This window comes from Arachis hypogaea, chromosome 7 (genome assembly GCF_003086295.3).
Source record: "Arachis hypogaea cultivar Tifrunner chromosome 7, arahy.Tifrunner.gnm2.J5K5, whole genome shotgun sequence".
NCBI lineage: Eukaryota > Viridiplantae > Streptophyta > Magnoliopsida > Fabales > Fabaceae > Arachis > Arachis hypogaea.
The window spans coordinates 75,034,553-75,106,641 of record NC_092042.1 but is presented as its reverse complement, the minus strand read 5'-3'; the positions used below and the strand labels follow the sequence as shown (position 1 = coordinate 75,106,641).

Sequence of the window (72,089 nt, the reverse complement as noted above, 5' to 3'; positions counted from 1 at the left end):
TTTCACCCTATATATAATCATTCACTTTTTGTATGAATTAAATTTAATGGGTCCAGATTAATTGTTATTAGAAATATTTAGCATATCTATATTTTTCTAAATACTTTTAGATAACCTAAATTACTTCTTTTTACACATTTATATTTATTTAGAATGTTCTAAGACTTTTTTAAGACCTAGGGTCTTTCAACATTTTTCAGAGTATTTTCGAACCTTTAAGTATTTTAGAAAATCGTCTAAAATATTTTAGATCTTTTAAGTTTTAAATATATATCGTTAAGAGTAATATTCTAAAATTTACAGGTATAACAAGCTATTGATGGAGGACAGCTTCATAGTGCATAATTTGCATGCAAACATTTTCTAAATGCAATAAGGCCAAGAGTTGCACATGTTGGAATTTTCTCATAATTTCTTAATCCAAAGATTATCCATGTTAAATCATTAAGAAAGAAAATACTAGATGCTTCATAAAACATGAATCATGATCGAAAGAGTTTAGATCTTGTGGTTCTTTCGATCTTCCTCAACCAAAGTCTTCTGTATTCCTAAGCGGTTGAACTGCAACTCTTTTGATGGGGAAAGAGCAATAAAGGCGGCTTTGGTATATTGGGAACCGAAACCCTGAAGATCTATTTATATTTGAGCATGGCACCCATTAAACCCTAAAGCTCAAATAAAATAGTATCTAAAGCCCAAAAGATAATATATCTAAAATCCAAAAAGATAATTATCTAAGGAAATAATATCTGGTTTTCTTTTCATTTAATTCCAAATCAAAAGTAATAATGACTTATTCAATTAACATTTATAACAATAAATGAGATCATCATTATATAAGTCATTTAATTCAAAATAGCATAATTTGTGATTATAATTAATATATTTATTGCTCACAAACAAATTAGGAAATTAAAATAATTTCCTAACAATCTCCCACTTGAGTTATACATATATTCTTTCTTGACATAATCACATTTTATAAACTTTATGCGCGCATCTGAATGCTATTTCTCTTATTACTTTAACAATCTAGTCCGTTTCATACATTAGATATGGAACTACCGCAGCTTTTATCACATTAATATCGTGACTAAACCACGACAATCACCATCCTAATATACTTAACGATATAGATCAAATTTGGATGAGTAATATAGAAATTACATGCCAAGTATCTCATGCATGTCTATTTTCAGCTGGTCCAACTTTATTGAGATCAAACACAATGCAAATATTGCAAAATGAACATTTCATATAACATGAAATAAACCATCAACTTAGTTCTGCAGAAAAATAATTCAATATCTGTCATAAAACATATAGCATAGAATAAACTCCCACTAAACCAAGGCATCACAAATATTGACTCCCATTCGAGCAGTGTGCTCATGAAAGACTTTAGGGATCAATCCCTTGGTTAATGAGTCTGCTAGCATATACCCTGTTCCTATATGTTCTATGAAAATCTATTTTTTCTTAACCTTTCTCTTTGACAACTAAAAAATTGATGTCTGTATGCTTCGATTTTGTCAAGCTCTTATTGTTATTGGAGTATAGTACTGCTGACTTATTGTCACAAATTATCTTTAATGGCCTTTCAATGTCATCTACTATATGAAGTTCAGTGACAAAGTTTCGCAATCATATGCCATGATATCGGAATCAGGGTACCTAATGATCTCCAAATTTTCTTATCTCCGAAAATAAGCATGTAATCCTTTGTTCTCTTTAAACAACGCATTACGCGTTTTAACAGCTATCCAATGATCCATATCCGGATTGCTCAAGTATCTACCCAACACTCCCACTATAAATGATATATCGAGACGTATGTAGACTTGAGCATACATTAATCTCCCTAGTGCTGATGCATAAGGTTTATCATGCATTGATGTCCTCTCAAGATCATTTTTAGGGCATTGCTTGAGATTGAACTTGTCTCCTTTAATTACGGGTGTGTCTATTGCTCTACATCTTTTCATGACTTATCTACTTAAAATCTTTTGATATAGTTCTTTTGTGATAATCCAAGAATACCTTGAGAGTGATCTCTTAGCATCTCGATTCCTAATACAAAAGAGGCATCACCAAGATCTTTCATTTCGAATTTGTTCGATAGAAATTTCTTAGTTTCATGCAACAAGCCTATATCGTTACTAGCAAGTAGAATGTCATCAACATATAAGACCAAAAAGATGTATTTACTCCCACTGAACTTGCAGTATACATATTTCTCTATAATATTTACCTCAAAACCATATGAGGTAATAACTTGATGAAACTTGTAATACCATTAACAGAAAGCTTGTTTGAGATCATAGATGGATTTTTCCCTTTTTCTGTTGGATCTCATTAATGGTACTTCTTGAGGTTGTTGAGCTTGCTGTATGGGTTGGGGTTGAGGAGGATTCTCATTATTTTTCCTGTACTGTAGCAGTATCTTGAGCAACAACGATATTCTCATTGTTCTTTTGTACTATAACTGGATCTACACTAGAATTCTCATTGTGCTCTTGTACTGTAACTGTATCTTGAACAATAATGGGCACAAAGACCTGATCATTGTCAGTTATAGAATCTTCATCAAAAGCAACATTCCTAGTATTTTCTCCCCCCAAACTCAACATCCTCAAGAAATCTCACATTTTCTGTTTCAAAAAATAGAACTTGATGCAGGATTATAAAACTTGTACCCCCCGTGAACGCTCAGGGTAACCAACAAAGTAGCAACTAATTGTCCTTGAGTTCAATTTTCTTTCATACGGCATATAAGGTCACGCCTCAGGTGGACATCCCCAAATATGCAAATGCTTTATACTGGGCCTTTTCCCAGTCCAAATTTCATATGGAGTTTTGTTAATTGCTTTGCTTGGCACCTTATTAAGGATGTATACTGCGGTCTTTAAGGCTTCTCCCCAAAGTGATTCAGGTAAGGAAGAATGACTAATCATACTTCTCATCATGTCTTTAAGAGTTCGGTTCCTTCACTCTGCAACACCATTCATGCTAGGTTTGCCTGGCATGGTGTATTGCAGAACAATACCACACTCCTCTAGGAAAAGAGCAAAAGGCTGGGACGTTGTTCACCTGAACCGTCATATCTTCCGTAGTATTCACCACCACGATAAGATTTGACAGCTTTAATTTTCTTTCCAAGTTGAAATTCAACTTTAGTTTTGAAAGACTTGAAAACATACAAGGCTTGGGACTTTTCATGAATTAAATATAAATACCCATAACGAGAGTAATCATCTATAAACGTAATAAAGTACCGTTGTCCATTCCAAGAGACAGTAGGGAATGGGCCACATATATCGGTATGTATCAGTTCTAAGACATCTTTAGCTCTCTCGGCACCTAATTTCCTTTCGTTTTTCCTTTTCCCCTTTATGCACTCAATCCAGACTTCAAAGTCTGCCAAATTTAAGGGTCCAAGAATTACATCTGACACGAGCCTCTGAATTCTCTATTTAGAGATATGGCCTAGGCGTTTGAGTCATAATGATGCCAAATTCTCATTTAGTTTTCGTTTTGTATCCGTTTACATTATTTCATTATTATAGAAATTTAAGTCAAGCCTATATAGATTATCCACCAAATGACCAGAGCAAATATTATTCGAATTATAGAAGAGACTAACTTTATTGTCTCCGAACGAACAAAAATAACCTGATTTGTCCAAACGAGAAACACAAACCAAATTTCATCTAAATGACGGTACATAAAATGTCTCTAATAAATCCAAGTAAAATCCACTCGTGGAACGTAATCTAAAGGTTCCTATATCTTCGACTGCAACTATATTGTCATCTGCCACATAGATGTATCTTTTAGCATCATTTGGCGGTCAGCTCCACAGGCAACCCTGCATAGTAACACTTACATGAGTAGTAGCAGCAGAATCTACCCACCAAGTATCAATAGGTGTATAACTTAAACTAACCTCAGAACAAACAAAAGTAAGAATTATATCCTTCTTTACATGCCAGGTGCCATATTTGGTACAATCCTTTTTCATGTGTCCCACCTTCTTATAGAAGAAACAAGTTGAAACTTGATCTTGTTTCTTAGCCTTTTTTCTGCTGAGAAGGCACATTCGCAGTAGTATCACGCTTTTTTTATACTAAGAAGAGGAAGCCATGTGAGCACTTTCAGTCTTATCTTGCTGTAGCCTCTCTTCTTCTTGCACACAGTGAGATATATGCTCATTTAAGGACCAAGTGTCCTTCAAAGTGTTATAACTCCTTTGAATTGCCCAAAGTGTGCAGGAAGAAAAATCAAAATAAAATGCACGAGTAAATCTTCAGATAACTCTAACTTTAGTGCTTTCAATTTTGAAGCAAGATGAGACATTTTCATAATGTACTCCCTTATGTTCCCTTTACCTTTATACCTCATGGAGACAAGTTTGCTCAGAAGACTACTTGCCTCTGCCTTTTTATTCTTAGTAAAGAATTTTTCAACATCCTTTAAGAACTGTTTGGCATCTTTATACTCAGTAATTGAACCTCGAAACACCTCGGGAATTCAGCGTTTCATGATCATAATGCTCATTCGATTGGATCTCTCCCACTTCTCTATTTTAACCTCACTGAGATTTTTCGGAGTGGAAGTGTGTTTCTCCTCTCGAAGAGCTATATCTAGATCCATACAACCGAGGACAATCTCCACGGTATCTTTCCAAACTTTAAAGTTTGAACCATTCAGTATAGGAATACTACTAATTTGTGTAGAAACATTGGTAGCTAAAGCCATAGTTTTTGGATTAGAACAAATAAACATGCAGTAAACATTGGTTAAATAATGGAAAAAAATCTATATTTAGATATCTAGAACAACATTAATTTTCAATCTTTGGATAGAAAAATTAACTGTAAGTGATACTCTCATTGCAGTAATCAAATATTGTCAAAATTCATGTCACACATGAAACCTTTCTTTGGACGGACTTAATGTGCACATGGAGACTTAAACTTTGCAACCTATTTATTACCGTAAATATTTTCTATTAATTGGCCAAACAATAACCTTTCTTTGGGCCGATTATTATTAACCGCATAATTCATAGAAAATAAACAAAAGTGTGCAATGCTTATTATTTGGCCAAACAATAAACTTCCTTTGGACCGATTATTGTTCGCATAAATAATAAGCATTACTTTATTCTTAATTAGTTACCCAAATATTTATTTACCATCAATATGTGTATGTAATTCGGCCAAATACAGACCTTCCCTTGGGCTGACCAATATTCGCATGAATTACATATCACCATATTCCTAATGTTTTGAATAAATTAATTTTCACAAAAGAGACTACTTTAGCAGCATAATGTTCAATCAATTTATTCCAAAACCAAATCTTTATAATAGATGGGTATAATAATCTAAATTATTACTAATTACCTTATATAACAATAAAAAAATACTTAAATTCCAAAAAAAATTAAATTTTAATGGTGTCTTTTCAGATCTTTAAAAAAATATGATTATAATTATACAACAATTTATATGCCAAAAAATTTTTTTGATTCATTAATATTAGAATCAATCTTATGATTCAATTCATACAAAAAAAATTAATGAATTTGCCAAAAAAATGAATCCATATAGAATTATATAAAAAAAGGTAAACAAACAAAGAAGTTTTGTTAAAAAAAACTGGATTCATATTCATAGATTAAATCATAGTGCATACAAAAAAAAATTATGATAAATATGCTCATTCTATGGATGGGCAGTGTCCATAATTAAAAAATTAATTAAATTCTTTTAATTTTATAAATCAACAATTCCAATATTTGGAATCAAGGCACAGACACAAAAAATGATATGCACAAATATAAAAGAATGCAATAATCTTTTTTATATATATATACCTTTTGTATATTTTATGTGCTCTTTATGTACTATTTGTGTACTCTTTATGCACTTTTATGTACTCTTTCAGTTTTATTAGCATGTGCTATGCAATCCAAATGCAGCACATATTTGAATCTAATTTCACAACCTCAAATTAAGATTCAAATTCAAATAAAATAAATTTATAATTTTTTAATGATTTAATTATAGACGACTCTGATACCACTTGTTGGAATTTTCTTAGAATTTCTTAGTCCAAAGATTATCCATGTTAAATCATTAAGAAAGGATGCGGAAGCGTACCTGAATTCATAAAACATGAATCATGATCGAAAAAGTTTGGATCTTGTGGTTCTTTCAATCTTTCTCAACCAAAGTATTCTGTATTCATAGGCGGCTGAACTGCAACTCTTTTGATGGGGAAAGATCAACAAAGGCGGTTTTGGTATATTGGGGACCGAAACCCTAAAGGTCTATTTATATTTGAGCATGATACCCATTAAACCCTAAAGCCCAAATAAAAAAGTATCTAAAACCCAAAAGATAATATATCTAAAATCCAAAAAGATAATTATCTAAAGAACAAAAGATAATATCTGGTTTTATTCTCATTTAATTCTAAATCAAAAGTAATAATGACTTATTCAATTAGGATTTATAACAATAAATGATATCATCATTACATAAGTCATTTAATTTAAAATAGTATAATTTGTGATTATAATTAATATATGTATTATCCACAAACAAATTAGGAAATTAAAATAATTTTCTAACAGCACATTCTTGTAGCTATGGAATCTTTTTAAAATTTCTGAGATGAGGTAAATGTTGTAAAATAAACAAGGAAGAAGTAATAAAATAAAAGTATAAATAGAAAACACTATTATTAGTATTTACCAATACTATTATACTACTATAAAGATAATATATTAATATTATATTAGTAGTATATGAAGAAAGAAAATAAAAAAATGCTTTATATAAGAGAGAGAGAGAGAGAGAGTATTAACTTTTATTGCTGAGTGTATATTTCATTTGCCTCGTTCATGCTTTTATAGGCAAAAAAATACAACTTTCCACATTTCATTAATTGAGCTTTTCATGGGAATGGGCATCCACGTCCCATTCTTATCACAACACTCCCCCTTGGATGCCCATTTAGGATTATTGCCTCATTAAAACTTTACTAAAGGAAAACCCTGTGGGAAAAAAACCTTAGTGAAGGAAAAAGAGTACAATATCCTTTAATGATAGGGACTTCCTCATTAAAAACCTTGTCATGAAAAACCCAATGGAAAAAAAACCTGACAAAGGAAAAAAGAGTACAGTTTTCCTCTCTTGTCGACATCAGTTGATGTCTCGAAATCGGCGCATCCCAATCTCATGTACCAATCTTTCAAAGGAGGATTTTGGGAGTGACTTTGTAAATAAATCTGCCAGATTATCACTTGAGTGGATTTGTTGGACATCAATTGTCTCTTGATTTTGAAGATCATGAGTGAAGAAGAATTTGGGAGAAATATGCTTTATTCTATCACCTTTAATGTATCAGCCTTTAAGTTGAGCAATGCATGCTGTATTATCTTCAAACAGGACAGTTGGAGCTATCTTATGATCAATCAGTCCACATGATGACAGGATATACTGGATCAAACTCCTGAGCCAAAAACACTCACGACTTGCTTCATGAATCGCTAGTATTTCAGTATGATTAGAGGATGTTGCTGCAGTCGTCTGTTTCGTGGACCTCCATGATATAGCTGTACCACCATATGTGAACAGTTATCCTGTTTGAGATATCCCTTTGTGTGGATCAAACAAGTATCCGGCATCTGCATAGCCAACTAGTTGTGACTTGGATCCGTAGGGATAAAACAATTCCATATCAACCGTTCTATGAAGATATCAAAAGATTTGCTTGATTCCACTCCAATGTCTTCTGGTTGGAGAGGAACTATACCTTGCTAGTAAATTCACAGCAAATGATATATCTGGTCTTGTATTATTAGCAAGATACATTAGCGCTCCAATGGCACTAAGATATGGTACTTCAGGACCAAGGATATCTTCATTTTCTTCTTTAGGACGAAATTGATCCTTTTTCACATCTAAAGATCTTACGATCATTGGGGTACTTAATGGATGTGACTTATCCATATAAAAACTCTTCAAGATTTTCTCTGTGTATGTTGTTTGATGAATAAAGATCCCTTTTTTATATGCTCGATCTGTAGGCCGAGACAAAATTTAGTTCTTCCAAGATCTTTCATCTAAAACTCTTCTTTTAGAGTTTTTATAATTGTTGGAATCTCTTCAGGAGTTCCAATGATATTTAAATCATCAACGTACACAGCAATTATAATGAATCCAGATGCATATTTCTTTATGAAAATACATGGACAGATATCATTATTCTTAAATCCATTTTTGGCTAGATATTCAGTAAGACGATTATACCACATTCGTCTAGATTGTTTTAGACCATATAAAGATCTTTGCAATTTGACTGAGTATAGCTCTTGCAAATGTTCATTGGATGGTTTAGATATCTTTAGTCATTCAGGAACTTTCATATAGATATCCTAATCTAGTGAGCCGTATAAATAGGCTGTTACCACATCCATTAAATGCATATGCAGTTTATGATATGCAGATAAACTAACCAAATAACGCAATATTATCGCATCCACTACAGGGGAATACGTTTCTTCATAATCTATACCAGGCCTTTGTGAAAAACCTTGTGCCACAAGTCGGGCTTTGTAGTGCACAACTTCATTTTTCTCATTTTGTTTTCTCACAAATACCCACCGGTATCCAACAGGTTTTACATCTTCTAGTGTACGGACTACAGGTCTAAAGACTTAATGTTTTGCAAGTGAGTCTAATTCAGCCTTCATGGCTTCTTTCCATTTTGGCCAATCATTCCTTTGTCGACATTCTTCGACTGATCTTGGCTCAAGATCCTTACTTTCATGCATGATATTTAATGCCACATTATATGCAAATATTTCATTGACAATTGTCTTATTTCGGTCCCATTTTTCTCCTATAAAGACATAATTTATCGAGATCTCGTCATTTTTATAATTTTCAGGTACCTGAACGTCTTCTGGCGTTATATCAGAATTTTGGACAACTGCAGGTGTCTTTACTATGTCTTTTTCAACAGGAATCGTATTGACCTCTTTTCTTTTTCGATGATTTTTGTCTTTAGAACCGACAGGCCTGCCACGCTTCTGGCGTGTATTTGCTTCAGTGGCAATTTGTCCAAATGGGACATCAATTCGAATTGGGACATTTTCCGTTGGTATATAAGATTTGGTTATCCTCTTTGTATCGGAAAATACATCAGACAATTCATTTGCTATTCTTTGCAAATGTATAATCTTTTGAACTTCTAGTTCACATTGCCTTGATCGAGGATCTAAATGCGTCAATGATGACGCATTCCAATTAAGTTCCTTTTCAGGAAGCTTATTCTCTTCCCCTAATGTTGGAAATTTTGATTCATCAAAATGACAATCCGTAAACCGGGCTTTAAATACATCTCCAGTTTGTATCTCAAGATACCTCACTATAGAGGGAGAATCATATCCAACATATATCCCCAATTTTCTTTGGGGTCCCATTTTGGTGCGATTAGGTGGTGTAATGAAAACATATATCGCACACCCAAATATTCTTAAATGGGAAACATTTGACTGTTGGCCAAAAGCTAATTGCATAGGAGAGAACTGATGATAACTCGTTGGCCTCAAACGGATAAGTGCTGCGACATGTAAAACAGCAAGCCCCCAAACCGAGGTTGGGAGATTTGTTCTCATAAGTAAGGGTCTAGCAATTAATTGGAGGCGTTTAATAAGTGATTCTGCTAACCCATTTTGTGTGTGAACATAAGCTACTGGATGTTCAACACTTATTCCATTAGCCATACAATAAGCATCAAAAGCTTGGAAAGTAAATTCACCAGCATTATCAAGACGAATTGCTTTGATTGGATTTTCTGGAAATTGTGCTTTTAATCGAATAATTTGAGCCAGTAATCTCACAAACGCTAGGTTGCGAGAGGACAATAAGCACATATGTGACCATCTCGAAGATGCGTCTATTAGGACCATAAAATATCTAAAAGATCTACATGGTGGATGAATAAGTCTACATGTATCACCTTGAATCCTTTCTAGAAATTCAGGGGACTCAAATCCAATCTTTACTAGTGATGGCCTTAAAATTAACTTTCCCTGAGAACATGCAGCACAACAAAATTCACTGGATTTAAGAATCTTCTGGTTCTTTAGTGAATGTCCATGGGAGTTTTCAATAATTCTCCTCATCATAGTTGTTCCCAGATGACCCAATCGGTCGTGCCAAGTTATGAATTCATTTGGGCTAGTAAACTTCTGGTTTACAGTGGCATGTGATTCAATTGCACTAATCTTGGTATAATATAACCCAGATGAAAATGAGGGTAATTTTTCTAATATGACCTTTTTATTTAAATCATGAGTTGTGATACATAAATACTCATGATTTTTCTCATTCATAGTCTCAATATGATATCCATTTCGGTGAATATCTTTAAAGCTTAACAAGTTTCTTCGAGACCTGGTAGACAACAGTGCATTAGTTATTATGAATTTTGTTCCTCCGGGAAACAAAATTATAGCTCTTCCGGAGCCTTCAATCACATTGCCTGAGCCAATAATAGTGTTAACACATTCTTCTTTTGCCACAAGATGGGTAAAATATATATATCACTTTTGAAAATAGTGTGCGAACTAGCACTATCCGCAAGGCATACATCTACATTACATATCATTTCCATTCTCTTCAAAGACAAATAATAATAAAATGAGTAGTATGCACAACTAGATTGAATACTTGATCAGAATTATTTTTCTAAGAAACACTGTACATAAAATAATGTCATATACTAAAATTTTATTTTAAAACATGGCACATTTAATGATTTTAAAATTCATAAACATTAATATTTTATTATTTATATACATCATATTTGAAACTTAAATACAATAAAATTTAACAATAAGTTCTTTACATTATTTATTTACATGAATGCTTAACAATCTCACACATTAAACTATTTCATCATTGATCAAATGACCAATATTTCCTTCAGGATCCTTGACGTTAGGATTTTTTCTAGTAAAGAATTTTATAAGAATAGTTGCGTTGTAGATATAGTTTCTAAACCAACAAAAATCCCTTCGTGCAAACGTTTTGGTTGTCACAAGTAACAAACCCCTTTAAAATTGATAACCGAGTATTTAAACCTCGGGTCGTCTTCTCAAGGAATTGTAAGGAGGTATGTTCTTATTATTGGTTATGAAAAAGTGTGTTTTAGGGTTGAGAGTGAGGAATGAATATGGCAAATAATTTAAATGGCAATTAAAATAAATAAATACTGTAAAGCAAACCCTTTGGCAAGGTATGAGAAATTAGAAGTCCAGACTTAGTTATTCTTATCAATAATAATGAAAGTTGAATCTTAATTCCACTTAGTTAACCTTTGCTAAAGCAAAGGAAAGTCAAGGGAATAATTAGTTTGACCTTCGAATCCTATTTATTTCCTAAGAAAAGGTTGGAATTATTGAAGTTCAGTTCAATTAGCAAAGATAACAGTTATCAATTATGTTGAGCAAAGTTAACTCCTGAGTTACTGATTTCTTAACCAAGACCAAAAAGGGAAAAGAAAATTAATTCTACTGGAATGAAAATGTCTTCAGATTGGGAATAATCAATGGCATAAATAAAAGAAGGCAATATTAAACTGAAATACCTCAAATAACATTAAATAAGAAAATCATCATGAACGTGGCATAAGGCAACATAACTAATATAAGCATTAAAGTATCTGAAAATAAGAAATAAATATAAAGTAAAAGAACATTGAACCTGGGATCGAGAGTCACTCTTAAAACTAAGAGAAGTCCTAAATCCTAATCCTAAAGAGAGAGAAGAGAACCTCTCTCCAACTAAACCTAAATCATGGAAAGTGACTAAAAATTTGGAGATTCCCTGAATGGATGCATTCCCACACTTCATAACCTCTGGTTTATGCCTTCTGGACTTGGATTTGGGCCAAAAAGGGCTTCAGAATCCGCTATGAGCGTTTTCTGCAATTTCTGGTGCATAGCCTCTGTCACGCGGTCACGTCAATTGGAGTTTTCCTTGTCACGTGGTCGCGTCAGTCATGCAGCTGCGTCGCTGCTTCTTCGCGCTTGGCATGCGGCCGCGTCGTCCATGCGGTCGCGTCGCTGCCAGTTTCTTCACAAACTCCGTTTTATGCTTTCCTTCCATTTTTGTATGTTTCCTTTTCCATCCTTTAAGTCATTCCTACCTTAGAAGATCTGAAACTACTCAACACACTAATCATGGCATCGAATGGAAATAAAGGTAATTAAAATAATTAATTTTAAAGCATAGAAAACATGTTTTTCACATACATCACATAATAAGGAAGGGAAAGTAAAACCATGCAATTAATATGAATAAGTGGGTGAAGGATTGAATAAATCACTCAAACTAAGCACAAAATATATCATAAAATATGGGTTTATCAACCTCCCCACACTTAAACAATAGCATGTCCTCATGCTATATCCAAGGTAAAAAGTAAGGTTAAAGTGGTGGAATGCCATGCAATGCAACCTATGAATGTGAATGCAACTAGATGCAGAGATGATTCTACCTACTTGGTGAAAGAGTAAATAAATCTTTCAAGAATAAATATGAACTGGATTTCACTAATTCAAATCACAGAATGCAATATGAATAACTTGCAAGAAGAAGATAGCTTATGAAAGCAGGGAACATAGAATTGAGCGCTGAACCCTTACTGGTAGTGTATATCACTCTAACTCTCAAGTGTCTAGGGTCAATTCTCTCAATTCTCTACTAATCTTGCTTTCTATGGCTTGCTCTTCATCTAACAATCAACAAAAATTTAATGCACCAATACACAAATCAAGAGGTCTTTTAAGGGTTGTAATGGGGTTAGGGTCACGGTAGGATTGTATTTGGCCAAGTGGACTAAAATCTGAATCCTTAATTAACATAAACTTTCCACCTAACTGAAGACAATCCATTTAATTAAAAATGCAAACTCTAACTTTCCATTAACTGTGCTTTCCACATGTTCATGCATCCTAAAATTGAGTTTAGTACATATGCATTGATACCAACACTTACTTTGGGGCATTTTGTCCCCTTTTTATTATTTGCTCTTTTCTTTTTCTTTTTCACTTTTTTTTTCTCAATGCATATGATTAAAGTATTGAATATAATAATATGTGCTCAATTATTATTTTGCACATTTTTACTAAAATATACAACACCCAATTATTCAAAGCAAATAATTTCAAATCCAACTTCCCCACACTTAAATCATAAGCACTTTTACTAGTCTAAGCTAACCAAGGATTCAAATTAAGGACATTATTGTTTTCCGCTTAGAGTTAGTAATGAGCTAAAGTAAATAACAAATGGGTATATTAGGCTCAAATTGGTTTGCAAAGGATAATAAAAGGGTAAGGCCATATGGGTATGTAAGCTTAGTGAAACAAAGGCCTCAATCATATCAGTGCATGCATACATCAAACAATAGAAATATAGAATTAAGCAAGACAAAGATCACAATTTTAGAGAGAAAAACACACACCAAAAATAAAATATTGGTTGATAAAATGCAACCAATTCAAATAGGCTCAAAAATCTCACAGGTTTTGTGTGTTCGAGCTCTAAACTATGTTCTAAAATAATATTTCTTCAAACAAGTTTTTCAAAAAATTTTATTCAAATTAGTGAAATACTATAAAAATTTCTTGAAAAAGAAAATATTACTTTAACCAAGTGGTAAAATATGCAAAAATCAAACAAATATGCAATCAATCATGCAAATGCAACAATGAACAAGGAAAATAAACCATTGGTGTTGAAATAGAAGAGTAGCTAACCCATGGAGATCGGTATCGACCTCCCCACACTTAAAGATTGCACCGTCCTCAGTGCATGCTGAGATGTGCAAGTGGACGGGTTTCTTCAACTGATGCATTTCTCCAAAGATTGTGCAGATGGACTTGTTTGTTTCCCCAATAAGAAGCTTTTCCTCTCCCTTTGTGGTGGCCATCCTGAAAGAAGAGGGAAAAGAAGAAAAAGTAACCCAGAAATAAAAATAAGAATATAAATAAAGTCTGGGTGGGTTAATGCCAAATAATTGGGGTCTCAATTACATGGTAGCTACAACATGCAAGTGAGAAAATAGTAGAGACACATGGCATATCAATAATGTAAAAATTTGCAAAAATGAGGGAAGAGAGTGTGGGTAAGGAGAGATAATATAAATTCATGTCAATGCAAAAGTGATACAGGTATAAAAGATTGGCATTGATATAAATAATATTACCTAACCAGAATAAAACAAGTCACTAAGCACTCAAAATAATTCAAGAGAAGATGCAATAGTTAAATAAGAAAATTCAACACCAAAAGAAAAATAATGAATTTAGAAAAAAAGGATGAATATACACTAAATTAAAATGCAATGAATGGAATATGCAAATAAATAAAATGAAAGATAAGAAGAATGAGAAGGGAAAGAAGTGAGTAAGAAATGAGGGAGGGAAAAAATTAGGATTGGGAAAAAAAAGATAAGATATTTGGCAAATTAGGATAAGCTGTGCGGCACAAGCGACGCGGACACGTGGGACACGCGGTCGCGTGACTTGCGCTTATACAGATTGACGCGGTCGCGTCGGTCACGCGGTCGCGTGACCCGTTTTATGCCACTGGCGCGAGGGTAGCCTCGCGCTCGCACAACTCTTTGTTCAAAATCATTAATTGCCAAAAATTGGGTGACGCGATCGCGTGGGGCACGCGATCGCGTGAGTGGGCTTTAGAAGGGAATGACGCGGACGCGTGAGCCATGCGTCCGCGTGGGTAGAATTGTGCGTTCAGCACCAATCCAGCACCACTCTCACACAATAATTCGTTGTGCACCCTTTTTACGTCGAAAATCAGGGCACGCGGCCGCGTGGGTCACGCGGTCGCATGGGAGACCATTATTCCCATGTGACGCGGATGCGTCGGCGACGCGGTCGCGTGGGTCGATTTGTGCCACTGGCACGCCTCCAGCCACGCTCTCGCGTGACTCTCTGTTCAATTCTTTTCTACCCAACGCACTAGTGACGCGGACGCGTCAGCGACGCTGCCGCATCGCGTGCGTGTTTTTCCTTTTTTTTTAATATGCAGTATGCAGAATGCAAAATGATATGAATGTTATGAGTAATTCCAGGTTCAATGAAAAATAAAATAAAACTTGAAAACAAATAAAACCAAATAAAAATAAAAAAGGAACGATCATACCATGGTGGGTTGTCTCCCACCCAGCACTTTTAGTTAAAGTCCTTAAGTTGGACATTGGATGAACATCCTGTTATGGCGGCTTATGTTTAAATTCATCCAAAAATCTCCACCAATGCTTGGAATGCCAATAGCTTCCGGGGTCCCAAACTAGGCATGTGAAGCTTCTGAGTAGCTTCAAACAGATTTTAAGACTCTCGGGGTGATGAATATCAGAGTATTTTCCAGGATCCCAAACTTTGGTTCCAAATCCGCCTTTGTTTTGATCTATACTTTTCCATCCGGGCAGTTTGGAAATTAGATTCTCACCAAGATGACCAAACATTTTCCAAGATCCTATCAAGTGAGCTTGACACCAACTTCTGCACCTCAAATTGAAGTGCGAAACCTCATTGGATCTTGCATACCAGCGCTGAGTGCGAGTCATTTTCCTTTTTCTCTTAAAGCCGCAAAGAGCTCTAAGCTGGCCATCTGTTTCAAGCAAACCATATTCAAGTGGAAAAATAAAAATAAGAGTCAAGGATTTTACCCACTTGAAGTCTGTATTGGGTGGTAATGGCCTTGGAATCAGTGTTTCCAGTGGTTCTGCAAGATCTATTCCCTTGTGGTCTTCAGTGGATTCCTCCACTTCCTTGCAAACCTTTTCCATTCCAGCCATGTTCTGGTCAAAGTCTTCCATATCTTCCTCATCACTTGAGTCATAAATAGGAGGATGAGAAAAGTCGACCTCTGCATCATCTTCGTATTCACTTGGGGAAGATTCTTCTGTCTCAGAGAATTCACTCGCGGCTGCAAGTTCTTCACTAGGAGGACTTGACTGGTGACTATCATCATCAAAGAAACATGCGTCTTGAGTTACTCCGTCCAGTTCTTCATAAGATATCCGCATTGAGGTTGTGCAACATCCTCTTTAGCGTCAGTTGTAACATCCTTGATGGGGTTTTCCATGACTCTGTATTCCCTAGGAGGTTCAGCATCTCCTAAATCTTCAACCAACTCTTCTTCTTCTACAATGACAGCGTCCTCTACTTGTTCCAGTACGAAGTTATGCTCTATGCTGTCCACTGGAGTCTCTTGTGTCTTCTTCACAATACATTCTTTATTAGATTCTCCACATGAAGCCATGGGGGTCTGTTGAGTAGCTGAACATCTGGAAGATAGTTGATTTATTGCTTGCTCCAGTTGATGAAGGGTTGTATTGAATTGGTTTACTGATTCTTCGAAGTGAACATGTGATTCTTGGCTTGATGGATATGAACATGGTTTGTAGGAGAGTGGTGGTTCTTGGGAGTAATTGGATTGGCGTTGGGGTGGATAAGGATCATACGGTGGTGAATGGTGAAAAGAAGCTTGTGAGTATAGTGGTTCGAAGTTATGTCGAGAGGATGGTCTCTGAGCACAGGGTGGGGCTTGTTGGTAGTTACAAGGTTGTCCACCATATCTTTCAGCTGGGTATGCATTGTAGAATGGTCGTTGTCCATGATATCTTGGAGGGTGTTGTTGCCTAAAGGGTTGATTAGATCCTCTTGGCTCCATCCATCCTTGATTGGTCTGACCTTGATGCATATTCCTGCTGTGGTTTCTATTTCATTCAACAAAGTTAGAACCAAACTCAAAGCGAGAGGGGTGAGAATTCATAGTAGTTATCAGAAATAAGGGGAAAAAAAGGAGAAACAAATAAACAAGTAAAAGAAAAATATTTTTTTTTTTGAAAAATATTTACAATAACCAATAATAAGGCACACGTTTGCAATTCTCCGGCAACGGCGCCATTTTGACGTTAGGATTTTTGCTAGTAAAGAATTTATAAAAATATTCGCATTGTAGATAGAGCTTCTAAACTAATAGAAATCCCTTCGTACAAAAGTTTTGGTTGTCACAAGTAACAAATTCCTAAATAAATTGATAACCGAAGTATTTAAACCTCGGGTCGTCTTCTCAAGGAATTGCAGGGAGGTATGTTCTTATTATTGGTTATGAGCTTGTAAATCGGGGTTTTGAGAATGAGGAGCAGATATGATAAATGACAAGTAAACTAAATAAATAACTGTAAAATAAACTCTTGGCAAGGTATGAGAACTGGAAGTCCTATCCTAGTTATCCTTATCAATTGTGATGAGAATTGGATTTTTCTCCCATTTTGTTAACCTCTAACTATGAAGGTAAGTCAAGTGAATGAATTAATTCGAATCCTCAAGTTCCAGTCTTTCCTTGGGAAAAGTTAGAGTTATTGGATCTCGAATCAATTCTTGAAGAATTCCAATTTTCAGTCAACAATGAGTTTGATAACTCAAGAGTTACCAATTAATCAACCAAAGCCAAAAGGAAATAAAACCTACTTGAATGAAAATAATTTGGATGGAGCACAAGCATCAATAACATAAGTTAGAGAAAACAATCATAAATCTGAAATACCTCAATTGCATTAATAAAATAAAATCAATCCAAATATGAAGAGTCATAAGCCAAATAAGCAACATCAATAATCAACAATTAAGAGGAGTCAAAATAAAAAGATATTGAACCTGATGAAGAGTTGAAATAAATCCTAATTTCTAAAAATCCTAATTTCTAAATCCTAAGAGAGAGGAGAGAGCCTCTCTCTCTAAAAACTACATCTAATCCTAAAATTATGAATTATGAGAGCATGATCATGAATGGATGCATTCTCCCACTTTATAGCCTCTAATCTGTGTTCTCTGGGCCGAAAACTAGGTCAAAAACAGCCCAAAAGTCACTTCCAGCGCTTTCTGGTCTGTACAGGTCGCGGCCAAGTGATGCGGAGGCGTCATCCACGCGTCCGCGCGGATTGCAGTTCACAGATGCGACGCGGGCGCGTCATTCACGCGTTCGTGTCGCCTACCTTTGGGGAAGCTATGGCAAATTATATATCAAATCGAAGCCCTGGACGTTAGCTTTCCAACGCAACTGGAACCGCATCATTTGGACCTCTGTAGCTAAAGTTATAGCCGTTTGAGTGCGAAGAGGTCAGGCTGGACAGCTTAGCAATTCTTCCAACTTCTTGTATTCCTTCCACTTTTGCTTCCTTTCCATCCTCTAAACCATTCCTGCCCTATAATATCTGAAAACACTTAACACACATATCAAGGCATCTAATGGTAATAAGAGAGGATTAAACATAGGGAACTTAAGGTCAAAGAAGCATATTTTCAATCAAAGCACATAATTAGGAAGGCAAATGTAAAACTATGCAAATAGTATGAATAAGTGGGTAAAGAGTTGATAAAATCCACTCAATTAAGCACAAGATAAACCATAAAATAGTGGTTTATCAATCCTCAAAAAAATCAGATACATCATAATGAGTGGTGGAATTTTCAGCATCATTTGAAACAAAATTTGACTCTTTTCCCTTGTCGTCTTTTTTCAAAGATACTTGGTAAAGATCGACTAGGTGCCTTTGGGTACGGCAGGTACGTGACTAATGGCCCTTTCCACCACAACGGAAACACTTATCCTCTGTTGATTTATTCTGCCCGATATTTCTTTCTTTATCCCACTTCTGGTGAAATCCTCTCTTTTGAATATAATTCTTTTTCCTTCCATAATTTTTCTTGTTATTAAAACCTTGCCATTTACCTCTTCTGGGGTAATTTGCCGTATTTACTTCAAGAAATGGGGCGGCGCCAGCTGGGCGCGCTTCATGATTTTTCAATAGCAACTCATTGTTGCGTTCAGCAACAAGAAGGCAAGAAATTAACTCAGAATATTTTTTAAACCCTTTTTCTCGATACTACTGTTGCAGGAGCACATTCGAGGCATGGAAGGTTGAGAAAGTTTTCTCCAACATATCATGATCAGTTATCTTTTCCCCACATAATTTCATTCGTGAGGTGATTCGAAACATTGCAGAATTATATTCATTTATAGATTTAAAATCTTGTAGACGCAAGTGCGTCCATTCATATCGGGCTTGAGGAAGTATTACCGTTTTTTTATGATTATACCTTTCTTCAAGGTCTTTCCAAAGATCTGCAAGATATTTTAATGTGAGATATTCATTTTTCAATCCTTCATCAAGATGACGACGAAGAAAAATCATGGCTTTGGCTTTTATCCTTCTGGGATACATTATTTTCAGCCTTAATGGTATCTCCAAGATCCATTGAATCAAGATGAATTTCAACATCTAGTATCCATGATAAATAATTATTTCCAAATATATCAAGAGTATTGAATTCAAGAAGAGAGAGTTTTGACATAATGAAAATTTGTTACCAGAGTCTTCCTAAAAATTTGATCAGAGTCTTGTGCTGATAACGTGTTGTAAAATAAACAAAGAAGAAGTAATAAAATAAAAATATAAATAGAAAACACTATTATTAGTATTTACTAATACTATTATATTACTATAAAGATAATATATTAATATTATATTAATAGTATATGAGAAAGAAAATAAAAAAATGCTTTATATAAGAAAGAGAGAGAGAGAGTATTAACTTTTATTGCTGAGTATATATTTCATTTGCTTTGTTCATGTTTTTATAGAGAAACAAATACAACTTTCTATATTTCATTAATTGAGCTTTTTATGGGAATGGCATTACATCCCATTCTTATCACAAGTAAAATTAGTTTAAGTTTTTAACTTGTATAACGACACTTATGCTCCCCAAAAACAAGACAAGCATTGTATTCAAGTGGTCTCATAGGAAAAGTCACGTGTGAACTTTAAACACACCCCATGTACCATAGCATCAATTAATTACATGACCCATTTTTCCTTTTCCTTAGAGACAACGTTACATAATTAGCCTTAAAAGAGGCAACATTCACGGTACTTGTGAGGAGGACAATGATGAACCAAATCATAGAGAAAAAAAAAAAGTAGGTCAAAAATCAACCTTCTAAAAGTTCAATATACCTTTTCATCAATTTCATTCAGAAGTGGTATTAATGGCAGTGATGGTGGTGTCGATGGTGTCGGTAGTGGTGGTGGAGGGTGTTAGTATGATGGCACTGCACATTATAGTGGTGTTGAAGATTTAGAGAGTGTGTATATGTGTGCAAAGAATAATTTAAAAATTTTATATAATTTTTTAGAATTTGGATAATTTTGTCTTAAGAAATCAATTTTTTATATGTATAACTTTAATTTTTATTTTTTATGAGTAAAAATATCAATATTTTTATCTTTTATGGATAAAAATAATAATTTATTCAAATCATAAATTATATTTAAATTATTTATACTAATAAATAAAATATTTATTTAAATTTTTTTTCTTTCTCAGGATTTGTGTGGAGCCTAAAGCAAGATTTCATTTCGATATGAAAAATTCTTAATAAAATATGGGGGAATATTTTTTATTTTTTGGTTCTTTTCTTTTTATTAATAAGATTCTCAAAATCAAATCAACGGTATTAGATGTTTAAAAATTTAAATAAAGTTTTAATGCGAAAAAAAAAAAACTAAGGAAAATGTAATTGAAGTTAAATCAGATATAATAAAATAATTGTTTATTGTATTATTATAAATTAGATCAATTTGATCGGTTAATCGATTTTGACTAATTTTTTGTGAATTAATTTTTAATGTATATCAAACTAATTTAGTGTCTAATTCTCAATAAATTCGGTAGAACTGATTAATATGATTCAATTCTTTAAATTATATTTTTTTATCTTTATTTTATTTTATATATTACGATCGTAAGACTTATATATTATATCTTAGGGAATTATAGGGTACAGATCAAAATTTAAAGATGTGCTTACGTGGCAAAATTCAAACCATACATTCTAAAGCCACACTTTTTACTTAAAACCGTAACTCTTTATAAAGAAAAGCGTCACCTTATGGAAAAAAGTAAATTAGAAGATTTAAGAGAAGAAATAATTAAGTTATCAAAATTAATAGATCAAAAATTAATGATTTTAACTAATGTTAATTGTAATGACACTGAATTCCTAAAATCAATACAAAATGATTTTTCTCAAAATCTTTATTTTACTATAAGTTTTATTGAAGGACTTAAAAAACCTGAAAAAACTTATTTTTCACACGGAATTTCTAAAAAATGTTACCATGGAAATAATTCTCCACATCTTTATCATACTTTTAACCCGCAATTAAATTCTATAGTAGATATGCTTGAAGAAATATTAATATACATAAAATTTCAAAGAAATAAGGAAAAAGAGAATCCCAAAGAAGAAAAATGTCAAAATATAATTAACATAACAGATTTAAAAGTAAAACCACCATTGAAATTATGAATATTGAAGAAAAATTAGAAGAAGTTACAATGCTTTTTAAACAATTAAAAATGGCTCAAGAAAATAATATTATGGAACATGGATTTCAAATAGAAGAAGAATTAGTAAATTCTGAAAATATAGAAAACGAAGAACACATCCTAGATTATTCAAGTGACGAAAAACCAGCAATTCCAATACAAGTAAAAAATGAAGCTGGAACATCTAAGGATAATCAATCTCAATTTAAATGGGAAACATGTTTCGATAATTATGCTTTTAAAAAAGGATTTATAAATAAAGATTCAAAATATACAAAAATACCGTCAAAATACGTTCTTAAAATCCAGGAAATGGAAGGAGAAAGAATGCTTGACTTAGATTGTAAAAAGAATGAAAAAGAAATTTTTGAAAATTGGTTGAATTCCTTTTTATTAGAAGCCTTTACTAATCCAAAACTTAGTGAATTGTCTGGAAGAGATATTTGGAATTTCATAGGGTTTCATACTAAAGGAACTATAAGAGACTATATGACATCAATAGAAAACCAAATAATAGAAGAATTAGCAACAAAAACAACAGCTTATGATAAGATATTATATATAATGATGATTCTATACAAAGAATTTTTTGGAAAAAATATTATAAATCATAGACAAGAAGTCTATAATAAAGAATATCAAGAAGCAAAAAATCATTTAGCTAATATTCAGATATATGATCTATGTAATGTGGAGTCTTATATATGTGAATATAGAATACATTATTACAAATTAAAAAAGAAGATAAAAATCATTATCTTAGTATGTATATAACAAAACTTCCATATCCTGCTAATGAATTTATAACGGGAAGATTTATAAGAGAAATAAATAGAGGGACAATTGAAAATAATTTTGGTGGAGCAACCTCTGCAATAAGAGAGGAAATAAAAGAACGTTGTATGCAAGAAGCAACTCAAAAAAGATTTACAAATATAATTAGAATTTGCTGTCAGGATAATGAAGAGATACCCCAAAAATATGGGCTTAATAAAAATTTTCAAAGAAAAAGAAAATACCAATTTAGAAAAAGAAAATACTATCCAAACTGGAGAAAAAAGAGGTATTTTAGAAAAAGAAATAACAATAAAAATAAAAGACAAAAAAGTGACTATTGCCCGAATAAAAAAGAAAACTGTAAGTGTTGGTATTGCCAAGAAGAAGGACACTATGCAAATGAATGTCCGAAAAAGAAGGATAAAAAGGATCTTACTAAACAAATGGAAATTGCTAAGTCTTGTTTCATGAAACCTTTAGAGGAATCTGATGATAACTTAGACTATATTTTTGAATATGTCTCAGAAACAGACTCAGAGACTGAGTAATAATGTCATATTTATTACTATAAAAATAACAGAAAAGTTTATAAATGCTTTTATAGATTCTGGAGCAACACAATGCTTTGCTAGTTCAAATATAAAACTTGATTGGAAAAAATTAAAGAAACCTTTAAGAGTTAGAATAGCTGACAAATCAATACATAAAATTGACCAAAAAGCAGAGATGGCTGAAATTTTTATTCAAAATTATAGGTTCATTGTTCCATCTATATATGTTAGATTCTGGAATGGATTTTATCATAGGAAATAACTTTTTAAAGCTATATCATCCATTCATTCAAGAATTAACATATATAGTTTTAAAAGCTCCACACGATTCTTCAATAAATCAAAAATCAAAACGTATAAAAATACCAACTACTACTATAGATAAGATCTTAAAATTTAAAATATTTTCTATATTAGAAACATGTTATTTAAATTTATACTTTCAGATAAACATTCCAAAAAATAATCTTGAAATAAAGATAGAAGAACTTTTGGATGAAATTTGTGCTGAAAATCCTCTAGATATTAAAAATACAAATAACGAATTAATAAGCATTAAATTAAAAGATCCTACAAAAGAGATAAATGTTCCAAATAAAATTCCTTATTCCGCACGAGATAGAGAAGAGTTCTCATTAGAATGTAGAGATCTTTTGGAAAAAGGAATTATAAGATTAAGTAAAAGTCCTCATGCGGCTCCAGCCTTTTATGTCGAAAACAATAATGAAATTAAAAGGGAAAAACGAAGAATGGTTATTAACTATAAGAAGATGAATGAAGCAACTATTGGTGATGCTAATAAACTGCCAAGAAAAGATTCTATTATAGAAAAAATCAAAGGAGCAACTTGGTTTTCATCTCTTGATGCAAAATCAGGATATTGGCAACTTCGTTTAGACGAAGAAACAAAGAAATTAACTGCTTTTACTTGCCCAACAAAAGAATCAACAAGTGTGTTGCTCTATGAATGGAATGTATTACCATTCGGATTAAAACAAGCCCCAGGTATTTATCAAAGATTTATGGAAGAAAATCTAAAAGAGTTAAACGAATTTGTTTTGGTATACATTGATGATATACTAATTTTTACAAAACGGGATAAAGAAGATCATCTTCAAAAATTATTAATAGTTTTAGAAAGATGTAAAGAAAAAGGATTAATCCTTAGCAAAAAGAAAGCAAGAATAGCAAAACAAGAAATAGAGTTTCTTGGATTAATTCTATCCACTCAAGGAAAGCTAAAACTTCAACCAAATGTTCTAGAAAAGGTAAATTTATTTCCTAATAAAATAGAAGATAGAAAACAATTACAAAGATTTTTAGGGTGTATAAATTATATTTCTGATAAAGGATTTTTAAAGAATATAATGGAATACACTAAAAACTTATTTCCAAAAATAAGTACTAAAAAAGTATGGAAATGGGATGAAAAAGATAGTATGCAAATTCAAAGAATTAAAGAACTATGTGAAAAACTTCCAGAACTTTATATTCCAAAAGAAAATGACTACTTAATAGTAGAAACAGATGCTTCAGACATAACCTGGTCAGGATGTCTAAAAGCTAAGAAAGCTATAAAAAGTTTGGAACAAGAAAAAGAATCACTAGATTCTAAATATTCCCTAAAGGAATTACTTTGCAGATATATTTCAGGGACTTTTACTCCAACAGAACAGAGATATACTACTCATGAAAAGGAAACTCTAGCAGCAATTAAATCTCTTAAGAAATGGAAAATTGATTTACTACCCAGAGAATTTACATTAAGGACAGATTCAAGTTACCTAACAGGTTTCATACGATATAATTTAAAAGTTGATTATAATCACGGACGATTGGTAAGATGGCAATTATTTTTGTTACAATATCCAATAAAAAGTTGAATATATTAAGGGTAACAAAAATGTTATTGCAGATACATTAACAAGAGAATGGAGTTCGTCTACAATGCATTAGATCAAGAAATTCAAAAATATGAACGAGAACTCGAAAAATGTAAGCATTGTCAGCAAATAAGGACACAGATCCAATACCTCAAGAAGGTCGTCGAAGCAATGAAATCAACACAACAACAAAAACCATCAGAGTTCAGCCAGCTAAGCGTGGTGGAGGACAAATCAGGTGAAGAAAAAATTTCAAAAAATAAAACAATTGCTGAAATTATCAAAAAATTCACCCAAGATAAAAAAATATTATGTAATTTATAATGGCCCCATGAAAGGAGTATATGATGCCTGGGAAAAAGCAGCACCATTTACACATCAATCAAGGATAATTCATAAAGGAGGGTTTTTAACACTAGAAGAAGCAAAGGAATCCTTCAGGGAATATGAAGCTCTTCATCCAGAGCAAACCATAAAAAGAGCAGATAAAGCTCCAATTCAAACCCAAAGAACATGGATAATAAGAAATATTCCTACAAGGGCTGAAATCAAAGAAAAGAAAAGGGTCTGTAGATCAAATCTCAGAGAAACCCTTAACATAGTCCTGAACTAGACTAAAGAAAAAAGGGCAATCTTGGGATATTATCCTATTGCCAAAGAACAGCTAACAAAGCTAGTTATATTTCCAGATGCTTCCCCATCTGACACCTATCAGTTTTTCCAGTATGGATTAATTGATACAATTTTAATTTTTAATGATCTAAAAATTATTAGTGAGTTTTCTGCAGGATTCGTTGATGCAGTAAAGAGATTTAAAAATATGATTGACAACGTAAATCCAAGGGATATATCCCTAAAATTTACAAACAGTCAACCTATTTTTAATGAAGAAGAAGAATGCTTGGTTCCAGCACACCAAGTAATATTCATGTCCATTTTTCCAGGAAATTTTCAACCAATTGATCAGATTCAAGATTTAACAATTTACAGTCATGAAGGAAGGCTAGCCAGCACGTTAGCAAGGGTCTTTGAAAGAACTCAAAAAATAACGAAGGAATCTCACACAAGGATTAATTATAAAAGTAGAAATACTCTGCTTGTGTCCAGTAAAAGGAATGAAATTGAAGAAAGAGAGATGAGACTCTTGGTGGAATTTGAATCAGCATTCTATAACTTATCTGGACTTTTAGAAAAGCTCCCCGAAGGGATAAAGAGGAATCTCTGTTATTTGATAAAAGATAGAGAAGACCACAAGTGCCAGCTATGTGTCTCAGAGTTATCTGAAGAAAGCAATAATGAAACGGAATCAACTCACATGACGAAGGAAGAAGACAATGCATCTGAGGGTAACATGATAAAAGAGGGGGACAGTGCATCTGAAGCATCTCTTAACATTATTGCATAGTGACGTAAGCACTTAGGTCATAGAGCACCAACAATGTAGCTGGTGTAAGAGAACAAACAATGACGTAAGCAATGACGTCATAAGAAGGGTAAGGATGGAAATTGTCCATCAAACCCAACTATTATAAATAGGTTACTTAGGCAATTGTAGAAGCATCAGACAATAGAAAGCAGAAGGCTAAGAGTACTCATATGCTAGGAGAGCAAGGAGGAAGCTGCCGAGGCAATTCTATAGTCTGAAGAAGAATTCCCTTAGGAAAAACCAATTCTAAACTCCCATCTGGAGTTAGTATCTACAATCTCCCCTCTGAAGATAAAAACATCTTATGTAAAATATTCTAAATAAAAGAAGTTTTTCTCCAGAAAGGTACGCCTTTATCCTAATCTCTTAGTTATGAATTATTTAGAAAGTTTAGAATTAACGGAAGAATCTGATTATTATAGATTATCTGCTTTATTAGATAATGAAAAACAGGTTGTTCTAAAAACAGAATTAAATCTCAAATCAAATGAAAATTTTAATAAACAAAATCTTTTAAAAGAAGTTTTTAATAGAAAAAATATAATATACTATGGAAAAATTCAACTTGAAGCCCATATAAAGATAAAATCCGCCAATGGAGAACTTGAAATAGCTTTGATAAATGATGAAGAATTGAGTAAACAGATTGAGAAAATTAAGGATCAACAAAAAAGATCTAAAATTGGATGGATTCATATTAGTACTATACAAGTCTTAATCAAATCTACATATACGAAATGAATTAATTCACTAATAAGCTTAGCAATCTGTGACAAAAGAATTACTGATGACCCAATAGATCAAATAATTGGAATTGTTCATGGAAACTTGGCAAACATAAATGTTAAATTCAATGCCCATCTTGGATATGCTATACCTTTATCAACTAAAAACCTTGGAAGATCTATAAGTTTGGCTTATAAATTTCACAGAAAGAATCTAATGGAACAAGACGATGAACCATTTTCAATTACATATGCAATAAATTATGCTTTAACAAATAGCCATCATAGTATAATATTTAAAAACAGAGAAAGAATTTATGTTGATGAATTATTTTAGAAAATTGTAAAAACAGAAATACCAAAATATAAAGCTATTGAAAATCCAGTTCTATTATTAAAAGAACCATCAGGAAAATTAGTTTCATCGAATTTTCAAATAAGAGAATCTAAAATTAATAGCCCTTTAAGTTTATCCAAGTTAAAGATTAAAGAAGAAAATTCTGAAATAAAAGAATTAACAAAAAAGGTCGAAAAATTAAATGAAACCCTAAACATTAAATTATGACAATAAATAAAGAAAAAATATATGTAACTTATCAAGACAAGAAACAAGAGCTCTTTGAAAGAGAAAATCGGTTGAATTATTTACAGTTTTCTGAAATAAATCAAAGAGCATTTGAAGCTCTAAAAATAATCTATGACAAGTTAAAAAGAGAAGTCGAAGAGCTAGAAAAATTAATAGAATCTCTAGAAAATAGTGATGAATCGATGATAGAATTTGCAGAAATTCTAAGATAAATAATGAAGCATACAAAGATTGAGAGACCAGAAAATAAAATAAAAAGAAAAAGGGCGAAAAAATTAAAAAGTAAAATAAAGGAGTATAAAAGGGAATTAAATAATCTTCAGATCGAAATTGATGACCTTATAATAAAAAGGATAGAAATAAGAATAAATATAAACAAGTTGGAGTTAAACTTAAAAAATTTATAAATGCCTGGAAAACCATATTATGACTTAAAAGAATTAAAGCTGTTAAAAGAAAAAATGGAGAATGAAGTTGAAAAATTAAAAAGATATTTAGAAACAACAGAAAGTGTAGAAATAAAAGAAGTTTTTGAGGATTTAAGAAAATATATTAAAGAAAAAGACAAACAGATAAAAGATTTTATATACAATAATCCATGCAAAAAAGAATATTATAAACTAAAACAAGATTGAAAAACTATAAAAACCGGAATTATGGTCAATACTTTTGATTATGAATTGGCAAATTATTCGAAAAAATTTTAAAGTCGTTTTACTTTTAAAAATTGGTATCAGAATCAAGTTAACGATTAAGAGTAACACTTTTTCTTTAAGCAACACTTTTAGTGACACGCTTTTCTATAAATTTGTACAAACATGTATCTGTACAGTAGTAGATGGACCCTTATATCTTTGGTTAAGTTTAAAAAGTTATAAAAAAGAGAAAAAACATTGTTATAATTTTCGTAAAATTTAAAACCTCTCCGTGGTAATAGTATCCTATGCTGTCGACTGTTTAATAAGGTATCATGTGCGGGGTATATGTAAAACGAGCTTAACAATTATGTGCTTATTAAATAAGTCATATTTATATAGGCCATTAGATTTTATTAGATAAAAATTAAAAGCTAATATAAAAGAAGAGCATTGATGGACTCTAATAAATATAGAATATTCTATTACATAAATAAATGTTTTAAATAGCAATATTTTAATACACAATACTTTAAATAATAACAAAATCTTTTATTTTTAAATAATTAAATATAAAATATATAAATATAAAATATATGAGTATTTTTTATTTAATAAAATTAATTATTATGCAAAAAATTTTATAATATTAAAAAATTATATTAAAATAATATTTTAAACTGTAACATAAAAATATAAAATAATTAAAATTTTATTTTATATTACTTGATAAATAATTAGATTATTATATTCAAAATTTATTAACTAACTATTTTTATTAAAGATATTATTATATAATATAATTTTTCATAAAAATATTTTAAAAATATAATTTATTTAAAATATTATATATAATACATAAAAATATTAAGTTTTTTTATTTTTTATTTTTTTAAAAAAAACAAAATAAATAATATAATTTCAAATACATACCTAAATAAAAAATTAATATTTTCATGTATTATATAACTTTTTAAATAAATTTTATTTTTATAAATATTTTGATAAAAAATTATATTATATAATAATATATTTAATAAAGTAATTAGTTAATAAATTTTAAATATAATAATCTAATTATTTGTCAAGTACGAACCGGTAAATATTTCTGCTACGAAAAAAGACTGTGATAAGAAATGCTCAATTTTTTGTGTTTTTGCTACAGTTAAGCGATTTTCTTCGGATAATTCGTCTAACCCAAAGATAGTTATAATGTCCTGAAATTTTTTGTAACGCTATAAAGTTTGTTTAATTTTTTGCGCAGTTTCATAATGTTCTTGGTCGTTGTAGTTTAAAATATCATTTTAATATTATAAAAAAATTTTGTACATAATTAATCTTAATGAATAAAAAGACTTATATTTTTTGTATTTATTTATTTTATATTTTTTAGAACAAAAAATTTCTATCTTTATATAATAAAATATGCGATAATCTTCTTATATATATATATATATATATATATATATATATATATATATATATATATATATATATTAGGGTGGTAAAATGGGTCGAATTCGTCGGGTCGACTCGCCGAACTTGCTAAAAAAGGTAGGTCGGTCTAGAATTTGAAACCTGTCAAATTAAAAAAAAAACTCGCCAAATTATATATATATATATATATGTTCCAATTATGTGACTTTATTTATTTTATTTTACAATTTCGTATATATGTTCAAATTATATGACTTATTTTTTAAAATAAAGATAGTTCTATTGACAAATATTATTTTGAACAAATTTATTGAAATTAAAAATTAAAAAAAAGTTAGTAAAAAATTTATATTTTAATTTGTCTATTTTTTATTTGTATTTAATTTTTTAATTATTATTTTTAGTTAATTTTAATTAATTTTATTTAAAAAAAATAAAGTCAAACGACTAGCATTTTGTACCCACTTTAGTTGGCGGGGCGGACCGACCCGTCCCACTTATGGTGCAGACTTAGGCGGGACGGCCCGTATTGCCACCCCTAATATATATACTATCTAATAATTTTTTTATATATTAAATTATTATAATCATATAATAACATTGAAATCAAAAAAACATATTGAATCTGTTACAGTATATCAATTTAAAATATTATTTTAATATAATTTTTTAATATTATAAAAAAAATTTGCATAAAAATTTTGTAAGTTTCACGAATTTTTTTAATTTGACAGGTTTTAAATCCTAGTCTGACCCACCTTTTTTATGAACTAATTACTTTATTAAATATATTATTATATCATATAATTTTTTATCAAAATATTTGTAAAGCTGTAAAAGTAAAATTTATTTAAAAAATTATATATAATACATGAAAATATTAACTTTTTTATTTAGGTATATATTTAAAATTGTATTATTTTTTTCTAAAAAAATGAAAAAAATAAAACAGTTAATATTTTTATGTATTATATATAATATTTTAAATAAATTATAATTTTAAAATATTTTTATAAAAAATTATATTATATAATAATATCTTTAATAAAAGTAGTTAGTCAATAAATTTTAAATATAATAATCTAATTATTTGTCAAGTAATATAAAATAAAATTTTAATTATTTTATATTTTTATGGTACAGTTTAAAATATTATTTTAATATAATCTTTTAATATTATAAAAAAATTTTGCATAATAATTAATTTTAATAAATAAAAAATACTCATATTTCTTATATTTAATTATTTAAGAATAAAAGATTCTATTACCGTTTAAAGTATTATGTATTAAAGTATTGTTATTTAAAGCATTTATTTATATACTATGATATATTTATTAGAGTCCATTAATACTCTTCTTTTATATTAGTCTTTGATTTTCATCTAATAGCATCTAATAGCCTATATAAGTGTGGTTCATTTAATAAATACATAATTATTGAGCTCGTTTTAGACATACCTTCATGTGTGATAATCTAGAATTTAATAACAAGGTTAGAATCTGTTACGGTGGGTAATCGGAGATTGATGGGCTGGATGGCGTTGGTTGGCCCAAATGTGTGAAGAAGGAGGATTCCGAATGGGTATGCAACTCGGGAGACTCCGTCCGACTTGTTTGTACGAAGAGATGGGGGTGGTACCTGCAAAAGCACTCCGATGCCTAAGTTAGCAAAGGTGTGAGCAGGTCTAGAGAGTATTGGACTTAGAGATACCTGAGGGGTGTCAGTGTATTTATAGTGGTGAACCAATAACCACCGTTGGAGTAGTGCCATATTTTTAGGGTGTTAACCGTCCCATTATCTTAGGGAGGTTAAGATATGGCTCGTGGAAGTGGTTAGAGAGATTCTAGGGGCAGTTACTCATTTGAATGAGTGTTTATCCGCCAGCTAATCTCGTGCCCGACTTCTTTAGAGCAGGTCGTGGTGAGTACCGACTTCATAGGATGAAGATTGGTACTGGTGAGGCCCAACCCTTTGGATTAGGTCTTTTGCTTGATCCTGGGCCTTTGTTATTAAGCCAGGGTATGAACAATGCCCCTACTCGAGCCCAATTTTCTTTCAAGATTTGGGTTCGAGTATTCTACTCGGGGTCGTAGCTGACTTGTAGGAGGACCGACGTGATGGTCCAAAACCGACGTGACTTTTCGTAGCCTTTCGGTTCTGACAGTTACGTCTAATCAAGCATCGTGTTCGTTTAGGGATGTGCGTAGGGAGTGATGGTCTTAGTAACGGTGCATTCTCATTAATGACTGCCCCGTTTTTACCATTGTATCCCCCACGTACTTATAAATATTCTCCCTCTCTTTCATTGTTTCGTTTCTGCGATTTTTCAACTTTTTCCCTTTCACTCGTTCGTGCTGCATTCTCGTGTTTTCGAAGGCTTTTTTCCTCCTCCAACCCTCATTTTCAGATAAAGGTTAGCTCTTTCTGCAACATGCTTTTCTATTTGCATGCTTTTATTTGTAGATAGATAGGTTGGTTTGTGGACTTTAGTTCCGTATTCCCTCCCTTTAGAGACCGTGTTTTTTATTTTTCTTTTCTTTTCCTTTGTAGGTTTTTGTCACCCTTTTTAAGAAAAGAAATGGCTTCCGTAGATGTTCTTTCTCTGTGGGTTGATGTCACGGTCCTAGGGGAGGAACCTTTGGTCGATACCGAGTTTATCACTCATCTTCGTACTCGCCACAGACTTTGTACCTCTGAGGAAGACGAGCCAAAGTATGAGTTGGTGGTCCCGGGTCCAGAAGACCGGGTTTGTTTTGGGAGGGGTGACGAGGCGGCCCCTCATTTTTTCTTTATGTATGAGTGTATGATCACCCGTTTGGGTGTTTTTCTTCCTTTTTCAGATTTCGAGATGTCTGTTTTGCATCACTGTCAAGTTGCCCCTACTCAGCTTCACCCCAACTCTTGGGATTTTTTGAAAATTTATCTTTATTAGCCATGCTTTAGAGTTCCCGACCTCTTTGAAGATTTTTTTCTATCTTTTTCATATGACCAAACCCTTTAGTGGGCTAAACAATAAACAACAGTGGGTGTCTTTCCGAGCCATACAAGGTCGGAGAGTTTTCACCCTTTTTGATGAATCTTTCCATGACTTCAAAAATTATTTCTTCAAAGTGCAAGCTGTAGAGGGTCACCACCCCTTTTTCCTGGATGATAATTCTTCTTCCCGTTTTCCTTTATACTGGCTAGAGGCCTCCCCCTGCGAGAAATATGGTCTGGACGACCTGGATGAGGTAGAAGCATCCATTGTGGGGTTCCTCCGAGAAGCATGGGGGAGGGCCCCATATTTGGACACTAAAACATTTCTCCAGGGGTCTCCGACCTTTGTTCAGGCACAGATAGGTAGTTTTCATTTGTTTGTTTAGGGTTCCGACTTGTCTGACTGACTTTTCCGACTTGGCTTAATCTATCATCTATTGTTTTTTCAGAGATGGTGAAGACAAATGCTCAAGAGTCTTATCAGAGAGTCCAGGAGGCTAGAGCAAGGTCTCGCGCCAGGACTGGTGGTGCTAGGGCGGTTATCTCTCCTCCTCCTCCTCCTCAGGACGTTGGGACTTCCTCCCAGCCCATTGTGATTTCTTCTTCGGTTTCCTCTCAGCCGCCCCCTTCGCTCGACCTTCCCCTGAGCCAGAGAAGAAGAAGCGCAAGACTTTAGAGTCTGGCTCTTTCGAGGTTAAGGCGGATGCTCTTACATTCGTCCGAAAGAACATCTATCCCCATGTTCGCATAAGCATGGATGATGTCTCTGTTCGGAGCCACCTTACCACTCTGGTTGAGGAGAGCCTTAAGGCGGCGGGTGTTTGCGGTAAACTCTTAGACATTTTTGAGAAGGTTCCCCTCAGCTCTTTGGGAATGACCTCGAAGGTCGAGGAGCTGGAGGGGAGGCTTCGTATGTTTCAAGAGCATGAGAGGGAGTTGAAGAAGGAAGTTGCCAAGTTGAAGGGGGAGAGAGATAACCTCCGAGAAAAGGAGAGGAAGTTGCAAGCTCGATGCAACATGGAGATGGACTTGAGGAAGACAGCGCAGGCTAGCTATCAAAGTTTATTTGAAGATCTTGTGTCTGTAAAGAATGATCTGCTGAATTCTCGGAAGGCATATACCGAGTTGGAGGACTCTATTGCTGATGGTGCCGAGGAGGCTTGGAGGATCTTTAAGGAGCAAGTCGGAGTTATTGCTCCCGACTTGGATCTTTCTCCTTTAGATCCTGACAAAGTCGTTATTGATGGCGTAATTGTGGATCATCCTGCCCCCGTGATCGTTTCCGAGTCAGAATTGAAGACCCAGGGGCAGAGGATCATTGAGTCCCCTCCTCATTCTAAGGATGCTCCGAGCTCTTCTGTTATTCCTCCGACTTCCTCTTCATCTCCTGTGGATGCCTCTCTTCCCGGTCCTGGTGGCGCTCCTCCTGACTCTGGTGGTGGTGATCCGTCTACTCCTCTGCAGAAATAATTTTATGTGGCTATATGGGGGCTCGGCCTGTGGGTCCCCCCTTTTTTAAACTCTTTATATTTGTTTGTTGGTGGTATTTGTTGAACAATTTCTTTTGGCCTTTCAAGGCCGTAAACAAAATATTTAAAAATACCCTTTTTTAATGAGGGTTTAAATTAACAAAATAAATACCCTTTTTTGGATAAGGGTTTAAGTTACCTTATGCGTGTATGCTTTTTTGATTTTGATTTTTCGAAGTCCCCTTGATCTTTTTCTGAAAACCTTTCCCTTTGGCTTGTCTGTTTTTTCTGAGCCTTTTTGTTTAAGGACTTTAGGATAGCCTTTAAACTTTTCCTAGGTTTTCAATCTCTTTTTGTTATTCCTTATACTCAACTTTGTTTTATTGAGTTCTTATGACTTAGGTTATTTTTGCGATGCGTTTTTCTTCTACTCGGTTCTTCACTCCGATTTACGGGTCGAAGTGTTTCCGAGCTTCTCTACTCGGGTTTTCATTTCGACTTATGAGTCGGGTTGTTTCCGAGTTGTTTACGATCAGCTTATATAACCTCTTTACACCGACTTGTAACTCATCGTTTTATCCTGATGACCATCTAGATCGGTTCATGGGATTTACACGTTTTGTCGAGCTTAAGTCGGCGCGTTTCGTAGAAAGATATAGAAAATAGAAAGGAGTTTATAAGAGATATTGTAAATGAAAAAAGATCTTTATTGATTGGGGAGGTACCTTCTTGCTACTAAGGGTTTTTAATAACCTATTTTCCTTTAGTCTCTACTATGATGCCTCGTTAAAAACCCTCCTCCAGAAAAAACCCTTTGATATTGGGAAAAAATCATGAAGTTGGGAAAAGAGTACATCAGGGAGTAGAGTTCGCTTTTAGCTGTAGTACCTTTTCATATTACAAGCATGCCACGACCTTGGGAACTCAATGTCGTTCAGGTCGGTCACTCTGTAATAACCTTTTCCTAAGACCTCATTGACTTTGTATGGTCCCTTCCAGTTTGCGGCGAGCTTTCTTTCCCCTGATTTATTGACTCCAGTGTCGTTTCTGATTAAGACCAAGTCACTTGGGGTGAATGCTCTTCGAATGACTTTTTTGTTGTATCTTGTAGTCATCCTTTGCTTCAACGCCGCTTCTCTTATCTGGGCTTCTTCTCAGACTTCTGGGAGTAAGTCGAGTTCCTCTTTGTGCCCCTGTATATTTCCGATCTCGTCGTGGAGAATTACCCTTGGGCTTTGTTCATTGATTTCTATTGATATCATGGCTTCCACGCCATAAACTAGTCGAAAGGGTGTTTCTCCAGTGGCGGATTGGGGCGTTGTCCAGTAAGCCCATAGCACTTGTGGGAGCTCTTCAGCCCAGGCTCCTTTTGCTTCTTGTAACCTTTTCTTTAGCCCTGCCAGTATGACTTTGTTGGCTACTTCGGCTTGCCCATTGGCTTGCGGGTGCTTCACCGAGGTGAACTGATGCTTGATTTTCATACTGGCTACTAAGCTTCTAAAGGTAGAGTCGAGGAACTGGGTTCCATTATCTGTAGTAATGGAATGAGGTATCCCATACCTTGTGATGATATTTTTGTAGAGGAACCTCCGACTTCTTTGTGCGGTGATGGTGGCCAATGGTTCTGCTTCTATCCACTTTGTGAAGTAATCTATTCCCACGATTAGGTATTTGACTTGTCCTGGCGCTTGGGAAAAGGACCTAACAAATCCATTCCCTATTTTGCGAAGGGCCATGGAGAAGTGATACTGATGAGCTCTTATGGTGGAGTCACGTGGAAATTTGCATGCATCTGACATGGTTGACACTTTTTCACAAACTCTGTGGCATCTTTCTGCAAGGTCGGTCAGTAGAATCCAGCTCGGATTACTTTCCTGGCTAGTGACCTTGCTCCGAGATGGTTTCCGTAGATCCCACTATGTACTTCCTCTAATACCTCGGCAGTTCTTGAGGTCGGTACACACTTTAATAATGGTATCGATATCCCCCTTCTGTAGAGAATATTTTTCACCAAGGTGTAGTGTTGTGCTTCCCTTCGGATCTTTTTAGCCTCTTTCTCCTCTTTAGGGAGGATGTCGAATTTCATGTATTCGACCAAGGGGCTCATCCATCCGAGGTTTAAACCGACTACCTCAAGTACTTCTTGTTTGTCTTCTGTTTTTACTACTGAGGGTTCCTGGAGGGTTTCTTGGATCAGGCTTCTGTTGTTCCCTCCCGGTTTGGTACTTGCTAACTTGGATAGGGCGTCCGCTCTGCTGTTTAGATCCCGAGTTATGTGTTTGACCTCGGTTTCTGCAAAGCGCCCAAGGTGCTCCAGAGTTTTCTCCAAGTACCTCTTCATATTTGGGTCCTTTGCCTGATACTCTCCACTTATCTGGGAGGTCACCACTTGTGAGTCGCTGTATATCATCACCTTTGTAGCACCGACTTCTTCTACCAACTTCAATCCAGCAATCAAGGCTTCATATTCTGCCTGATTATTTGAAGCTGGAAATTCAAATTTTAGGGAAACCTCTATCTGGGTTCCTCTTTCATCTACCAATATTATGCCTGCGCCGCTTCCTGTTTTATTGGAGGATCCATCTACATAGAGTTCCCATGTAGTTGGTTTTTCCTCCTGATCCCCTGCGTATTCTGCAACGAAGTCGGCGAGGCATTGGGCTTTGATCGCTGTCCGAGTTTCATATCTTAAGTCGAACTCGGAGAGCTCTATTGCCCATTGAACCATTCTCCCTGCAACATCCGTCTTTTGGAGGATTTGCTTCATGGGTTGGTTCGTACGGACTCTTATTGTGTGGGCCTGAAAGTAAGGTCGTAGCCTTCGTGAGGCTATTACTAAAGAGTAGGCGAATTTCTCTAGTTTGTGGTACCTTAGCTCAGGGCCTTGTAGAACTTTACTGATGAAATAAACTGGATGTTGTCCGACCTCGTCTTCTCTTATCAGGGCTGATGAAACAGCTTTGTCCGCTACGGATAAGTACAGGACGAGGTCTTTTCCAGATACTGGTCAGGTCAGAATAGGAGGTTGGCTTAAAAGCTTTTTGAACTCCTGGAACGCCTCCTCGCATTCAGGAGTCCATTCAAACTGACATCCCTTTCTCAATAAGAAGAACAGTGGAAGGGATTTTAATGCCGATCCTGCCAAAAATCTGGAGAGGGCTGCAAGTCGGCCATTCAGCTGTTGGACTTCCCTCAAACAAGTCGGGCTTTTCATCTCTAGGATGGCTCTACACTTATCGGGATTGGCTTTGATCCCTCTTTGTGTTAGCATAAATCCTAGAAATTTTCCTGCCTCCACCGCGAAGGCGCACTTTGCGGGATTTAGTCTCATCCCGTGCAGCCTTATGGTGTCAAAGACTTGTGAGAGGTCGAACAAGAGGTCGACTTCTCTCTTGGTCTTTACCAGCATGTCGTCGACATATACTTCCATTAGATTCCCGAGGTGAGAAGAAAACACTTTATTCATCAACCTTTGATATGTGGCTCCTGCATTCTTCAATCCGAATGGCATGACCACATAGCAAAAATTAGCTCTGGGTGTGATGAATGATGTCTTCTCCTAGTCTGGCTCATACATTGGGATTTGATTATATCCCGAGTAGGCGTCCATGAATGATAAGTATTGATACCCCGAGCTGGAGTCCACTAGGGTATCAATACTTGGCAGCGGATAAGGGTCCTTGGGACATGCTTTATTTAAGTCGGTATAGTCGACACACATTCTCCATTTGCCATTTTGTTTTTTGACTAGCACTACATTGGCTAGACATGTTGGGTATTTGACTTCTCTGATGAAGCCAGCTTTCAGGAGTGCCTGTACTTGTTCTTCTACTACTAGGGCTCGTTCCGGGCCGAGCTTGCGTCTTCTTTGTTGTACAGATCGGGACCCCGGGTAAACCGAGAGCTTGTGGGACATGAGCTCGGGGTCTATCCCAGGCATGTCGGAGGCCTTCCAGGCGAAGAGATCGGAGTTATCTCTTAGGAGTTTAGTCAACCCTTGTTTTAGGGTTTCCCCTAGGTTGGCTCCTATGTGAGCATTTTTTCCTTCCTCTTTGCCGATCTGTATCTCCTCCGTTTTTCCTCCCGGTTGTGGTCGCAGCTCTTCTCTGGCCCTTGCACCTCCGATCTCTATTGTGTGAACTTCTCTGCCCTTTCCTCTCAGATTTAGGCTTTCATTGTAGCATTTTCTTGCCAATTTTTGATCTCCCCTTACCGTTGCTATCCCCGCTGAAGTCGGGAATTTCATGCAAAGGTGGGGTGTAGATACCACTGCTCCGAGTCGATTTAGAGTAGCTCTACCGATTAAAGCGTTATATGCTGACCCTACATCGATGACTATGAAGTCTATACTCAGAGTCTTTGATTTTTCCCCCTTTCCAAAAGTGGTGTGGAGGGGCAAAAATCCCAGTGGTTTTATTGGCGTGTCCCCTAATCCGTATAGGGTGTCGGGGTAGGCTCTTAATTCTTTCTCATCCAACCCTAGTTTGTCAAAAGCGGGCTTAAAAAGGATGTCCACCGAGCTTCCTTGGTCCACTAGGGTTCTGTGGAGATGGGCATTTGCCAGGATCATAGTTATTACTACTGGATCATCGTGTCCAGGGATTATTCCTTGCCCATCTTCTTTTGTGAATGAAATGGTAGGGAAGTCGGATGACTCTTCTCCGACCTGGTAGACTCTTTTGAGATGTCTTTTGCGAGAGGATTTGGTGAGTCCTCCTCCCGCGAACCCTCCTGAGATCATATGGATATGTCTCTCCGGAGTCTGCGGCGGTGGGTCTCTTCTATCCATATCATCTCGCTTTCTCTTCCCATGACCGTCCGACCTTTCTATGAGATATCTATCAAGCCGACCTTCTCTAGCCAGCTTTTCTATCACATTTTTAAGGTCGTAACAGTCATTTGTGGAGTGACCATATATTTTATGGTACTCACAGTAATCGTTGCGGCTCCCCCCTTTTTTATTTTTAATGGGTCTAGGGGGTGGCAGTCTTTCAGTGTTACAAATCTCTCTGTATACATCCACTATAGAAACTTTCAGAGGAGTATAAGAGTGGTATTTTCTTGGTCTCTCGAGGCCGAGTTCTTCCTTTTTCTTGGTTTCCCTTTCCCTCTCTTTTGTTGAGGGAGGGAGCCCAGGGCGCCAACTCAGGTCTCTCAACTTAGCGTTTTTCTCCATATTGATGTACTTTTCAGCTCTTTCCTGTACATCACTTAGAGAAACAGAGTGTCTTTTAGATATGGATTGTGAGAAGGGGTCTTCTCTGAGTCCATTGACTAACCCCATTATGACTGCCTCTGTGGGCAGGTCTTGAATCTCTAAACATGCTTTATTGAACCTTTCCATATAGGCTCGTAAGGATTCTCCGACCTCCTGTTTTATTCCCAGGAGGCTCGGTGCATGTTTCACTTTGTCCTTCTGGATTGAGAACCTCATCAAAAACTTCCTTGAGAGATCTTCAAAACTAGTAACCGACCTTGGGGGGAGGCTGTCGAACCACTTCATCGCTACTTTCGATAGGGTGGTCGGGAAAGCTTTGCATCGCGTAGCATCGAAAGCATCAGCTAGGTACATCCGACTTTTAAAATTGCTCAAGTGATGCTTTGGATCCGTGGTTCCGTCATAGAGGTCCATATCGGGGCTTTTGAAGTTCTTCGGAACTTTTGCCCTCATTATGTCCTCGCTGAAAGGATCCTCCCCTCCTAAGGGTGGCTCTTCTCGTTCGTCACGAGAGTTGTGACCTTTGAGGGAGGATTCTAACTTTAAGAGTTTTTTCTCTAACTCTTTTCGTCGTTCCATCTCCTCTTTTAGGTTCTTTTCGGTTTCCTTTTGTCGCTCCCGTTCTTGTTCTAATTGTTCTAGGAAACTGTGGACTAATCCCATGAGTTCAGTTACATGGGATGGCCCCTCTTTCTCTGATTCGCGCCCTTCTGAAGAGTTTACCTTCGGGTTTTTTACTCCGGAGGTACCTTCCCTGTGTTAATCATTAATTCCCTGGTGGAGGGTCAAGTCTGCATCATTATTGCCTGTGTCTAGATTCTCTTGTTCAGAATCTGACTCCACATGACCCTCTTCGGGGGATCTGTCCGCCATCACTGGTTGATCTCTCGGGTCCCCGGCAACGGCGCCAATGTTACGGTGGGTAACCGGAGATTGATGGGCTGGATGGCGTTTGTTGGCCCAAATGTGTGAAGGAGGAGGATTCCGAATGGGTATGCAACTCGGGAGACTCCGTCCGACTTGTTTGTACGAAGAGATGGGGGTGGTACCTGCAAAAGCACTCCGATGCCTAAGTTAGCAAGGGTGTGAGCAGGTCTAGAGAGTATTGGACTTAGAGATACCTGAGGGGTGTCAGTGTATTTATAGTGGTGAACCAATAACCATCGTTGGAGTAGTGCCATATTTTTAGGGTGTTAACCGTCCCATTATCTTAGGGAGGTTAAGATATGGCTCGTGGAAGTGGTTAGAGAGATTCTAGGGGCAGTTACTCATTTGAATGAGTGTTTATCCGCCAGCTAATCTCGTGCCCGACTTCTTTAGAGCAGGTCGTGGTGAGTACCGACTTCATAGGATGAAGATTGGTACTGGTGAGGCCCAAACCTTTGGATTAAGTCTTTTGCTTGATCCTGGGCCTTTGTTATTGGGCCAGAGTATGAACAGAATCGACGATTGATGAAATTATAACTATTTTTAATAATGTCAATGTAGTAAAATTAAATTTATCTGAGAAGAAAAACTAACTATCAGATAAACAAACAATAAGCTAAGATTTGAATACTTGTTAATTGAAAAAATTTTACTCTTCTCTTTTATGAGATATTAAAATGATACTCTCTCTCCCTCTATTTTATAAATGTATATTTTTCTAGCTCCCTTCTAACCTTTCAAAATCTTTTTTTTAATCCATTTTAAATATTTTGTGTTAACTAATGTTAACTTTATCCATTCTTTAAGAAAAAAATAAATCATTTTTTAAAAAAATATGCATTAGCAAAAATTTTATTTTTTATCATTAAATTTTGCTTACTAAAATACTCTTTAATAAATTATTCTTTTATTGGTTAAATTGTATTTTTAAAAAAAATTTAATAATTATATTATTTTTTTCTAAAATACCCTTCAATAATTTTTAAATTATTAAATTATAATTTTACCAAAATTTTCGTTAACAATTTTTTTATATTTTACTATTAATTTTTCGATATTTATATATATTATTTTAACATTAAATAAAAATTTTTAGTAAGATTATTTTTCAATATCAATATATATTAATTGTTATACATATTAACAGTGATAAAATTTTTTAATTTAATGTTAAAATAATATATATTGATATCAAAAAATTAATAGTAAAATATAAAATAATTGTTAACAAAAATTTTGGTAAAATCACAATTTAATAATTAAAAAATTATTGAAAGGTAGGTATCTTTGAAAAAATAATTTAATTATTAATTTTTTTAAAAATATTTTAGTAAAAATACAATTTAATCAATAAAAAAATAATTTATTAAAGAATATTTTGATAAATAAAATTTAATGATAAAAAATAAAATTTTTGCTAATGGATATTTTTTTTAAAAATAATTTAATTTTTTTTTAAAATTGATAAAGTTAATATTAGTTAACACAAAAAATTTAAAATAGATTAAAGAGGATGTTTTTTAAAAGTTAGAAGGGAGAAAAATGTATATTTATAAAATAGAGGAAAAAAATATCATTTTAGCATCTCGTAAAGAAGAAGAGTAAAATTTTCTTTTGTTAATTTATTTTTTCGTTCGATTGTTTCGATCATATAGAAATGAATAAGAATTAGTGTTTTAACTTTTAAGTTTAAGGAATAATACTCGTACATTAAAAATTGTATATACACACGTGAATCGTTTTTTTTTAAGGTTCAAATGCTGATAATATTAAAAATTCTTTTATGTATTTATATAAAAAATTTAAAAGTTATCCACCTAAATTTCTAATCTCAACAAAAATCTTCTTTAAGTTTACGTATATTTCTATAATTATACTGGTATATATCATTGATCACTAAAATTAATTATTAGTATAAAATACATATTAAAATATAAAATATATATTAAAATTAAATTAAATATATAATAAAAATATAATAACTAATTTTAATATATATTTAATATTTTTTATTTTTATTATTTTATTATTTTAAAAAAACTAAAAAATATTAATATTATTATTTTTCATTATCATTTAATTATTAATTAAATTCTTTAATCTAATAATTCAATGACATACTTTAACTTATATTTTTAAATATTAATAATTAATTAATAACTAAAAATAATAAATTTTAATAATATTCTAAATTATTTTGTGTGCTGTAGAATTTCATTGTAGCCTTATTTAAAAGCCACCCAAGTGGCATAGGCAAGTATCATCCAAGTGAACTACATTAATTCACTCTCTGGCTCCCTCTTCCACAACCCCAAAGAAACAGGAACATGATAAGAATATCTTCCCCAACTGCAATATGTTTCATCATAGTGGTTCCATTGGTTCTTCTATGGGCATGGAAGCTTCTCAATTGGCTATGGCTGAGGCCAAAGAGATTGGAGAAGCTTCTAAGAGCTCAGGGACTTCAAGGCAACAAATACAGGGTTCTTGTCGGGGATTCAATGGAGATGTTCAACCTGATCAAGGAAGGTGCCAGATCTCAACAACACAGCACTCTTTCCAATGATAAAGATGTAGCACCACATGTCTTCTCTTTTATCCATCACACTGTTCAAAAATTTGGTAATCTTATTTATCTTTTATGTTGAAGATTTAATGTTATTTTCCTTTATGTATAGAGTTTTAGATTCAAACTTCATTATTCTCAATATAACAAGGAAAAAAAATGCTATTTTTCTTTTTTGAAAGCAGCTACTTTAGCTATTTATTTGATCCATATATCGAACTAACTTTTTATTTAAATAAAAGAAATATATGATTTTTCATTCAAACAAAAATGGAAAAAATTACCTATTTATGTTTCGTGATTGATATTGGTGTATGATGGAGCACAAATATGTAAACCCCCCTCCCCTCTCTTTTTCTAAATTGGGTAAATTTGGTAAATCATATATTCAATTTATTTAAAAAAAAAAACCTATTAGGCAGTTGTATGAGTTATATAACACAGATCATCAAACATGTCCATGTATGTGTAGGTAAGAATTCTTTTGTCTGGGAAGGTACAACACCAAAGGTCATAATCACAAATCCTGATCAAATCAAAGAAGTCTTTAACAAGATCAATGATTTTGAGAAACCCATGTTGAACCCTCTTGTCAAGTTATTGGGCAACGGACTCGCAAACTATGACGGTGAGAAATGGCAAAAACATCGAAAGATTATCAACCCCGCTTTCCATTTTGAAAAATTAAAGGTAATATATATTTTTTTAAAAAGGATGATTTATACTCTATTTGATTACTAGATATAGAAGAATTCATTAATATTTCGAGTCTTAAAACTATTTACTTTATTTAATATTAAGAATATGTTTTAGAAGTAGAAGGTTTGTTAAGTGATGAAATTAATATTTAAATTTGTCTAAGTTACACTCTTACTTCAATCTAGTTCTCAAAGTTTTGGTTGAATCAATTTAGTCTTTTAATTTGGCATTTGTGACTTATATTAGTGTGTGATATTATTTTTATCACAGAATCATTAGTAGCATTTTGAAATGGACTATAAGTTATCATATTAAACTCTCAAACGGGTATTTGATTGGCAATTGAAATTTACTTTAATGTTTTTTTTCGGATTCTTTAAAATCTTAATATTAATTTTAATTAAAAATTTTAAAGGCTTTTTAGAAAATAAATTGAAGTAAAAACTTTTAATTATTACATTAGATAGTTATTATGAAGTTTACTGTAGTAGTCTAACCTATATCCCAATACGCCATTATTAGTGATTTTGTGGCAGAAACCAAGGACTAACATGAGTTATGGATATTAAATTGGGGGATCAAATTGAGAATATTGAAATGAGGAGTGTTAGAGCCAGTAACTTTTGTGTTTTGTAACCATTAATTGACTATTAATAATGTTTTTAATGGTGTGAGATTATTTAATTTTCTTTTGATGGTTAAATACTAGCCAAATTTTAAAAAAATTGCTCACTCCCCGAGACTTTCCCTAATTAAAAATCAAATTGAGGCTCAACTTTAAGAATGAAGTTGAGTATTAACTCGTTAAGTGATACTCAGCATTACTATTTTAATTTTTTTTTCATTTATACTTACACTTCACGTTTGTTGTAATGATTACAAAGTAATTATGCTAAAATTATCATGTATTACTTCATAGTCCATATATATTTGATTATTCTTCTTTTCACCCAATCATGTCTATAGGTAATGTCATCAACCATATTCGAATCCTGTGATGAAATGGTTAGAAAATGGGATGCGATGCTATCTTCCGAAGAAAAATGTGAAATCGACGTATGGCCATTTCTTCAAAATTTGACTTGCGATGTTATTTCCAAGACAGCATTTGGAAGCAGCTATGAAGAAGGAAAACGAATATTCGATCTTTTAAGAGAACAAACTGGACTTATTATGAAATTACGAAATGTCTATATTCCGGGATGGTGGTAAGACTATTAATATAATAATAGTTATAAAAATTATCCATCTTTTTTCTTTCTTTGGTGAATATATATGTAAGAGCCAAACTTACATATACGCCTTGAAAATTAATAGTGATTTCACACATTATTACTAGGGGTACCCCATCAATGTATACAAATTGATTTGGGAGGATAAACTAAAGTATGATATAGTACACAAATTAGAATTTAAGTGAGGAATATGTGTAATAATAATGCGGATTCTGAATTGATATCCACATGTAATTAGGTAATTGACTGACAAGAATATAATATGTATTTAATTCTTAGGTTGATACCAACAGCTACGCACAAGAGGATGAAAGAAATTGAAAAAGATAAAAAAGCTTCGCTCGAGTTTATCATCAACAAAAGAGAGAAAGCAATGAAGGTAGGGGAAGTCATGAACAAAGACTTATTAGGCATACTTTTGGAATCAAATCATAGAGAAATACAAGAACATGGAAACAACAAAGTTGCGGGAATGACAAGCCAAGAAGTAATGGATGAGTGCAATGCATTCTACCTTGCTGGCCAAGAAACCACCTCAGTTCTTCTAGTTTGGACAATGGTACTATTGGGTAGGTATCCTGATTGGCAAGCACGTGCTAGAGAGGAAGTTTTGCAAGTTTTTGGCGATCAAACTCCGGATAGTGAAGGGTTAAATCGCCTTAAAATTGTAAGTATGACTTGATTTAAACCTAAAACCTTCAAGTCGATCGGTTCCCTATTTTTTTTCTTACTCAGCATTGCAAGCCCTTTAATAGTTTAATTAGGGGACGTCTATGGTGACCATAATAAAGTAGTGACTAAGGTGGCCAAGGATGAATATCCAATTAAAAGGTTATGCGTGGCAGATTTGAAAAGAAAAGACCAGAGTAGTTAACATGGTCAATAATAGTGAAATTCTTAATAAATTATATATTTTATTTATAAAAAAATCAATCAATAATCTAAATATAGTAAAAAATAATTAATTATTAAATTATGAATATAAAAATTTAAATATATAAAATATTTAATTGTATAGTCTATTGAGTTTTTTTAGTTTTATTAAATTTGTAATTAGATTTTTATATTATTTTTTTAATTAAATTTTTATACTATTTTTAATTTTGTAATTAGGTCATTTTCGCGTTAAAATATTAAAATTAATGAAATAATTTTTTTTTTGGAAAAAATGTGGTCAAAGATATACTATGGGTATCTTAGTTTGTGAAAAAATATTCTGTTAACTCTAATATTTTTTACATTGGCAATGACCTAATTGCAAAACTAAAAGCAATGTAAAAACTTAATTGAAAAAAAATATAAAGATTTAATTATAAATTTGATAAAATTATAAAAATTAATAGAGTAATTAAACTTATGTAAAAATGATGAGTGAAAAGAATGATAATGGTCACATTTTTGTGCAAGTATTTGGATTATTTTTGTGGTATACATCTATTTAAAAAATAATTAATCAAAAAATTAAATTAAAAAAATAAAATATACTCAATTATAAATTTTAATTATAAAAAACTAATTAAGAAATATAGCTAATATATAATAGAAACCAAATTATCAATATAAATATTTGAATAGAAAAAAATAAACTTAAAACTTTATAATATGACAAATTTTGATTTCAAGTTTTCAGCTCCTTTTTATATTATCCATTTAAAGAAAGAATCAATAATTATTAATAGATATATAATAAAAAAATAAAAAAATCAAAATATAATGCAATTAAATGAGATTTTACTCAATTGGTTGATTTGGAATTCAATTACAAAAATTTAAAAATAACAAAAAATAATATTTTTTATAAACTTTAAATTAGTGTCGTAGTTTCTTATTTTTTATTTTTTTTTACTTGGTTTCTCATTTTTATTAACTACACTGTTTTTTGTTTATTCCTTTTTCTTTCTTTTTTGTTTATTTCTTTTTTTTCCCGGTGTTTTTATAATTTTTTTTCTTATAATTTAGCTTTTCCCATTTTTTGTCTACATCGTCGAAGGTCCACAAAATTTTTTTTTTGGAAATTTGTGAAAATTATGACTTGCTTGCTTTAATGTAATTCACAAAAGTATATTTTTAAAATGATTCTCATTATAATCAACCATTTCACATGTCAATTTCTTATTTATGAGTCAATCTTTTAGCCACAACTACCTTGGTCACGAGAGAACTCCGCTTTAATTAATACACTTTTTCTTTCACAGATGACAATGATTTTATACGAGGTTCTAAGGTTATACCCTCCAATTGTTTACTTCAATCGTGCTGTCTACAAAGATGTGAAACTTGGCGACCTTTCCCTTCCAGCAGGAACACAAGTTTCCTTGCCAATACTCTTGATTCATCATGATCGCGATATTTGGGGCGATGATGCAACAGAGTTCAAACCAGAAAGATTCTCTGAAGGAGTTGCAAAGGCAACAAAAGGCCAAGTTTCATTCTTTCCATTTGGATGGGGACCTAGAGTATGCATTGGGCAAAATTTTGCTTTATTGGAAGCAAAGATGGCTTTGTCATTGCTCTTACAACGTTTCTCATTTGAGCTCTCCCCATCTTATGCACATGCTCCAACTACTGTACTCAGTCTCAATCCAAAGCATGGGGCTCATGTTATCTTACATAAATTGTAGCTTTATCGTTTTTATTCTTTTCCACAAGTATCTAGACTCTCGTATTAAGAATCGACTAATCAGGCATGAGAAGTAATTTTCCTACCATGACCAATCTGATGTGTTGGTCGTACTGTTACATAAATTCATCAATTAGGTGGCGTACCGCATATTAATTTGCATGATGGCGTACCAGTTTGTCTTTGTATTAAAATATCATATGCATATTTTTCACATAAAATATTTTAGGTACAGCGTATCGCCTACTTGTTATCTATTGAAATGTATTGCGTTCTATGTATTTGTTGTAGTACATTTAGGAGAAGTCGTATGTTATTTGTTTTTTCTTTGCATGTTTTTCCTTTTATGTGTGTCTAATGTTTGAAGTCCTTATTAAACAGGCCTATAAGAGATTAAGAGAGTTTTAGGGAATCTCACTAATTAAGATAAATCTGAAGTCAAATAGCCACTCGGCTTTTAACTAGTTCTATAATGACGAAGGAATAAGAATATAATAATGAATTATTACCTAAATTATTTTGAAAAAATATAGAGTACTAATAAACTATCTGTCAACTTATTGTCAACAATAATTAATATCAAAGACACTTTTACTAGAAAGAAACATGTATAAGGAGACATATTTAAGAGACACACTCACAAAAAAGATATTTTTATTAGACACATTGGTACACGGAATTGTGATCACACTTTTCACAACTCCGGTACAACTAACCAGCAAGTGTACTGGGTCGTCCAAGTAATAAAATCTTACGCGAGTAAGGGTCGATCCCACGGAGATTGCCGGTTTGAAGCAAGCTATGGTCATCCTGTAAATCTTAGTCAGGCGGATTCAATTGGTTATGAGTTTTGATAATTGAAAGATAAATAAAACGTAAATTAAAATAAAGATACTTATGTAATTTATTGGTAGAAATTTCAGATAAGCGTTTGGAGATGCTTTGTTACTTCTGAACCTCTGCTTTCCTATTGTCTTCATCCAATCATGCGTGCTCCCTTCCATGGCAAGCTGTATTTTGGTGGATCACCGTTGTCAATGGCTACCATCTGTCCTCTCAGTGAAAATGGTCCAGGTACAATTTCTGTACAGCTAATCAATTGTCGGATCTCTCGTCTCGGATGAAAAATACCAGGCACAGCTACCGCACGGTTAATCATCTGTCGGTTCTTACTTGTGTCGGAATAGGATCTCTCTATCCTTTTGCACATTATCACTGCGTCCAACATCCGTGAGTTTGAAGCTCGTCATAGTCATCCCGTCCTAGATCCTACTCGAAATACCACACACAAGGTTTAGACTTTCCGGATATCGAGAATTCTGCTAATTGGTTCTAGCCTCTACAACAAAGATTCTAATCTCACGGATTCGAATGCTCTGTTGTAAGGAGAGGCAAGTCAAATATGTGGATCAGAGACCCAAGAGACTATACTCCGGCTGTCGTCCAATGACTACGTTGAACATCATGTAAACCACTTGTGGTTGTCAAGCACGCGGATATTGGCTAAGCGAGTAACGAAGATAGTGGGTGATTATCACGGGTCACCCCTTCATTCTGACTTAACTGAATTAAGTATGAGAGTATATCTTGGAGAAGAAGTAAGCGTGAATTGAAAGAGAAACAATAGTACTTGCATTAATTCACGAAGAACAGCAGAGCTTCGCACCTTAATCTATGAGGTGTAAAAACTCCACCATTGAAAAATAAATAAGAGAAAAAGGTCTAGGCATGGCCGAATGCCCAGCCTCCCAAATGTGGAAAATGGCATCCGATCCCTAATACAATAGTAAAAAGTGCTATTATACTAAACTAGTTATTAAGGATTACAGAAAATAAGTAACTAGGTGCAAATAGTGTAGAAATCTACTTCTGGGGCCCACTTGGTGTGTGCTTGGGCCGAGCATTGAGCTTTACACGTACATAGGCCTTTTCTAGAGTTAAACGCTAGCTTGGATGCCAGTTTGGGCGTTTAACTCCAGTTCTGGTGCCAGTTCCGGTGTTTTACACCAGAAAAGGGTCTCTGGTTGGCGTTTGAACGCCAGTTTGGGCCATCAAATCTAGGGCAAAGTATGAACTATTATACATTTCTAGAAAGCCCAAGATGTTAGATTTCCAGTCCAATTAAGAATGTGCCAATTGGACTTCTATAGCTCCAGAAAAACGCATTTGAGTGCAGGGAGCTCAGAATCCAACAGCATCTGTAGTCCTTTCTCAGCCTCTGAGTCAGATTTTTGCTCAGGTCCCTCAACTTCAGCCAGAAAATACCTAAAATTACAGAAAAATACACACACTCATAGTAAAGTCCAGAAATGTGATTTTTGCATAAAAACTAATAAAAATATAATAAAAAGTAACTAAAATATACTCAAAGCTACCTAAAAATAATGCCAAAAGCGTATAAATTATCCGCTCATCACAACACCAAACTTAAATTATTGCTTGTCCCCAAGCAACAAAAAACAAAATAAGATAAAAAAAAGAGAAAATACAATAAATTTCAAAAATATCAATGAAGATTAGTTTTAATTAGATGAGCGGGACTAGTAGCTTTTTGCCTCTGAATAGTTTTGGCATCTCTCTATCTATTGGAGTTCAGAATTGTTGGCCTCTTTAGGAACTCAGAAATACAGATAATGTTATTGATTTTCCTAGTTAAGTTCTTTTTGATTCTTGAACACAGCTACTTTATGAGTCTTGGTCGTGACCCTTAGCATTTTGTTTTCCAGTATTACCACCGGATACATAAATGTCATGGACACATAACTGGGTGAACCTTTTCAGATTGTGACTCACCTTTGCTAGAGTCCCCAGTTAGAGGTGCCCAGAGTTCTTAAGCACACTCTTTTGCTTGGGATCGCGACTTTTACCACTCAGTCTCAAACTTTTCGCTTGGACCTTCATGACACAAGCACATGGTTAGGGACAACTTGATTTAGCTGTTTAGGCCATGATTTTATTCCTTTTGGGCCCTCCTATCCACTGATGCTCAAAGCCTGGGATCCTCTTTACCCTTGCCTTTTAGTTTAAAGAGTTACTGGCTTTTTCTGCTTGCTCTTTCTTTTTTTCTTTTTTTTCGCAAGCTTTTGCTTTTCACTGCTTTTTCTTGCTTCAAAAATCAGTTTTATGATTTTTCAGATCACCAATAACGTGTATCCTTTTTCATTATTCTTTCAAGAGTCAACTTTTCTTAATTCCAATTTCAAACATGCACTGTTGAAGCATACATTTAGAAAGCAAGAAGTATGTCCACCACATCAAAATAATTAAACTAATTTCAAGATAAATTTCGAAATTCATGCACTTCTTGTTCTTTTGCCAATAAAAACATTTTTCATTTAAGAAAGGTGCGAGATTCATGGAATCATTCATAGTTTTAAGACATACACACTAGACACTAATGATCATGTAATAAAGACAAAAACACAGACAAAATATAAAACATAGGAAATGAAAAACAGAAAAACAAATAATAAGGAAATTAAAGAACGGGTCCACCTTAGTGACGGCGGCTAGTTCTTCCTCTTGAAGATCCTATGGAGTGATTTAGCTCCTCAATATCTCTTCCTTGCTTTTGTTGGTCCTCCCTCATGGGTCTTTGGTCCTCTCTGATGAAGGAGACCTCAGGGATCACCCTTTTCTTGGCCACAATTTCATAGAAGTGGTCTTGATGGACCTTTGAGATGAATCTCTCCATCTCCCATGACTCGGAGGTGGAAGCAACTGCCTTCCCTTTCCTCTTTCTAGAGGTTTCTCCTGCCTCAGGTGCCATTAATGGTTATGGAAAAACAAAAAGCAAAGCTTTTTCCCACATCAAACTTAAAAGGTTTGCTCGTCCTCGAGCAAAAGAAGAAAGAAAGGAGGAAAAGAAGAAGAAATTGAGGAGATAGAGGGGTGTTTTGAATTCGGCCAGAGGGGGTTTAAGTGTTTATGATGTGTGAAATTAAAGGTGGTAAGGAGGGGTATTTATGATGGGTTTTTGAGGAATAGTGGATGGATGTGAGTGGTGAAGAGATTATGGGGAAGATGGTAGGACTTGATAGGTGAATGGTGTTTGGGGAAGAGTGTTATGGAAAGGTGTGAATAGGGGAGAGAGTGAGTTAGGGTAGGTGGGGATCCTGTGGGATCCATAGATCCTGAGGTGTCAAGGAATTATGGTCCCTGCACCTTTCTGGCATTTAAACGCCCCTGGACAGCCCTTTCTGGCGTTTAAACGCCAGTCTGCTGCCTGATGCGTGAGCATCTTTCCTATCTTTTCCTATTGAATTTGAATCTAATTTGTTGAGTTTAATTAAGAATTAATTATATTTTAGCCACTATGGATGCTATTTTGAGTTTTGTGCAATTTTATTTATTTTAGGTAGCATTCGGATGGATTTGATGAAGTTTCTGCAGAGAAAGAGAAGAAACCAAGGAGATGGCAGCGAGGAACGACGCGCACGCGTGCCTAACGCGTGCGCGTGATCTGGAAGTATCCATGGCGATGCGTACGTGTGACTGACGCGTACGCGTGATGTGAAGATTTACTCAGCGACGCGTTCGCGTGACCGACGCGTCCGCGTGACTCGCAAAAAAGACCATCGACGCGTCTGCGTGACTGACGCGTACGCGTGACATGCGTCACATGCAGAAAATGCAGAAAACGCTTGGGGCGATTTCTGGGCTGCTTTTGACCCAGTTTTCAGCGCAAAAAGCACAAATCAAAGGCTGCAGAGTGAAGGAATCAAGTGGTCTCCATCCATCAATTGAAGACTTGCGGATTACTATAATTAATTCTGATTTAAATTCAAATTTGATTTTAAATTAGGAAAAGATATTATTTTAGTTTTAGATAATAGATTTTAAATTAATTAGGATTAGTTATAAAAAGGGGATTCTATTAGTTAATTATTCATTCGGGGATTGGATCCCATCATTGGGGATTAGACATTTTACCTGAATCCTTATTTTCCATGAGCAACTAAACCTCCACTGTTAAGGTTAGGAGCTCTGTCTATTGTATGGATTGATTCATTTGATTTTTCTAATTTGATTCATGTTTTGATTTATATTTCAATAATTGTTTTTGTACTTTATTCTATGAACTTGGGTGGAACGGAAGTATGACCCATGTTCTAATTGAGTTCTTGTAAAACTTGGAAAAGCTCTTTTCTTGAACAACAGCTTGAAAACATATTATCCTGGATTTTTAATTGTTTGTATTTAACGGGATACGTGACATATAATCCCCTTATCTTTGAATAATTAGGATTCTTGTGGCATATAAACTAGAAATTGATTATCACCTTCTAATTGGAATTAATTGACCAAGGAATTGGCAGTTAATGAATTTTAGAGGAGACTAGGAAGGTCTAAGGAATTAGGGTCTAGTCACAAATAGTTTGCCATGAATTAAATCTTGCATGATTAAAATAGTTAGTAAGAAAAGTCAATCCAGAAAATAGATAACTCTGAAAACTTAACTGTTTTCTCTATATTTTATTCCTCACCTATTCACCTGTGTGTTTTCAAACTCTTAATTTACTATTTAATGCTCTTTGAACACCCAAACACTATTTTCTGTTTGCCTAACTAAGCCAATCACTCAATCATTGTTGCTTAGTCCATCAATCCTCGTGGGATTGACCCTTACTCACGTAAGGTATTACTTGGTACGACCCGGTGCACTTGCCGGTTAGTAGTGTGGGTTGTAAATTCCGCACCACTGCCTTTCCTTGGGTTAAACGCCAAGCTAATGCCCTTGTCTGGCATTTAACGCCAGCTTGTCTACCAATTCTGGCGTTTAACGCCCAGAATGCTGCTAGACTGGGCGTTAAACGCCCATTCTGCTATCCTTACTAGCGTTTAACGCCAGCCAGACATCTTTTTCTGGCGTTAAACACCAGTCTGTCTGCCAATTCCGGCGTTTAACACCCAGAATGCTGCCAGACTGGGCGTTAAACGCCCATTCTGCTATCCTTACTGGCGTTTGAACGCCAGTAAGCCTGTCCTCTAGTGTGTGCTATTTTTGATGCTATTTTTAATTCCTCTGCAGTTGTTTTTGTGACTCCACATGATCATCAACCTAAAGAAAACATAGACTAACAATGGAAAATGAAATAAAAAAGTAATTAACATAGATAAATAAGATTGGGTTGCCTCTCAATAAGCGCTTCTTTAATGTCAATAGTTTGATAGTAAGCTCTTACAGAGCTTCACAGATACTTAGAGCATGATTATGGCCTCCCAACACCAACTTAGAGTTTGAATGGGGGGGCTCTGCTTGACTCTGTATGGAGAGAATTGGATGAAGCTTTTCATGCTTCTTTTCCATGTTTACAGAAGAAGATTCTTGAGCCTTAAACACAAGGTAGTCCTCATTCAATTGAAGGACTAACTCTCCTCTGTCCACATCAATCACAACCCTTGCTGTGGCTAGGAAGGGTCTTTCAAGGATGATGGATTCATCCTCATCCTTTCCAGTGTCTAGGATTATGAAGCCAGCAAGGATGTAAAGGCCTTCAACCTTCACTATGACATCCTCTACAAGTCCATAAGCCTGTTTCATTGATTTGTCTGCCATCTCTAGTGAGATTCTTGCAGCTTGTACCTCAAAGATTCTTAGTTTCTCTATTACAGAGAGTGGCATGAGGTTTATACCTAACCCCAGGTCACACAGAGCCCTCTCAAAGGTCATGGTGCCTATGGTACAAGGTATTAAGAACCTTCCGGGATCCAGTTTCTTCTGAGGTAATTTCTGCTGAACCAAGGCATTCAGTTCATTGATGAGCAATGGAGGTTCATCCTCCCAAGTCTCATTACCAAATAACTTGGCATTCAGCTTCATGATTGCTCCTAGATACCGAGCAACTTGCTCTTCAGTAATATCTTCATCCTCTTCAGAGGAAGAATACTCATCAGAGCTCATGAATGGCAACAGTAAGTTCAGTGGAATCTCTATGGTCTCTGTATGAGCATCAGATTCCTTTGGTTCCTCATTAGGAAATTTCTTAGTGATCAGTTGATGTCTATTGAGGTCTTCCTCACTAGAAATCACTGCCTCTTCCTCCTCTATAGGTTCGACCACTTTAGATATATTGATGGCCTTGCACTCTCTCTTTAGATTCTCTTCTGTATTGCTTGGGAGAGTACTATGAGGGATTTTAGTAACTCTTTTACTCATCTGACCCACTTGTGCCACCAAATTTCTGATGGAGGACCTTGTTTCAGTCATGAAACTGAGAGTGGTCTTAGATAGATCAGAGACTATGGTTGCTAAGTCAGAGAGGCTCTGCTCAGAATTCTCTGTCTGTTGCTGAGAAGATGATGGAAAAGGCTTGCTATTGCCAAACCTATTTCTCCCACCATTATTATTATTGAAGCTTTGTTGAGGCTTCTGTTGATCCTTCCATGATAAATTTGGATGATTTCTCCATGAAGGATTGTAGATGTTTCCATAGGATTCTCCCATGTAATTCACCTCTTCCATTGCAGGATTTTCAGGGTCATAAGCTTCTCCTTCAGAAGAGGCTTCTTTAGTACTGCCAGATGTAGCTTGTAATTCAGTTAGATTTTGAGAAATCATATTGACTTGCTGAGTTAGTATTTTGTTCTGAGCCAATATGGCATTCAAAGTATCAATCTCAAGAACTCCTTTCTTCTGAGTCATCCCATTATTCATAGGATTTCTTTCAGAAGTGTACATGAACTGGTTATTTACAACCATTTCAATGAGTTCCTAGGCTTCTGCAGGGGTTTTCTTCAGATGAAGAGATCCACCAGCAGAGTGGTCCAATGACATCTTGGACAATTTAGACAGACCATCATAGAATATACATAAGATGCTCCATTATGAAAGCATGTCAGAAGAACACCTTCTGATCAATTGCTTGCATCTTTCCCAAACTTCATAGAGGGATTCACCTTCCTTCTATCTGAAGGTTTGGACTTCCACTCTAAACTTGGTCATCTTTTGAGGTGGAAAGAATTTGGCCAATAAAGTATTGACCAACTTTTCCCAAGAGTTCAGGCTTTTCCTAGGTTGTGAGTCCAACATATCCTAGCTCTGTCTCTTACAGCAAAGGGGAAAAGCATAAGTCTGTAGACCTCAAGATCAACCCCATTGGTCTTAACAGTGTCACAGATTTGTAAGAATTCAACTAAGAACTGATGAGGATCTTCCAATGAAAGTCTATGAAACTTGCAATTCTGCTGCATTAGAGAAACTAATTGAGGCTTAAGCTCAAAGTTATTTGCTCCAATTGCAGGAATTGATATGCTTCTTCCATAAAAGTTGGAAGTTGGTGCAGTAAAGTCACCAAGCATCTTCCTTGCATCTCCACCATTGTTCTCAGGTTCGGCTGCCATGTCTGCTTCTTTTTCGAAATTTGCTGTAAGGTCTTCTCTGGAGTGTTGTGCTTTAGCTTCTCTTACCTTCCTCTTCAGAGTCCTTTCAGGTTCAGGATCAGCTTTAACAAGAATGTCTTTATCCCTGTTCCTGCTCATATGAAAAAGAAGAGAACAAAGAGAGTAGTGGAATCCTCTTTGTCACAGTCCTTTATGTGTCAGAGGAAAAGAAGAATAGAAGAATGAGGTAGAGAGAGAATAAGAAGAATTCGAACACAAAGAGAGGGAGAGGGCTTGAATTATTAGATGAGTAGAAGAGAAATGTTAGTAAATAAATAAAATAAATAGAAACAGATGAGAGAGAGTATTCGAATTTTAAGAAGAGGGAAAAGAAAGATATTTTTATTTTTATTTAATTAATTAAGTTAGTTTAAAAAATTTGAAAAAAGAAATACAAGAAAATTAAAAACTAAAACAATTAGTTAATTAAAAAGATTTTTGAAAAAGTGGTTAGTGATTTTCGAAAATTAGAAGTGGAAAAGTAGTTAGGTGGTTTTGAAAAAGATAAGAAATAGTAAACTTTTTAAAATTAAAACAAACAAGTCAAGTAGATGAAAAAGATTTGAAAATAAATTTTGAAAAGATAAGAAGTTTAGAAAAAGATTTTGAAATTCAAATTTTAAAAAAGATATGACTGAAATTTATTTTGAAAAAGAATTGAAAAAGAAATTAAGAAGATTTGATTTTTAAAATTAAATTCGATGACTTGACTAACAAGAAACTAAAAGATATGATTCTAGAATTCAAAGATTGAACCTTTCTTAACAAGAAAGTAACAAACTTGAAATTTTTGAATCAAAACATTAATTGTTAGGAAGAATTTTCGAAAATATGAACTAAAATTAAGAAAAAGATTTTGAAAAATTAGTTTTAAAATTTTCGAAAACATTAAAAGAAAAATGAAAAAGATTTTGAAAAATTTTAAGAATGAAATTCGAAAATCATAAAAAAATGAAAAAGAATTGATTTTGAAAAAGATTTGAAAAGATAAAGTTTTTAAATTGAAATTTTGAGTTGACTAACAAGAAACAACTAAAATTTAAAATTTTTTGACCAAGTCAACTCAAAATTTTGAAAATTATGAGAAGAATAAGGAAAATATATTTTTTTTACTTTTGAATTTTTAATGAAGAGAGAGAAAAACAACAAAATAAAATAAAACATAAAAATTTAAGATCAAAACAAATAATGCATGCAAGAACACTTTGAATGTCAAGATGAACACCCAGAATACTTTGAATGTCAAGATTCATCAAGGGCATATTTTTGAAAATTTTTAAGGAAAGCAAGACATGCAAGACACAAAACTTAAAAACTTTTGTACTAGGGACACTAACAATTCGAAAATGCACTAGAAAAATAAGAAAAGACACAAAACAAGAAAAATTAAAGATCAAAACAAGAAAAATCATCAAGAACAACATGAAGACCAAAGAAGAACACAATGCATGAATTTTTGAAAATCTAAGAAAAATTAAAAACATGCAATTGACACCAAACTTAAAATTTGACACTAGACTCAAACAAGAAACACAAAATTTTTTTGGTTTTATGATTTTATTAAATTTTTTTTGTATTATTTTATTTTATTTTATTTTATTTATAAACTTTTTGAAAAGAAAATAAAGGTTGAAACAAGAAAGAAGGTTACCTAATCTAAGCAACAAGATGAACCGTCAGTTGTCCAAACTCGAACAATTCCCGGCAACGGCGCCAAAACCTTGGTGCACGGAATTATGATCACACTTTTCACAATTCTGTACAACTAACCAGCAAGTGCACTGGGTCGTCCAAGTAATAAAACCTTACGCGAGTAAGGGTCGATCCCATGGAGATTGCCGGCTTGAAGCAAGCTATGGTCATCCTATAAATCTTAGTCAGGCGGATTCAATTGGTTATGAGTTTTGATAATTGAAAGATAAATAAAACGTAAATTAAAATAAATATACTTATGTAATTCATTGGTGAGATTTTCAGATAAGCGTTTGGAGATGCTTTGTTACTTCTGAACCTCTGCTTTCCTATTCTCTTCATCCAATCATGCGTGCTCCCTTCCATGGCAAGCTGTATGTTGGTGGATCACCGTTGTCAATGGCTACCATCCGTCCTCTCAGTGAAAATGGTACAGGTATGGTTTCTGTACGGCTAATCAATTGTCGGATCTCTCATCTCGGATGAAAAATACCAGGCACAGCTACCGCACGGCTAATCATCTGTCGGTTCTTACTTGTGTTGGAATAGGATCTCTCTATCCTTTTGCACACTGTCACTACGCCAACATTCGTGAATTTGAAGCTCGGCACAGTCATCCCATCCCAGATCCTACTCGGAATACCACAGACAAGGTTTAGACTTTCCGAATCTCGGGAATGCTGCCAATTGGTTCTATCCTCTACCACGAAGGTTCTAATCTCACATATTCGAATGCTCTGTTATCAGGAGAGGCAAGTCAAATCTGTGGATCAGAGACCCAAGAGACTATACTCCAGCTGTCGTCCAATGACTATGTTGAACATCCTGTAGACCGCTTGTGGTTGTCAGGCACGCGGATCTTGGCTAAGCAAGTAACGAAGATAGTGGGTGATTGTCACGGGTCACCCCTTTATTCTGACTTAACTGAATTAAGTACGAGAGTATATCTTGGAGAAGAAGTAAGCATGAATTGAAAGAGAAACAATAGTACTTGCATTAATTTATGAAGAACATCAGAGCTCCGCACCTTAATCTATGAAATGTAGAAACTACACCGTTGAAAAATACATAAGAGAAAAAGGTCTAGGCATGGCCGAATGGCCAGCCTCCCAAATGTGAAAAATGGCATCCAATCCCTAACACAATAGTAAAAAGTGCTATTTATACTAAACTAGTTACTAAGGATTACAGAAAATAAGTAACTAAGTGCAGATAGTGCAGAAATCCACTTTCGGGACCCACTTGATGTGTGCTTGGGCTGAGCATTGAGCTTTACACGTGCATATGCCTTTTCTAGAGTTATATGCCAGCTTGGACGCCAGTTTGGGCGTTTAACTCCAGTTCTGGTGCTAGTTCCGGTGTTTTACACCAGAAAAGGGTCTCTGGTTGGCGTTTGAACGCCAGTTTGGGCCATCAAATCTCGAGAAAAGTATGAAGTATTATACATTGCTGGAAAGTCCAAGATGTTAGCTTTCCAACCCAATTGAGAGTGCGCTAATTGGACTTCTGTAACTCTAGAAAAACGCGTTTGAGTGCAGGAAGGTCAGAATCCAACAGCATCTGTAGTCCTTTCTCAGCCTCTAAATCAGATTTTTGCTCAGGTCCCTCAACTTCAGCCAGAAAATACCTGAAATTACAGAAAAATACACACACTTATAGTAAAGTTCAAAAATGTGATTTTTGCATAAAAACTAATAAAAATATAATAAAAAGTAACTAAAACATACTCAAAGCTACCTAAAAACAATGCCAAAAAGCGTATAAATTATCCGCTCATCACACATCCACAAAGACATTTCCATTAAATACAACCACATAAACAAAAGTTAGCAGGAATTGGTAGAATCTTTGTTGATTACATAGTGGAATTGAATTATTTTTCATTAGTAATAGATATAAGCTCAATTGTAATTAGTTACTCATTTTAGCGTATGTCAATTAGAATAGAAATTAGTTTAGCTTCTAGTTATTGAATGTATAGTTGTAATTAATTTTATAGTCGGAGTATATAAGAAGTACATAAGGTTAAACATCTAACAAATACTTTTTTTTAGATTTTCATTTTGAAAATTTTTTAAAAAATGAGAAGAGTTCATTTTTTCTCTATCTCAATCTTCACTCTTCCTCTTTCTCTTTGGTTTATCAAACCATCAACATCACTTTAGCTCAGAGCATGAGATTTATTCATAGTGCAGTGAGTGTAGAGAACAAACAAACTGTGAATCGAATTGAAAAGGTTGTAAATTGAGATCCAATCATTGCCAATGTCGTTGTTTTCCTTCTTTTCACTCTTTGGATTGTGAAGATTTTATGGGAAAACAGTTAAAGTTTCAGAGGTGTTTATTTTTTCGGATTAACAATTCTTACTAACTACTTTAATCATGCAAGATTCAATTTATGTCAAACTTTAATTGATTAAAGCCTAATTTCTTAGTGATTTAATCTCCTCTGATCTAATTAACCGCCGATTCCTTAGTCACTTAAGTTAGATTAAAGGTTTAGGTCCAATTCTAGTTTATTAGTCATATAAACACTAATTACTCAAAGATAAGAGATTATATGTCACGTATGACGTCAAATCCAGATAATCAGAGAATTATGAGAATTTACTTTCAAGCTGTTATTCATTTGAGTTAACTTTTTCAAGATTCAACAGAACTCAAGTAGAAAAAGAGTGATCTTCCAATATATTCTAATTTCTAGCTAGGACAATAAAGAACGAAAGTAATTCTTGAATATAAATTAGTACATTGATTGAAAGTAAAATGACAATAGTATTAATCCATAGAATAAACAAAGCTTATAACCTTAACAGGAAAGGTTTAGTTGCTCATGGCTCAGAGAAAACTAGGATTTTCCAAAAGTGTGTAAAGTGCGGAATGGGGAAGAGCGAAGAGAGAAGTCCGAAGAGTTAAATCTTTTTTCTTTTTATATTTAACCTAATTTGATTTGAAAATAAAATAAAGTAATAAGATTTGAACCCTAAAAGATTGTGTTTGGTAATAATAATAAACCAAATAAACTAAAATAAAAAATAATTATTAACTAAATCTTCAACCAAGAAGTCCTTCTTTAGGATCTAATTTCGCGCTATTGGCTCGGCATTTAGCGCCGCTGAGGCAGAAAGGTTTTATGGTGTTGCTGTCTTCCTGGCGCTAAATGCCAGGCTCAGCATTTAGCGCCACCAACGTGTGACTCTGGCACTGATTTCGAGGCACCTGACGCTAAACGCCAGATCGTGGCATTTAGCGCCAATCCAACAGAAGGCTTGCACGCATTACGAAGTGGCTGGCGCCAAATACTCAATAGCAACGTTTAGCATCCGCTTGGCAGCATCAAATTTTTTCCTTTTTCTTCTACACAAATTTTGCCAAATTCGCTCGAATTTTTCCTGAAATAAATAAAATCACAATGTGTCTCAAAGTAGCACCCAAATAAGTTTCAAACACTAAAATCTAAATAAACTCAATAAATTCATATATAAATTTATAAGAAAATATAGAAACTATGCCTACACATCAATAGATGCCCCAAAGTAGAATCATTGCATGAAACTGAGCGTTGCCTTACCAACATAAACTCACTACGGATTAGTGATTGTCGAGTCCTACAGCACAGATACTCGATTGAAAGTGGAGAATATTGGCCCAAGATTGCTCACATCCCAAACATACGCATAGACTGAGGTTGATCCCTCAAAAGGTGATAGCTAAAACCTTTTAGGTAAGAACTATTTATCTGATTTCAAACTATTTTCAACAAGACTGATTATCACACATTTCCATTTTTTATCATAAGTGATGTATACAGCAAAGTCTCTTACTTCCCTAACTTGGTATATATAAATTCTCTTATTTCCATTTTAGCTTATACTTCGAAGACAACAATATGTTTGATATGACACTAACTTTGCATGTTTTTGTGTCCTTTTTTTCTCCTAATATTTTAGTAACAATGCCGTATTCTTTGAATAAACAAGGGTATAATCATACTTTTTAAGGCACATAAGGGTATAATCATACTGCATGTCAGCATCCAAGTTACCGTTTTTGCATTGTTATTTTTTGTTTTGTTTTGTATTGTAGATCCACTTTCAAAACAATTACCAGAAACAGGATGATTGGGAAGTTTCTAAAATTACCACGTACCCATTTTGTCTCATAAACAGATTGATATTCTTCTGGAGTGGCACACCTTTGTTAGCTTTCATACTCTAAACTTCCCTTTGATTGCTGAAAATGTCTGGCCTATTGTTTGCAGTTCTTGGCAATGGCATATGGCTAACTCTTTATTGCTCTGGCTCTTTGGGGCATTCTTCGATTCTGCTTCTTTTATGTAGTATATATCAGCATTCTTCCATTTCTTTGTTTATAATTTATAATTGCAAGTTATTTCATTCTCTAGATATCTTCCCAGTTTTCAGCTTCTATGTTAGTTATTTGCTGATGAATTACAGATTAGCAATGCTTTTTACTCCCTGATAGCTGAAACACTAACAGATATGATTAATCATACATTCATATGTACTTTACATTGTGCATATATTTCGTTGTATTCACTGGCTGAAAGTTTAATAGGCAATGCTTGACTCCTGAGGGAGTCTGAATATACTTGTGAGAAAAATATATTTTATGGACAACAAGAAAAAACTATCGGCATACATGTGACTTAATTCTTACTACAAATAATTCACTATTTGCAGATTGCGTGGGGTGATGCTCTATCATAAAGAAAAGGAGATTGGAGCAGCAAGTTCAACTTGGAAAAAGAGAGACCGAGCTAACAATCATATTTTATACAATTTATGAGGATTCATGTGCATACATTGTACTCCTTTTCTCATTGCTGATTTTGGTTTTTTGTGAATCTTGCTTGTTAGTGTGTGCTAGTGAGAGCTTATGCTTGTGAAAATTGTTCTTGGCATGCATCTGTGTGAGAGTTTGTGAGAAATTTTTTGTAATAGAAAAAGGCTTTGTGTGTTGAGTGAAAATACTAAGACAAAAAGAAAAGTCATTGTTAATGTCCCGGATTTTTGGTTCTTGGAATTGTCAGTGCTTGATGAATTTGTAACTTGGATATTGATCATAGTTGAAAAATCTCACCACAAATTGTGATTGGGACCAGATGTAGGTTTCATTTTGGAACTGGACCAGAATAAATGACTTGGGCGATCTTCTTTTAACACTTTTTCATACTATAATTAATAGTTGCATGCAGAAGTAACTGTTTTAGTTTATCTCGTGCATACATGAGACAAAATTGAGCTTCAATTTTCTAAACAAAAGTGAAAACCTCAATATTTCAGAAGAACTCCAACTTAATATTTTATACTTCGAATTTTAATATTTTGTTATTGCTGCGAGTCCTTAGCATTGCCATATAGCTTAATTTATCTTTTTTTTTCTTTTTCTTTTTTTTTTGTACTAAGTTCTATTATCCCAGCATGCTCAAGTTGCACAGGAATTTCTCTTATACACTTACCTACTTCACAAGTTCTTGTGTTTAATTAGCAATGGAAGCTTTTTACTACTTTCATTCATATATATCCGTTTCTTCTCTACGAACAAGAAAAAAAAAATGCACCTTTACACTATGTTTGGATATAAAATAGAAAAGGGTAAAATATACTTTTTATCCTTGAAATTTGATAAAAATTTTAAAAATACTTCTAAAATTTTATTTTGTTTTAATTTTGTCCCAAAAGTTTTCGATTTACATCAAATATACCCTCAACGGCTAAATTTTCAAAAAATTTAAGACCAATCTAACAATAATGCATAAAAATTATGCTTAATTTGCTTGTGTTAAGAGTGGTTCTTATGAAATTGTTGTTGAATTGGTCTTAAATGTTTTGAAAAATTATCTTTCAGAAGTATATTTAATGCAAATCGAAAATTTTTAGGATAAAATTGAAATAAAATAAAATTTAGGAGTATTTTTGAAATTTTTTTCAAACTTCAAAGACAAAAGATATACTTTATCCAATAAAAAATAAGAAGAAAGAAAATGAGAGGAAAGAAAATAAAAAAAAAGTAAATTTTTTTTGTATTGTTTAGATGAAGAGAAAATGAATAAAAAAATAGGTGAAAATTTTTTTTTATTTGAATGAAAAAAAGAAAAAAAATTATAACAGAATAAAATTACATTAATACCTTTATCTATATTATATATAAATCATAATATATTAGTGTAACACAAAGGATAAATTTGTAATCTTACCCTTATTTGCAAATTCTCTTTAGTTTTCTTCGCATGGATGGAGTGAAAAGTTGGATATAGGTCCCACGTCATTTTTTCTCTTTGCACCCAATTTTTCTTCTTATCCAGTTAAAGGAAAACTAACTAAGTTTTCCATTCATTTTCCTTTTCTGCATTTCCTTTCCTTTCAACTTTTTTGATCCAAACACAGTGTTAAAGTCTGTATTGTATTCCATAAAAGCAGTAGCTTGTTGAGATCTGTATTTTCTTATGAAACTCGAATACTTTATTGAGTTGCTATATCCACGTAGGAGATATATTTCGGACATGATTCTCATCGATACTTGTCCAATACACGTGTTTATGTCCAACTGTGTCTTAATAAAAAATAAAAAATTCTATTCCAGACATGTTTAGACACACTTAAATACCATCACAAGTCAACGTGTATATCTAGCCTTAGTGTTCATGCATTATAGGGAAGATTCATAGTTTGAACATTGAGCAGTAAATGGGAAGATTCACTCATCTTCGTGATGTATGTTTTTAAATCTTCTCGTCCAGCACACCTTTGTTGTCATCACATCTCTTTATTTAGTTGGAACTGCCTTTCAATCTTTGCGATGTTTGTTGAGAAAGAAAAAGGTCGCTTTCCGTTGCTATTGGAAACATATCAATTTTTATGCTTTCAAGTCTGTTACATAGTTGAGATATAATGTTATCTTCTTTGCAAATATTCCAATCATCTCCACCGCTTGTGCAGAATGTTGAATTCTATAAGATGGTCAAAATTTGCTTAACTTCGCCTAATTTGTGTGCAGTAATGATTCAAATTTTTTGCTTTTGTTTCTTCTTTTTTCTTATTTAAAAACATAATTATTACACACCATGTTGTTGAATGCTGGAGATGGTAAAAATTTGCAACTCATGTGATAAAAGTCTTATTTTATTTTTTGTTCTCTTTGCTTTTAACATTCAGAAGTTTGTAGCATACTAAAAGATGCAATAGATGCTACAAAATGTAACTCCTATTCTTAAGATAAAAAATGAAATTCTCAATATTTTGATGCAAATTCTAAGACTATGTAACAATACCATTATACTAGCTAACCATGAAAGTTAGTGGAGTAGACAACATAATTGTTTAATAAGAAACTCATCCTGCTTGTTTTTCTTAGTTTAAAGCAAAGAATTTTAACTTTCTTTCTCATACCACAGGTCTCTATATGGAGGAAGTGTTTTCTTAATATCAGTAACATTAAATTTGCACGGAGAAGCAAGAATAATAGGCCAGTCTCTGCCTCTGTCACGTGTCCCTCTAACAAGTAACAAGCACTAATTATATGCGCTTTACATATCTTTATTTCAGTGCTACCATGTATTACTTCTGCGTAGCTTCTCTATTTGATTTCAATTTGTCTTCCTTTCTTCTTTAATTTTATTAAATAGGTACGCATTTTTGTACATGTCGAACGTGACTACGTGAGAAGGGTAAATTCATTATCCCTTCAAAATGCCTTTCCACGCACCTTGTGGATCCATGTGTATATTGATGAGAAAGTCCAGGGATCTAATACTTTTATTAAAATTTGACCAGTATTTAACTAGCAAAAGAAAAGTGAGTAATCTTACATCATGGAATAAAATCTCGTATCATTAGAAACACCAATAATGACTAGATGATGACTACGAATCACAAAATTTGTTGGCCCTCTAATACTCCTCTTTTGGTAGTTGTTTTTGGCATACTCTATTAGATGCTTCTATTAGGCCTGTTTCTCTGTGTTGGGCTTCCAGGCCCAGGCTATGACCAAAAACCAAATAAAATACTTCACCTTTCAAACTTTTAAGTTTTAACTTAGGACTTAGAAGTAACTCTAATCAGCGGTAAAAAGTTAAAAAAAATTACATAGATCAATAAAACCGAAGAATGGAACGACGGCAACAGAACCCAATCAGTAACGACAGAAGAGGGCGGTTGTGGCGATCGATGTCGACGGCGGGATCAGCCTCCGCCGGCAGTGGCACAAGAGAGGCTCCGGCAAAGGCTATGGTGATGGAACAGATCTCTCAGGCGGTTCAATCCTCCGCCAACCTCCTCCACCTGATGCAGAACTCTTCTCCGGCTCAGGTACTCTCTCGCTCTCCCTCACAAACACAAATTCGCCGTGATGACAACAATGTTACTATCATTATAAATTCCATATCCTGCATCAAGTTTCATTTGTTTTTTTTTTTCCTTTTTTCGGTAAATTGTTTTGTATTATTTTATGCCTTGATTTTTGGATGAACAGTAGGGCTGTAGGGGGCTTCATTTGTAAAGTTAATGGATTGGGAAAAAACCTGAGGAGATTAGTAAAGAAAATAATTTTAGTGAAATTGATTAAGGAAACTGATAGAGTATATTGAGATTGGGGAAAAGTGGAAATAAAGTCAGGATTAATTGTGATGCTAGCGTGAGAGAAGTAACTTACCTGGATTTGGCTGTGTCATTAGAGATGTAAATCGAAGATGCCCTCCCCTTTTCTAGTGACCTCCGGTGTGAGTTTTTTTGCTATTTGGAGAGGCTTAGTGTTGACCTGAGAGTGCGGTTGCCAGGAAATTATTTGTCAGGCTGCAATGTGGATGCTTTTCTAGCATCCCAACCCCATAGACTTCATGAAAATGCAGCTGATAGGGATTTGATTCAGAAAATCCATGATACTCTTCTTTGGAATTGGACAGCAGAGGTTAAATTAGTGCAGAGGACAGCTACTGCAGTTGCAGATTTATGGCCAAGCATGCAGTGAGAAGCTCGGTGTGGTTAGAGCCGTGGAGCAGTTTAGCTAATTTAGTCCATAAGTATTCGTGGAGCCTAATCTGGCTGTGTTTCTTCTCTTTTCTTTTGACACCAAAAAAAAAAAAATAAAATAAAAAGAAGAAAACAAAGAAACTTAGGGGCTATAAAGTTCCCAAACATGTTCCTCTGAATCAAGGGACATACATCATCATAAGGCTGCACAGATTCATTGTAATGAATATCACTATGAGCACCCTTTCTTGCCATGAAATCTGCAGCAGAATTCGCAAAGTGAGCCACAAGGCAAAACCTAACAAGCCACCTCTTGGAAATGATTTCTACAATTTTTATTAATTCCGAAAGCCTCTATATGATACAAGTTCATTCTCAAACCAGTTAAATATCTAAAGCTTTGGGACAATAAGTCTCACACTATTGATCGATGACCATTCTCCCAAGCTAAATTCAATTCACATCAAATATCTAATAACTTAGAATGAAGTACCTGTAACTCCACACATTTTCCATTGCAACCCCAAATCCATTTACCATTGTTGTCACGTAGGATGCACCCAAACCCAGCAGTCCCATATCCCACAAAACACTGCCATCACTGTTGAGCTGAGATTGCCTGACTCAACTTGATGTTGCAGTTTTTATATAACACTTTTTTCTTCGCAAAAATAAGCTAATTAGAGAGCACATATTTTTGACATTATTATCGTTAGTATAAGATGTATGACTCCTTTCTTCGATCATTTGTAGGCCAAACTCACTAAACTTCCCAAGAACCTTATGGCAAAGGTTTCTACTATGAAGAATACAGAGCAGGTGCACATTTGTATCTGATGCAGGGTAGTGGATGACTGCAAAAACAAGTTTCTAGTGTGTGTAATGCTGGTTTTTTGCTTTTCGAATTGCAGATTTTAGAGCAACTTCCTCGGGTGATATCATCTTTGGATGCATATATGGATAATGGATTGCAAAAGTTAGAACTTCCTCTTATCTGATTGGCTATACTTACATGTTTAGAAATTGGAACCTCCTTCTTAATCTATGTTTGATTTTTCTCAACTAGAATCAAATTCTTGTCTCTAGAATCAATTTGGATCAAAGTGAAAATTTTTACTGTGTTAGAATTACATTGAGAGGAAGTAGCAGACATAAAAACCAGTTATGTTAGAATTAATTATACCTAAAATCAATTATACAAAATTGTATTTTGACAATGTTGCTTGTGTAGTTTTATGAGCTTCACTGATGTGCTAAATTGCTAATTATTCTTGTTGTGCTTGACTAAATATGCCTTGCATATTTGGAGAGAAAAGAATTTTTTATTTTGAATTATTATTGTCAGTGTGCTTGACTAAATTATAAAAATATTTTGCATATGATAAGTCTTTGAGTTACAATTATGCAGCATGGCACATTTGAAGACTGTGGTTCTGTTAATGGAAAACATGCAAAGCAGCCAGCTTAGTTCACTCTCCAACGCTCTTCCTTCCCAGAAGGTATAATAGTTTTGTCATGGAGACAGTCATGAAAGTCTATTTAAATTTAAATTCGGATATGCACTTTGGTCTCCCCAGCATGTTAAGTTCTAAATAGGAGAGTTTTGGATGTAGGCATTTCAGAAAATTTCTTGTTTACTAAAGTGAAATGCTATGAGGTTGTGTGAGAGTTAGATCTCCTTTATATATGGCCTTCATGCTAATGCGCTATGTGTGCCTAATTAATAATTATTGTCAATCCTTTTTCCCTTATCAGGAACTTGAACAACGAAGCCAAACTGAAGGGCCAGGTTAAGGGAATGCATGTTGCTTTGGAGTTTCACCTTTGGTATATTGATGCAAAATTTTCAGAAGGATTGGAGCCTCTTTAATTTCATCGGGTTGATTTATGCTTCATCATGTATCTTCTGCAAATCGAATGTACAAATGTTCTTTTCACCTTGTAAGGTTGAAGGTTATTCAAGTGGAGAAATATGTGAGCACTAGAGATAATGTAGCATAAACTTCATGATGTGAATTTTGAAATTTTATTGATTAGATTAGATTAGCGTCACAACTTTGGACACGCTTCAACATTCGACACTTTGACAGTTAGATTTGCTCAATCTCTTAAGACAAAAAAAGGGTGTTTTAGTGGCTAAAACACTTTATAAGTGTTTGTTAAATGTAATGGAAATATACATCCAAATTAATGGTTTTCACCCTATATATAATCATTCACTTTTTGTATGAATTAAATTTAATGGGTCCAGATTCATTGTTATTAGAAATATTTAACATATCTATATTTTTCTAAATACTTTTAGATAACCTAAATTACTTTTACACATTTATATTTATTTAGAATGTTCTAAGACTTTTTTAAGACCTAGGGTCTTTCAACATTTTTCAGAGTATTTTCGAACCTTTAAGTATTTTATGAAATAGTCTAAAATATTTTAGATCTTTTATGTTTTAAATATATATCGTTAAGAATAATATTCTAAAATTTACAGGAATAACAAGCTATTAATGGAGGACAGCTTCATAGTGCATAATTTGCATGCAAACATTTTCTGCTTAATATTAAATGCAATAAGGCCAAGAGTTGCACATTCTTGTAGTTATGGAATCTTTTTAAGATTTCAGAGATGAGGTAAAATTAGTTTTTAAGTTTTTAACTTGTATAACGACACTTATGCTCCCCCAACACAAGACAAGCATTGTATTCAAGTGGTCTCATAGGAAAAGTCACGTGTGAACTTTAAACACACCCAATGTACCATAGCATCAATTAATTACATGACCCATTTTTCCTTTTCCTTAGAGACAACGTTACATAATTGGCCTTAAAAGAGGCAACATTCATGGTACTTGTGAGGAGGACAATGATGAACCAAATCATAGAGAAAAAAAAAAGGGAGGTCAAAAATCAACCTTCTAAAAGTTCAATATACCTTTTCATCAATTTCATTCAGAAGTGGTATTATTGGCAGTGGGCACAACATAAATTTGTGCAAAACGTGAACAAATAACATGGCAGTAGATGTCGATTTTTTAAAATTTGAACCACAGGAAAAATAAGTCATCAATAATTGTGTTATTTGTTCTGACTTCTGTGTGTTAAAATTAAAAACAACACATGCGCGCGCACGCTAAATATTCTCAAAAATGAAAAAAAAAAAAAAAAAGAATAAGTGCGTTGTTAATGGCTAGCACTTTATCTTGTCAATAAATGTTAGTGTCCTAACATTTATAACTTTTGGTCCAATGGAGAGTGATGGATCTAATAAGTGGAATCAAGTGTGGCGAGAACAACATTTGTTTTATGGTTTTGTTTTAGATGGGAAAAATATATTTAGGTTTTTGGTGATCTAGAAAAAAATTATAAAATAAAATAGTAAATTAAATAAATATTCTTATCTTCTTTTTCTTTTTACATTTTTTTAGACAGAAGCTCTCGCGGATTCTATCAGCGGTAGCTCTGACCACTGCTACCCAACAGCGGTGATGGCGATCACCGTGACAGCTTCTGCTCCCATTTCTCGTCGCAGTTCTTCCTCTCCTACTGAACAGCGTCGACGGCGACGGATCTCTCTCCCTCGCGCTCGTTCTTGACAACACTGGAAGTGGCGAACGGCGATAGCCTGGCGACTCCATAGATGGCGACGGCAGGACGCGGATGAATGATGGTGAGGACGGCGCACGCAGAGACAGCCCGCGAAAATGACGACAATGACGGCTCCTCGTGGCGGTCGTGCTCCACAGACGACGACGGCAAGATGCGGATGAACGACGGTGAGGACGGTGCATCTCGTGAAGATGACGACAATGGCGAGGACGGCGCACGCAGAGGCAGCTTGAGAAGATGACGACGGCGGCTGCTCTTTGTGGCGGTCGTACTCCACTTTTCAGCGACGTCAGCGGCAACAACGAGGGAGTGATGGAGAAAAAAAGAAAAGAAAGGATAAAGAACAAAAATGTAATTTTAAAATAGAAGTATTTGTAAAAATATTTAAATATAAATATAATTATTATATTATTAATAAAAGTTTTAAATCTTAGTCATCGATTCAAAAATTCAATGGCCATTATTTATAGAGAATTTTAGACCACCAAAAATCTAAATATACATGAGAAAGGTATGAAGAAAAAGATAGTCAATGGCGGCCAAAAGCCATCTATCCAAGTCCTCATCTTGTTTCAATTATTGTAAGACCAATTTGATTGTTCATAGTTACCACAGTTTTAGTTTTATATAATGACTTGAACAAGGCAAAACTTGTGCTTATTATATATTATCATATGTGTGGCATTTTGGTGTACTTATTTCAGGTTATAACTAGTTTTCATCAAATAATAAATCTTCTGACAAAATAAAATAAAATACAGTTAAGTGTATCTAACACCTACCACTGTATAAACAAATTAAATAAATTCATATCAACATCATACAGATTGTTTTTAGATCATTCATACAAACTCGACCCTTAACGAGGAGAAAAACAAAAAATTTGTAATCCATTCCATCACATTGTCATTAAAGACATACGAAAATTCATATGAATTTTTAATTATAATAATTACAATTTAAAATATACCAAACATAACACACTGAAACAACCCACACCAAACATGCAACACATTAATAAGTTCGTAAGAAAAGCATTATTCTACCATATTAAAGAAAACTATTGAAATTATGAAGCCCTGCCCTGCAATCAAAATCAACACTACTTCAAGTCCGTTGGTAGTTCTCAAAAGTCGTTTCTTATATGCCTATTCTACCATATTGCCTTGAGCTTTTTAGATTTAAGCATACCACTACCTCATAACATGCATGTCTCGGTCTAGCTATAGCCACTGCACCCAATTGTTATTATTATTACTCAGCTTCTTGTATCCATTTCTTCCTCTCTTTGAACTCATCTTTTTTCCTACATATATTTTGAATGTTCCAACACCTAATGCAGGTTCTTTGAGTAACAGGACGGATCCAAAAATGTTTTCATAGGGTCAATAACACATATAATATTAAAAATTATATAAAAAATGATATAATATAAGATGTATTACAAAAATATATCGATAGAAAATATATTTTAAAGTACAAAAAATATGTATGTACTTTTTACTAACGAAGTGGTCGATTTTTCGTATCATAAAATTCATCGATAATCAAATTTGTGTCAAATTTTTCAGTAATTTTCTTTTCGGTATAATTAAAAGACAATTAACAAGAAATTAGTTATTTTTCACAATATTCATAATTGAAAAAAATCTTTTAGTTGTAACAGTTGAAACAGAAAAAATTAATACCAAATGAATAAAAAAAATGGTCACAAAAAAAATAATTCACTTTATAAAATTTGAAAATTTTTATTTAATTAAAAAATATTATTAATAATATCTTTTTCAAATTTTTTTAATATTATTATTTATCATTTAAATATTAAAAATTATTAATATTTAAATTGGATGAAATTTTTATTTATATTAAATTAAATATTAAATAATTTTTTTTAAATTAAATTATACACAATAATTTATTACTATTAATTTTTTAAAATAAAAATTGGTGAAGCCGAGACCTCCACTCGCCCATGATGCTTGTCCCTGCTTGAGTATGAAGTTCTTAAGCGGTACCTGCATGAACTCACACCCCATGCCATTCACATAACACCTATATATATATACTAGCTTCGTAAAGACTCCTACTGCAGCCACCTAAACACATTACACCTCTCTCAAACCCATTGAACCAACTTTTTTTTTTTAAAATTAGTTTCTTCCAGCTCTCG

At 33.8% G+C, this 72,089-nt stretch overlaps 3 protein-coding genes and 1 long non-coding RNA gene across 5 annotated transcripts in view; 3 read left to right on the top strand and 1 right to left on the bottom strand.

Moving 5' to 3' along the window:
- Nucleotides 1–42, top strand: part of LOC112703475 (tobamovirus multiplication protein 2B) — a 3,188-nt gene extending 3,146 nt beyond the window's left edge. Inside the window, exon 5 of the mRNA XM_025754938.3 lies at nucleotides 1–42. This exon is cut by the window's left edge and continues 443 nt beyond it. The gene's annotated coding sequence lies outside the window, so the exon portion shown is untranslated.
- Nucleotides 43–42,346: 42,304 nt separating this feature from the next.
- On the top strand, nucleotides 42,347–47,552 carry LOC112703474 (11-oxo-beta-amyrin 30-oxidase). Its single transcript, XM_025754937.3, has 5 exons — nucleotides 42,347–42,749; nucleotides 43,166–43,383; nucleotides 44,359–44,600; nucleotides 44,907–45,294; nucleotides 46,823–47,552. Exons 1-5 carry the CDS (start codon nucleotides 42,455–42,457, stop codon nucleotides 47,246–47,248), a joined length of 1,569 nt encoding a protein of 522 aa, XP_025610722.1. The 5' UTR covers nucleotides 42,347–42,454; the 3' UTR covers nucleotides 47,249–47,552.
- Nucleotides 47,553–64,910: 17,358 nt separating this feature from the next.
- LOC112703472 (tobamovirus multiplication protein 2B) lies at nucleotides 64,911–68,547 on the top strand. Of its 2 annotated transcripts, none has more exons than XM_025754935.2 (5): nucleotides 64,911–65,650; nucleotides 67,064–67,129; nucleotides 67,222–67,286; nucleotides 67,719–67,809; nucleotides 68,066–68,547. In XM_025754935.2, exons 1-5 carry the CDS (start codon nucleotides 65,450–65,452, stop codon nucleotides 68,102–68,104), a joined length of 462 nt encoding a protein of 153 aa, XP_025610720.1. In that variant the 5' UTR covers nucleotides 64,911–65,449; the 3' UTR covers nucleotides 68,105–68,547. The 2 variants fall into 2 exon arrangements, with proteins under 2 accessions (XP_025610720.1, XP_025610721.1); XM_025754936.3 differs by having other exon boundaries at nucleotides 65,162–65,650; nucleotides 68,083–68,547.
- Nucleotides 64,934–66,327, bottom strand: LOC140174515 (uncharacterized). The gene is made up of 2 exons (XR_011864149.1): nucleotides 65,994–66,327; nucleotides 64,934–65,862 (listed from the first exon to the last, which is right to left on the bottom strand). It is a non-coding gene; the product is annotated as an uncharacterized lncRNA (long non-coding RNA).
- Nucleotides 68,548–72,089: the final 3,542 nt, after the last annotated feature.

What these genes read in the sequence shown, in the direction of transcription:
- LOC112703474 (XM_025754937.3), top strand. Translation starts at nt 42,455, where the DNA reads ATGATAAGAATATCTTCCCCAACTGCAATATGTTTCATCATAGTGGTT. An exon ending in TCACACTGTTCAAAAATTTG is followed by an intron (nt 42,750 to 43,165) that starts GTAATCTTATTT and finishes ATGTATGTGTAG; the next exon opens with GTAAGAATTCTTTTGTCTGG. An exon ending in TCCATTTTGAAAAATTAAAG is followed by an intron (nt 43,384 to 44,358) that starts GTAATATATATT and finishes TCATGTCTATAG; the next exon opens with GTAATGTCATCAACCATATT.
- LOC112703472 (XM_025754935.2), top strand. Translation starts at nt 65,450, where the DNA reads ATGGAACGACGGCAACAGAACCCAATCAGTAACGACAGAAGAGGGCGG. An exon ending in AGAACTCTTCTCCGGCTCAG is followed by an intron (nt 65,651 to 67,063) that starts GTACTCTCTCGC and finishes GATCATTTGTAG; the next exon opens with GCCAAACTCACTAAACTTCC. An exon ending in ACGCTCTTCCTTCCCAGAAG is followed by an intron (nt 67,810 to 68,065) that starts GTATAATAGTTT and finishes TTCCCTTATCAG; the next exon opens with GAACTTGAACAACGAAGCCA.